Source organism: Aplidium turbinatum, chromosome 3, assembly GCF_918807975.1.
Source record: "Aplidium turbinatum chromosome 3, kaAplTurb1.1, whole genome shotgun sequence".
In the NCBI taxonomy this organism is placed as follows: Eukaryota; Metazoa; Chordata; class Ascidiacea; order Aplousobranchia; family Polyclinidae; genus Aplidium; species Aplidium turbinatum.
The window spans coordinates 4,640,985-4,713,073 of record NC_137474.1 but is presented as its reverse complement, the minus strand read 5'-3'; the positions used below and the strand labels follow the sequence as shown (position 1 = coordinate 4,713,073).

General features: G+C 37.9%; 3 protein-coding genes and 1 non-coding gene across 4 annotated transcripts in view; 2 read left to right on the top strand and 2 right to left on the bottom strand.

The window, feature by feature from the left end:
• Positions 1–1,455, top strand: part of LOC145766086 (uncharacterized) — a 5,133-nt gene extending 3,678 nt beyond the window's left edge. Inside the window, exon 2 of the mRNA XM_082577744.1 lies at positions 1,114–1,455. Within this exon, the coding sequence (XP_082433870.1) occupies positions 1,114–1,128 (15 nt within the window). The 3' untranslated portion in view covers positions 1,129–1,455. The remainder of the gene's footprint in view (positions 1–1,113) is intronic.
• An 8,443-nt stretch (positions 1,456–9,898) lies between these two features.
• Positions 9,899–29,352, bottom strand: LOC145766081 (vertebrate ancient opsin-like). The gene is made up of 9 exons (XM_082577740.1): positions 29,292–29,352; positions 26,049–26,311; positions 23,753–23,915; positions 23,020–23,124; positions 22,510–22,633; positions 22,036–22,135; positions 16,569–16,712; positions 10,587–10,676; positions 9,899–10,036 (listed from the first exon to the last, which is right to left on the bottom strand). Exons 1-9 carry the CDS (start codon positions 29,350–29,352, stop codon positions 9,899–9,901), a joined length of 1,188 nt encoding a protein of 395 aa, XP_082433866.1.
• A 13,031-nt stretch (positions 29,353–42,383) lies between these two features.
• Positions 42,384–42,456, top strand: Trnat-agu (transfer RNA threonine (anticodon AGU)). Its single transcript has one exon. It is a non-coding gene; the product is annotated as a tRNA-Thr (tRNA).
• Positions 42,457–54,872: 12,416 nt separating this feature from the next.
• LOC145766446 (uncharacterized) lies at positions 54,873–69,761 on the bottom strand. Its single transcript, XM_082578160.1, has 3 exons — positions 69,012–69,761; positions 61,976–62,157; positions 54,873–57,239 (listed from the first exon to the last, which is right to left on the bottom strand). Exons 1-3 carry the CDS (start codon positions 69,748–69,750, stop codon positions 56,550–56,552), a joined length of 1,611 nt encoding a protein of 536 aa, XP_082434286.1. The 5' UTR covers positions 69,751–69,761; the 3' UTR covers positions 54,873–56,549.
• Between the last annotated feature and the right edge of the window lie 2,328 nt (positions 69,762–72,089).

The window sequence follows — 72,089 nt, the reverse complement described above, 5'->3', positions numbered from 1 at the left end:
GAAGACATCGTCAATTCAAGACCACTCACCGATGTGAAGCTGGAAGTTGATGGCGACTTACCTCTTACACCTAACCACTTGTTGAAGTTGAATTCTTCAGCGAATTTACCGCCAATGTTAAGCTGCGACAGAGATGGCTACCGACCACGTGATCGATACCGCCATGTGCAGTTTCTGGCAGACACCTTTTGGAAGCAGTGGGTTAAGGAATACCCACGATCTGTGATGTCAAGAGCAAAATGGCTTCACAGAAAGGAGAATATCCGAAGAGGAGACATCGTCCTTTTGATTGATGACTCTGCTCCCAGACAACGATGGCCACTAGGCAGAGTAATTGAAACATTTCCTGATCGTCACGGCGTTGTTCGTTCCGTAGAAGTGAAGACTGCAACCGGATCTCTGAAGAGACCAATATCCAAGCTTTGTGTAATTGTCCAAAGGGAAGAAGATGATCCAGATGAAGATGAGACACCAATAGACACCGTTGAGATTTTGCTGGAAGATCAGAGCGATGAGGAAGAGACTAAAGACTGAACTGTTACATGACAATAGACTGTTGAAAAACTTTTATTCATGAAAAGAATGACCCAGTTTGGCCCGGGAGTGTTAGATTTTCAACAGGTCTTAGAAAAGCCTGCCTTTCGTTTTACTGCATTACTCCCGTTGATTTGTGTATTCGCCACCTAGCGTCGTTTCCCCTTCATTGTTATCGCGGATTTGCAAATGGCAACACTCACCACGAGATTGTCTATGGAACTTTCGAGACGTTTTCGTTTTTGCTGCTAGTTTGCCAGCTAGCCGAACTTGTTAGTTACTGTAGTTTGTGACTGAAAGTTGATTGATTGATGTTTATGCTTTGTTAGCTGCTTCTCTGTTATGTATTTCTACAGAACTTAAGTTTGATAACTGCTATGGTAATACTTATTTGCGTGTAGGCTGAATTCCATATTTGCAGCTTGCTATCTCTCAAAGTTCAACTTACTGGTGAGCGTACTTGTGATGTAATAATGTTTTGTATAACTGAATGTTGACTGTCTACCGTAAACAGTCGTAACGTATCTCTGATGTGCGTAAATTGTTGTTAGGCTAATACTTCAAACTTAAATATTGCAGAGTCAATCACTATAGAATCCTTCGCGTACAAGTGCATCATTTGGCATTACTGATCCGGTCATACTACCGGTATGTTTGTTATTCTGAATTGTATGATCAATTGATTTGTGTCGTGAATTGTGGATTCATGTTCACTACTGAATTATTGACCAATAATTTGTCAGCCTAATGGAAATTAATTCTCGTAAACCGATCTTAACTAGGCCAAGTGAATTGCCACGTTTCTTTGTTTTTTAATGATTATTGACCTAGCGTTATGGTTGTACGGTACGGTAGCCTACGTAATAATTGTGTAAGGTAACATCGCGAATTTATTTATTCAGTGCGTCATTGGCCAACCTGTGGAACTTGTGTACCGTACAGTGGATTGAGAACTGTTTGTCAACAAATTTGGTAGGCTACGTTTATCAGTTCGATTGTTGTGCTTGCTGAATTGTGACTAGTGTCTTATGTTGTGTTATTTCTTGACAGAAAAACCGTATAAACTTCATTGCTGCGAAGCAGTCATTGGAAACCGAGTGATTTCTTCAAGTTGGCGTGCTTTAACAGTTGCTCAGTCCTGCCGGGTGGATTAGGAAAATCGTGACGTCACCGGCGCAATTAACTACCGCACCTGTTGTGTTCGCGTCGCACACAACAAAGTGTTCGCGGGCCAACAGCCACAATAATTTTTCTGAAAACTGCAAGTTGAATTTATATGATTTTTTTTTGTGTCTGCAGGCCAAAAATAACACATTGTAGCCTACAACAACAGGCGCGGGCCATACAAAAACGTCTCGTGGGCCGGAGTTGGCTCGCGGGCCGGACTTTGGACATCCCTGATTTAATTCAACCCTTTCTGGACTTTTTGCAACGCAAAGTTACGGATCACAGCATCAAATGATAAAATTTTGCGACGTCTGAATTGATGCACAACATGTCTAGTTAGGCTTTTCAATCGGTTTTGAGTCATAGGCCTACTAGTCATAGGCCTACTGGAGCGCAAACATTTCTTTACAAATTTCAGTAATTGCTAAAACCACGTTCTCAAAGCACAACCGTTGGAGGTAGCTACCGGAACACAAAAAAAATCATAACAAAACTATTTGGAAAAACCTTTCAAAAGTTGCAATCAATGATTCCTTGTGTAGAGATTATGGGGTGGTTCGTTTTGGTTTGCAGCTGAAGTTTGCTGTGTGGCTTTCTGTCAAAAGTACCAACTCATCCAAAATGTCTTGAAAAATGTCATTGTTGTAGCCTACAAATGGTTTAAATTTGTCTCACATGCCCACAACTGCACAGTGCACAACAGACATATGATGAAATTTTCATGGAACTTCAAACTCATCGACGATATGTTTGAGTTTGTTGATACATTTGTCAATTCCAACAACTATCGAATCTTTTGCAATGTAGGGTAGAATACATTTCCTTCGAATGATTCAGCTAGTTAGGTGGAGTAATAAAAGCGTTCTGTCCTCAGGGAAAAAAAGTCATTTTCTTTTAAATTTATAATTGCCACTGCAACTTTAGCTTGCGAGTAGTAGCCTACTCTTCTCAGCTTTCTCTTACTTAGATTACATCTTCCTTTAATTTCATTAAATTCATCAGTGAATCTTGTTTAGGACCGTAATCCACATAATGCAAAGCAGTCACAAATTTAAAACTGCTAGTTGTAGGCTACTTTAGCATTGACTCAGCTTCCGATCAAGCTCTTGTTGGTTTTAACTTGATGCATTTAAGAAACGTCTTTAGAGCTCCAATTGCAAAAGGGTAATGTAAAGCATTGGGTTTGACTGCACCACGCCTTGATTACTTTCTCGAAGTCAATTTTCTTTGCGAGATGATAGGACAGCTTTCTTTAGATTTTTCAGAAATTTTCCTTTGACTGGGCTATAACTTTAAAGATGCCACAAGCTTACAGATAATCAATTACTCCAAAAAGGATAAGACATTTGAACAACGCTGTCTGTAGGCAACATTTTGAATTCCAACCAGATTTAAGCAACAACATCCATAAACAAAAAACTCAAATAAAGAAAAAACTCACTATACCTTCCAAATCACATCATGAGAAGCATGACTAACAAAGGCTACTTGACCACACGAAAACAAAAGATCTTTTATCTATGACAAAATTACATCCAGTTGCAGCAATAAGTTAATAAAATCAAAAGTTTTAAAACTGTTCGGCCACATTAAAAGATCACAATTCGGAATCAGCAAAGTTTGCACAGAAGGAAAAGTAGAAGGAAAAAGAAAACGCGGCAGACAACCAAAACGATGGCAAGACAACATCCAATCATGGACCGGACTCAACTTGAACTTGGCGACACTGGGCGAGCTGGCTCAAATCGCCACTCTTGGAAGCAAATAACTCATGTTGATGCGCAATCTGATGCATGAGGAGATAATGACTGATGATGATGATGATCCATAAACAAAAAATATACAGGATTTACTTTCTTTAATCGTGCTTGGACTGATACCTTTAACTTTCCCAGATAACTTATGTTGGATACAACATCCTATGCATGGCCAACGCAGATTTTGAAGTTATGGTTCAGTTGTCAAGCAAAATAGTTCCTGCTTAGCTAAAATAGCGCCACTTTTCAAATTGAAACTATCAATACAATCGAAACCGTTCAGTGATACAGAAATCATTTCAGCTTCAGATTTTACGTCTTGAAGCTGTTCAACATCGCCTACCTTAACACGAAAATGATTTGTTCTTGATGAGAAGCATCGAGAGTGACATTTACAATGATTGAGAAATACTTGGAACTACGCACTTCATTTAAGAATTTGTTGATTTTTTAGTTGGTACATTTTTACTTTAGTACTAAAAATGGGCCCCCCTCAAAAGTGCAAAAACAAAAAACTACTCGTTTTTCCTTTACAATGTTTTGCTAGGGGGGAAACTGGCCCGACTTCCCCCCCCTCTCGGCGCCACTGGGTGCAGGTGCCCCGGGCTCCCCGACTTTTGAAGGGCCCCCTACGTGGAAAAAAATGTGATTTTGCGCTATTTTTTTTTTTCTTTCAGCCTTCGAAATTACTGCAAAATGCTGTGCAGTGCTGGATTAATGCTACTGTAGACGTAGAGGTGGTTTTTCGCGGCGCAGACATGATGCTCACGCAGTAGCCTACTGCTTACAAGAAGCTTGGTGGTTGTGAAAATTAAAGATATTGACATTTGAACACGGTTTTATCGATGCATACCGTTTTCAAAACTTTGGTTTTGCCATCTTTTACTTTTGTTGGTGCCAAATTCGTGTGCATAATTTGTCGTTTTGCACATGTTCACGCCAATGAAATATTAATTTACTCTAAAATTAGAAAAAGAATCAACCGCAAACACAATTTGTTATTTCAAAACAAAACTTTGTTATAACACTTTTCATAAAATCTTATGATTTAACTGATTATCCTATAAAGGTGCGATAGTGTGATAAAATATTTAAAACAAAAGTAGATTATATCACACTAAGCCAGAAAAATCTGTTTTATTGATAAAGCTTTCGCCACACGTGCGGCTTCTTCAGTATATTCTTATTCAAATAGAATCAATAGAATAATTGTTATGCTAAATGTTTTATTTTTTTATTTTCACCAAGAAAGGTTCAAATGTGAATTGGCAACACTACTTCTGAAACGCCAAATTGATGTCTGTAACGTAAGTCAATCAAGACTGTCACTCTGTCAGTCACTCAGTCTGCATACCCTACTCAGTCTGCATACCCTACTCAAGTACTCAATTACATTCATTTGTGGTTTGTGATTAGGTCGGCCTACCATATTTTCATCGCCTAAAAAGAGGACATGTTTCGCCAGCAAGTAGAGTTTTACGCTTGAAAAATTGTTAACATCATTTTTATTTAGGCCTAGATCATTACAGTATAGGCCTACGCAGCAAAAGTTACCAAAAAAAGCAAGAAAACAGATTGACTGAACATTTAACTTATTTTTTCTCATTTTTAGTGCTTCTTTAAGACAACAAATGATTTTATATTGTTAAGAGTCAGTAAAAAGTGAAAAAATACCTAATTTTTGGAATAATTTTTGTGAAAGTGTGAGCATGGCCTTTAAAATGTCGTTTAATACGGTATCTTACAGTGAACCAGGCAATGAACGTTCAACAACAGTTCCATAAAAGGGGCCAATTTCTTGTAGAAGGTGTAAATCAGCATGTTACATTGGTAGCCTATGTAAAATGTTTAGAAAACTAATAGCCTACAAGCCGTCGCTGAAACGTCATCAAGCAATATACCGGTAATCCTGTTGAAAATATAAGCAAGAAAACCCAAACAGTCAAAAAAGAAGACATTTAAGCATTTTTTAGTGTGCTCGGAGGACAGTTCATTTTTCTTGAAAAAAGAGGACAAATCCTCTTAAAAGAGGACGTATGGTAGCCCTATGATTAGGATACCCTGAACTTTGTAAAGTAAAAAGCATAATTGATTCCAACTTTGGGAACTTTATAAACAAAGGAGTTAACTTGGACAATAAACTATGTATATATGCGAAAAAGTGTTCAGTTTTGTAAGAGTTTAGTTGTAGTAGTATATTTAGCCTAGCTGGTTATAATATTTTATGTAATCTTGTTTTTTATATTTATGTTAGCCAATAACGATTGAAGTTCTTTGAAGTAACAGTCGACATGGAAAGCCCTCCAAAACTGAAACGTGTGTTGCCAAACAACTGTACTTTAGCAGCCTTTAATCTTCCCCAGACAGATTCAAAAGATGCTTGCACAGAAGAAAATAATCGCCATATTTTACCAATGCCTTTCACTTCAATCTCGACTGATAACTTGCATACATTATCTCCGACGCCTAAAACTTTGGAATCTGATGAAAATAAAATGCCAAATTTGTGTGTATTTGTAAACGAGGTGGCAAACCAACAGCAAAAACAAGTCGATGAGCTTGACAGTCGCTCAAACTTACTAGAAAAGAAAAAACAACAATTTTATGCTCTCAAGGACAATTTTCACCAAATTCAAATGCAACAGAAGAGCATTAAGAGAAGGACATATCTTGCAATGGAAGGTGCTGCAAGTATGCGAACAAAGATATCTACAATCAGGGATGAAATTTTGACACTATTAGCAGAAGAGAGCAAACTAAAGCATGAGTTACAGTTGGTAAATGCTCACAATGTAGTTGATTGTGAGTCTTTGCGTCATAGGATGCAACAACATATAGAGAATGTTCGTTTATCTGAGCTGAACTTTGGTAAATCTAAAGAAATTATTCAAACTAAAAAGCGCATTGCAGATTATTATAATGAAACGGAGGAAATATTGTCATACTTAAAAGGTGATAATACTATTTTTTCAATGAAATTATGTGAAGATATTTGCAAGTTGGACAAGGAAAAGCAAAAATTGGTCAGTATATTGGACCGTAAAGCAGAATTGGTTAAGACAGAAAACCAAGCCTTAGAAAGTCTAAACTTATCCATAGACATGACAAAAAAGCGTTCAAATGCACAGAAGCTACGATTACGCAATCGAATCATTGAAAAAAGACGACTTTTGCAACAAATTGAGCAAGAAGCTGTTGTGCTTCAAATTGAAATTGATGATATAAAAACCAAAAAATGATTAAATCTAAGCTTACGTCATTTTGATTGAGCCAAGATTGTAGCCTACCAAAATTTTGTCGCGGTTCGTTTATAGAAACATTGTTTTTATTTTTCAAAGCATTTTCAAACCTAGTTAGATTTTCGATCTGTATTTCAAGTAAACACATCTGTCATGATTTTCATGATATTGTTTGCATGGCTGGCAGTTGTGTGCGCAACATAAACAGCATTGAGTGGCAATGTTGATTAGAAACTTGCTCAGAGTAAAATATATAAATAACTTAGTGTTTAATGTTAACTGACATAATTTCTTTACTATCGATTGATGTTAATGCAGACAAATTCTGAGCTAATAAGAATACAGTGGTAATTCAGAGATTGAAAGTATTTGCATTTTACCATATTGCTGTTTATTTGATTAGTTGTTTTAATTTTTCTCTTTAGTTGTGTTCTTGAAAAATGTATGGTCATTGATTACCTTAACATAAAACTATATACGTAACCTGAAACCTAAATATGCATGCTTAATTAAAAAAAAAACATTATCTCAATCAGTGTAGTTCTCTGCTTCAATTATATATATATATATAATTAAAGCAATGAAAACTATTAATACTACAAAAAGTGCTCAATGCCAAGCAAAAAGGCAAAGCAGAGCGAATTAAATCAAATATAGTTATTACTATCTGAAGCCTTTATATATATATATAGTAGACCAAAACATCCTTTGAAAGAACTTGTTAAGCGTGACCAATCTAATGGATCGTGAGGTGTGAAGACGAAGACTTTGCCCTCCACAGACAGAAAGGCTCTGAACATGAGGATTAATTCATATCTATATATATAATCAAAATCGGTTGATAATGATGATCTGTATTATGCACCAATTTACTTGTAAATTTGTATACAAGGATTTTCGGAGCTGGTATACAAGTCACCCCCCCCCCCCCCCTTGGCAACTCATGACAAAGAGGAATTGACCAAAACATGTGGATTGAAGTGTGTGAACAGTAAAGCAAAGGTAAAGTAGTTTCACTCTATATGTTTGGTTGAGTCCTGTTTTTGTCATGAGTTACCAAGGGGGGGAGGGACTTGTATAACAGCTTCGGATTTTCCTGTGCTTTTTTGTATACTGAAAACTGAACTTGTAAGGCATAATTTTGTCCAAATACAGTACTCTGAAACCGCTAACTCAATACTCAAACATAGATTTATGCAAGCCTGAGGCCTGTCTTCAAACCAGCAAAACGTAGCAACAAATTGTATCAGTTCTGGTTATTGACCTGAAACACAGACAATTTTTTATTACTTTTTAAAATCAATTGACATACAAAACGGTGTTCAATTTTCCATGTCACATTTATTTCAAATCATTTTGAACGTACAATAATGTGAACAATCAGCTGAACATTATTGTTGGAAAACAATAAAAACTACATCGGCCACAAGCAAATCTTTATTGAAACGCAAGTGCTGTATTACTATTAGTCCTGAAGAAAGATCGTTAAGTTTCTTTCTCTTTCAATAGGATACAAAAAGCATTTCTCGGTTTGTATAAAATTGTATATAATATAAATACTTGGTGGTAAACTGTTTAACACGATATTATACGAAGTAAAGCGGTAAGCAGTAGAATAAGCGACATAGAAAAGTGTTAAGTGGTTAAAATGTGTTGTTTTTCTTTGCTGTTGTTTAGCAGTTGAAAAAGTCCTGTAATGTCATAAAACTTTATGTGTTCACAGAGCTGATGTTGAATCTGAAGCTATTGCTGACATGTAGTGCTGTGTACTACTGTATTAACTCCTGTAATCAATTTCTGAATAGGCTAAATTAGGTTTTGCTATCCTTAAAGAAATTCAAGGTCAATGAGCTTTCATGGTGATAGAGTAAATCTATCTGTGATGAGACTATGCTGGGATTTGTCTTCCGGCTACTTTTACGTTGATGCTGTTTGTATATTAACCTAACTACTGTTTATCTTTTATATTTGTGTATTTTTTTGGCTCAAATATGTAGCCTACCAAAATATTCTTGTCTGATGAAAGTATGTAATACTGAATAGGCTACTGATTAAACTACCAGTAGGCTAGCCTACTCCAAAGTGGAACTGGGTAATGGGTATTTTGATATGAGCCAACTACAGTATCATTGGCTTGCAAACTTAAACTTACTTTTTAAAATAGCTCTGTCCGCACTCAAAACCTGACAATAAACTGTTGCAGAACATGGTGAAAAGAGACACACTTTAAGAAATATTACATTGCATCGCTTTTGTATCAAGCACAAACCAAAACAAAATTGTTTTGATTTCAAAATTAAACCAAGATGGAAGAGTTGATTATGCATGAAATAAAACAAAACTTTTTTTATTCATTAAAAAGTCTGAAATGCTAGTAGGCTCTACTGTATAATTGGTTAATAAAACTATTTAGGGATCAAACCTCATTGATCCCCTTAAGAGCTGTTTTGGTTGAAACTACATTTTGTTTCTTCCTTGCACCACTTTCTTACAGCACTATATTGCAATTTTAAGTACAAACAACGACAAGTAAAGTGTTGACAGTTGACATGCCAAGAATAAAATTGTGCTTCTTTTTTGTTGACAAAGAAGCTTGATATCAGTGTGCCCTTTGATGTGCTGACTTGTACTGTTTTCGTTGCGATGGTCAGAAATAAAAACAACTAAACTGTTTTCTTATTACAGACGATTTCTCGATTATTACCACATAAAATACTCTCTCTGTAATCTTTTTAGAGTAAAACAATGTAACTAAGCAACATTGACACAGCAAATGATAAAATATAGTATGCAAAAAAGTAATAATAACAAAAGTAAATGAAACGTTTATAGATTTCAAGCACTTTAAGCTTAAAGGGAAAGCAAAATTATCCCTCAATGATGCATTCGCCATTGATCATAAGGTTCTTTTGCTTTATAACTTCTTTGAACTTATCTTTTTTTAGCTCAAATTAGTGATGTATTGTTGCTCTGTTTGCTAAGTGTCAGTAACATGTTTGAATTTGAGCATAGTATTTCAATTTTTTTTCTTTTGTTAAATCCAGGACAATTTTATTCATACTGTATTTTCTGTTTGTAGATGGGATTATCCATAGCGTACTAAAAATACTGTACAGTGTACAACTGTACATGGTTTATCTGTTTCATTCAATTTCCATCTTTTATGAGAGTGTGTTGCTGTTCCATTGGATCCTTACAAGATTAAGCAGGGGCAACCTTATTTGTGCTCATGGTGGTCACTTGTGAGCTTACTTGAGAGCTCATCATTGAACTGGACGCAGCCTCTTCCACCCATGGGTTCTTTCCGCCGAAGAACATCCTAATAACGCTGTCACGAAACTAGAAGTAAGATATTATTAACTGTATGGTTTTAATCACTATAAATTCCAGCATCCAATGTAGTTATATATTATTTTTATATTATAGTTCAGAATACTAGTTTAACTTAAATTGTCGTCGTATGAGCTTCTGAGACCAAGGGTTTATCCTTTTACCACCCCAGGTTTACAATGTTCCCAGACTACACTTGAAGGCAACTAGAGAGCAGCCAATATTTGGTTTTATCATTTAAGACATGCAAACTTTCCACTCCGTTAGGTGGTTGAAATGGTCTGGCGATCTGTTTCTCAGCACCACATTCACTAACTTAATGAAATGTATTTATAAAACCTGTTTGGTATGGGCTGTTGAAAATCTAACTCAGGCAAAGTGTTTGGTAAAAGCTGATAGCTAGTTTATACCAAAAGTGCATTGCAAGTGAAATTAGTGTAGCAGTTTCAACTCTCAATTTTATTCATGAATGCATAGCCTATTGCACATGCAAGTGTATTGTTAATATGGATTTGATTCAATCAAAGAATCTGTTGCAAAACAATAATCTTTACATTACCTGGCGATTCAAACCAATGTAAATAAGTGGATTATACAGTGTAGCAGTTTTCGCGAAGAATGCTGGGAGAGCACCAAGGGCATAATCAATCTTAAAACAAAATTCACATTCGTCAAATACTGAAGCACCAAACGTGGAGTCAGTAATCTTATTTTTTAGTCTCTGTCCTACTGCTAGCCTTCTTGACTGAATCACTATGATCAGTATTTTTCAACCTTTGAAACAACGATTCACGCTTTTATATTTTGCAAAAATTTCATCCGCACAGGCCAATCGAAGTTAGTTTGCAGCTTTTTGTTTTGCCTATTTATGGAATAACAATGGAAGAGTTTAGTCAAAAAAATCGTGTAATTACGCCGAGCTTGAGGCAGTTGTTTGCAAATGCGCGTCTCGCATCGATTTCATGAAGAAACTAGACTGAGCTTAAAAATGTTGTGGATTTTTTTTAATGTTTTTTTTTTTAACTGACCTAACAGAAAAGATAACTGTTACGTTTAATAGCATTTGTTTCAAAAATTGCCTATTTAAATGCAGTCCTCGCATTGGTACCTGGTCATTTGGTCGACAGGACGTTAGGTCGACAGAACGATTCATTTTAGGGTTAGTTAACTAACCTTTACCCTAACCTAACCCTAAAATGAATCGTTCTGTCGACCTAACGTCCTGTCGACCAAATGTCTTGTCGACCAAACGTCCTGTCGACCAAATGTCTTTCGTCCAAACGACCGTATACCCTCGCATTGCCCACTTTTTCGTTATTATACCTCGCGACAAAAACGTTGGTAAAGTAGGCTACACGCACGGCGTTCGTTGTTACAAGTGTAATTTAGGTAGTTACATAGTTTTAAATACGTTTGGTGGCACATTTGTAGCTTGTATGATTTACTTGAGGTTAGCCTATAGCAGGGATGGCGAACCTTCTTTAGTGCATGGGTCACAAAAGAGAACTTAATCCTTGAAAAAGCAAAAGTGGGTCATACATTTAATTACATGTTAATGCGAAACTACATGTTAATGCGAAACTTGCTGCTGCATCTTCTCTGCAAGTCTCATTATCCTTGGTTGGTAATCCGTAGTTTTTAGCTTCACACATGCAACACTCATATCTGAGCTGAGACGATTCCGTGTGCTTGATTATATAAAATTCATGTGCAAAAATAAAGATTCGCACGAATATGAAGAACCAAACAACCTTAACAGAGCTACCGCAAATCTTTTCATAGTTTTAAACGAATTCGGCAGGGAGTTCCACTCTGTAAGAATTATATTTTCAGCAACAGCAGGAAAGTCACAACCATCTATATCCGTTTTAATTTCAATTTTTTGTAGGAGATGATTTAAGTCTACAAATTTTGTTTTCCAAACTGCACTTTCTTGAAAGTCTATCATTTCCATTTCCAAGTTGTAAAGACGAAGCCATTCGAAGTTTGATAATTCAAGATTTTCAAATTGAATTGCATGCGGGAAAAGAATGAATTGCAATGTAGTATCTAGCTTTCGGAACTGGGTAAACCTTTCTGACATTACATTTTTGGCCTCTTTCGTCAGTAAAACATACTTGTTGAGTGCAATTTGCTTTTGTTCATAAGTTAAATTGGTGCTGGTAAAGTGCTTCAACAACTGAGGAAAATATTTCAGCTGACCTTGTTCAAGGTCTACAGAAAAAATAGCGAGTTTCTTCTCAAATGCTTTAATGTGCCCAAACATGGATAATACAATATTTCCACAGCCTTGCAATTTAGTATTTAACTTATTGTAATGCGTTGTAAAATCAGCGAAAAAATGTAAATCATTCAACCACGTACTTTCGCTTAACTGGATATTTTTGATTTTTTTCAGCTAAAAAAAGTTGTAGGCTACTTCTTCCAACAATTCAACAAATCGCTGTAAAACATTACCACAACTTAACCACCTAGCTTACACTGTTGTACATTAGGGTGGAGTGAATTTCACGTAATGTTTTGGATTTTGATTTAAGGTGTTGTAATGTTGTCTTTGGGCCTAAAAAACAACCCCGAACATAATTTTGGTTCTCCTACCCCTAAATTGACCCTCCTACCTGAGGTCAAAGGTCAAAATTGCTCTATCTCCACTTCTACTGGTGCTAGAAATCTGTTTAATGGCTTAAAAGATTCAGAAGACCCATATTTCTATCTGTTCTAAGAGAACTTTTTCTTCTATTGCTAGTAGAATTTGACTAAACAGCAGAAATATAGTTTTTGTGGTATTTTTGCTTATACAACAGCCAAAATAGTAAATTTCAGCAATTGGTTGGATTGTTGTTTGAGAATCACAAAGCACAGGAAAATACCGACCTGCAGAACAATTTGTGAATTATAGACTCAGATGGAACCGCAATTATGACAGGTAAACACCATTGCAGCATTGCCACATTAGAAGAGTTGGTGCAAAGACCTTCGCAGTAGGTCATCTGTGTCCTGCATACCAACGAACTACCTCTCAGGCATGTCTTTAAGCACTAATTGGATGCAGAGTCTCTTTAAACTCTGACTCGTTTTCAGGCCCAATTGGCAAAGAGCTAAATGGTTTAATGTCTGATTGGCATGGGGTTAAGTTTAAGCCATTATCTTCTATTGAATTTCCTCAAACGCCAAAAGAAGTTATGGAAAGTTTGAAGTCCGATCAATTTTATGCATACCAAATTTGTTTGGCTGTCATATCTGGAAAACTTGAGAATGACTTAGCACAGTTTGAAGTAGGTGGCTTGTCACATGCAAGATGGTTGACACTTGCATGTCGTCTTTTGAGATACTACACTTCCCAAACAAAGCCGAGCCAAAATTTTAGAATTCTGGTAGAGTTTGTTTAAAGTCTACCTCCTAAGTTGGTTTGATGTCAATAGCTTAACTCTAAATAAATAAAGTAGTTGTCAACTATTTTCGCATGCTCAAACGAATCAACCAATTTCCCTGGAAACAAGCAAAAGACATTGCATCAAAAACTTTTATACGTAATGGCTTCTCAGCTCATCTCAAAAACATTCTTCTTTCGAAGATGGCTGACGCCTGACGATGATGATACAATTCGATCGCAAGCTGTCAATATTGTGCTATCGCTACGCAGAAGCAAAGATGTTGAAATGACCCCAGATGATGAAAGTGCAAAGGCAAATTCTTTTGCAGGGAGGACAGTAACTGTTTGAAAATTCATCATACCGGAGTTCAATATCAACGCCGAGTTCTACCACAACATGGTAAATTTTGATGAAATTCACAGAACCTACCGCAACCAAAGTCATGAATGATGATGCAATACAAAATTTCAAAACAAACAAGCTTGAACTTGATCACCCATGCCACAATCAAGTTGTAGAGCGTCATGTGAAGCTCGTAACAGAAGCCTTCATGCATGTGGCTAGGTTCGAAAGATGCCTGGGATGGTGTGATCCGCAAAAAGATTAAATCCTGGAAGTTGATGTCCTCTTTCAACACCAAAAAGCAATTTTACTGCTGAATACGATTGCATAATAACCACTTGTTTTTTCGTTATAGTTATCAGGGGCATAGCCGGAACCAAAATATGAGGGAGGTAAAATGTTTTGTGACATTTTTTGAGTGTTTAAAAGTGCAACTGGATTTTCATTTTCAAGCAATGGGATTTTCATTAAGTGCTGCTTGACTTGAAGACCTGTCGGTGGTCCCTTCGCAGCCTTCCCGTTGTTGCTGGTTAGTTCATGCTCAATTTAAATTTTGATTGTGTATAATAATAATTATTATTGTACGTAGTGTGACTTGACAAAAATGTATCTCTCTCTCAATAATTTTCATGCCTTTCAACCATTGAAATGTCATCTTAAATGCATCAAAACATTAGTTTCATACTTAGTTCAAACTTCAGTTCCTCATCAATGCTGCAGATAACAATATTTCGATGTTCAATACACTTATTCTCAAACAACAATCCAACCAATTGCTGAAATTTACTATTTTGGCTGTTGAAGTTCGTTAACTATAATGTTGTATAAGCAAAAATACCCCAAGACTATATTTTTGCTGTTTAGTCAAATTCTACTAGCAATAGAAGAAAAAGTTCTCTTAGAACAGATAGAAATATGGGTCTTCTGAATCTTTTAAGCCATTAAACAGATTTCTAGCACCAGTAGAAGTGGAGATAGAGCAATTTTGACCTTGCGTGACCTTCGACCTCAGGTAGGAGGGTCAATTTAGGGGTAGGAGAGCCAAAATTATGTTCGGGGTTGTTTTTTAGGCCCAAAGACAACATTACAACACCTTAAATCAAAATCCAAAACATTAAGTGAAATTCACTCCACCCTATTGTACATGAGTAAGCCATTAAATTTACTGTCACACGCGTTCAATAAATTTGCAAACGGGCGTTTAGAGCATGAGATGCAATATAGTTGACTATTTTTGTTAGAACACTTACAAGTTTTTGAAGAGATTTGATTGATTTGGCGCAAAGGGCTTCCTGCTGATGTATTATGCAGTGAAATTCAACAAAGCTAGATTAAAATAGGGTGGGGGCCTTATTACAAATATTTAGTGAAACATTTATTCTTTGCTGAAATATTTGTTTAAATTTCATTATTTAAAAAAAACAAGTGGGTCACTGAAAATCTGTGATGGGTCACTTCGTGACCCGCGGGTCAGTGGTTCGCCATCCCTGGCCTATAGTTTAATGGTTCTTAAACTTTTTGAGACACGCCTCCCTTTTACAATTCTAACAAAATTCGCGTCCCACCTTGTTTCAAAATCAAAAACATTAAGCAAAACAGCAATTCGTTTCCAGGTAAGTTGGATTAATGCGAAGGATGTAACTGTTTTTTGGATACTTTATGTTTAATTCGAGGATTAGTAGCGGAAAATGCATATCTCAGATCGGCTTCACAGCCAAGTTTGTGTCTAAATTTTGTCTTTATGTTCATGAGAGTAGAAAAAACATTTCCGCACAAGTAAGTGGATGAAAATGGAAGAAGTGTGCATACAGTCACAGCACCCACACTCCTGTAAATATCTGTACATGTTTTGCCCAGAACTCAGTAAGTGGCATTGCTTCAATGTCGTCCCTTTCAGTAGAATTTCATGTTAGCTTCAAGAATTCCTCTTGTAAATTGTCTGTGGGGTTTCTTCTCTCGAGCTAACATGTGAGCGATTCCGAAAGACGCTTCTACAACTTCCGCCAACGACGATTGGCGAAAGCATTCGCTACTTGCAATCTTTATTTTTTAAAAGAGTCTTTCTTGCATTGGAAAAAAGCTAAAGGTTTATTTTGATGGTCAAGGTGTTTTTTCAAGATGACGCTGCGAACGAGTTGGTCTCAAACCGTCGTTGATCAGATTTAAAAACCATATAACGCATGGCGGTACAACTTGGTCATTTACTATGACATCTATAAAGTCAAAATTCAGACAATCTTCGTCATAATTTCTGTTTTTACACTCATTTTATGTCAATAGAATTGATTAATTAAAAATAAACCTAATTAAATCAATTTTAAAAAAAGGTTTGCGCATGGTAACCTACTGTTGTAGAGTTCGGGATACTGCTGCACTTCTAGTCGCTGTCACTTGTCAGTCAGTCGTTGCCATTATTATTACAATTAGAGCTCGAGGCTGCTGTGTCAGAAAGCCGTTGTGTTTCGAGAGTTAAGGTGCCGTAGAAACATTTAGCAACGTCTAAAACATCACAAAGAATGCGAGATGTGACTAAAACACGCTCTACAAACACTGGTACTGTTGTAATAGTAACACAAAGTTTCATTTTCAACAATCCACTGTCCAGCGTAGTTGTGAAGACATGTTTAGTCATTATTCATGCAGTCCAGTATGCAGAGTTTTTTAATTTCTTGCGCCCCCCTTGTGAGACTCACACGCCCCCCAGTTTAAGAACCACTGCTATAGTTGGTAAGAAATTCGTATAATTTTTCTTCATTCTTCGCTGTAATTTTTATATTACGTTGGTTTATTTTCTAGCCATCAGATGTCTTCGTTATTTATCCCACCTGTGCCTCAGGATTAGCAACATTGTACATGGCAAACGATGCGTAAGGTAGCCAAGCTATCACGAATGCTGAAACCATGACGACAACCATTTTGGCAACTTCATTTTCTGCACTTCTTCCCCCTGCTTGATTATCTTTGGAAACCTATTATATTTAATGGTATCAAGCAAAAGAAGTTTCAAATGTTATTTCAAACAAAAGTATTCCAATGTTTGTTTAACTATCAGTTTAACTATCAAAGCTTAACTATCAGTTTAACTTTAGCAGTTTAACTATCAAAGTCATTTGTTTTGAAAACTATCTCAGCGCATCATTTTCCCGGTCATATGGCTTGCACAAGATGTCACTTCCAATTAGCCTACTTTCTTAATCTTTTCTATCCCGCTACCCCACTTGAATAATGGATATTCTGGGCATCAACACTTATGTCCCAGAACAATAGAGCAGCAATAGAATTTATTGAGTCACCAATAAACGAGCAGCAAGAATACGAACAGAGCAGCCACCAGAGAACGCAATGCCGTTTATGTCAAATCCAAAGAAAGCATGATTAATGAGAGACCTGAAACTGCTTCTCTGCCATCAAACGGTTGAACCACGGGACATAAGCAGTACGGTAGAACCTCAAGTCCTCGTCAATAACAAGCTTCTTTCGAGATTTGGTCTTTATGGTTAGCATGATAAAAAACCCTGCTTCACAGTAATAATAGGGTTGGGCACACATAGACTTTTTCTCTGTTGTCCCATTAAAAGGAGTGTTTTTTATGGCCATTTTTCACGCTGATTACGAATCCGTTGAAATTTTTGATCTATGATGATGTTTTAGGTTGGTAAAATGCAAAAATTTAAAATGGCCGCCAAATTTACACATTTTTTCAGCTAAAATTTGATAATTATGCCTTACTAAGTCATGTAATATGTCATTTCTTCTGTTGTTAGGGTCACTGATATCGATAATCATGTTTTTAAACTTGTACAGGTCAACTGGACCGCTGCAGATACATATTGCGATAAAATCTGCACTGAAATGTGAGCAGAACCATAATTTCAAAGGAAAAATTAAGATATACATTTCCATAAGCAACTTTAATTTTCACTTCAACATCTGCGTACCAGCATCTCAACAACTTTGTTTGTACAAGAGTCCTTTGAATTTCAAAGAACTTATTTCAGCAGCATATCGACAGCAACAGAAACATTGTCTTCTGGCTTGATAGCATTTCTGATGGATGTTTTCAGTTCGTCTATACTGAACTTCTCAAACGTGAATGTTTTTATACCGTCTGCACATTTAACTCTACGCTTTTGGCGTATATCGGGCGCCACTGTCGATCTAAGGTATATAACCAATTTCCTTGAGCAGTTGTGATTCATTAAGTCTATCAAGAGAGTCAAGTGTATTTGGAGTCGCCGGACCTCCATGCTTCTTACACTCCTCAAGTACCAGTAGCACTTTGGCTATTTTCTTCTTCTTCGCTTCTTGCTTCTTCAGAAGCGCAAGTTGTTGACTTGTTTTTAACTTAACAATAAAGTCTTGTTCAAGCTTTTTCGCCTGGGTAACTTCTTCTGAGCGCCTTGCCCATTTCCACTTCTTCCACTTCTCATCTTCATTGAGATCTGTAAACGACGAATCCATGAGAAATTTATCCGTTAAAACTACATTCTTCCTTGAATGAGTTCTTACTGTCGTCGATCCACCACTGAAAGTTATACGGTTATCAAGTTTGGCGAATTCGAATTCGCATCCTAAATTTGTCAATGGTGCATGTTTCAATTTGACGTCGTCACTACTTTGACCTGCAAAAAAGTTCATCTCGGACAACTGTCTGTCCATTGCATCTAGAACTTCATTCAGTACAGCACCATACAATCGGACTTGACCCCTCTCCGCGTTCATGCACTCCTCTTGCTTGGCTCTAATTTCTGGTATTTTCTTATCGAGAAACGACCTGACACCTTCCCAAGTTCTCTCACCACCCGTGTCATCTTCACGTTTATCAATATAAAGTGATATTGAATGTGCAGCGTGGCTAGGCGACAACAATTTGGCGATTGCTATCTGTGCCAAAGTATGGACGCTGGTGCTGGGAGATGTGAATACTTTCTCACCAACAGATACGTGTAGCAACTTTTGAACACCAATCTTTTGCTCTATATTACGAAAAACCTTATCGCAAGCATGGTCAATTCCCAAAATTACATGGGCACACCATTTTATCATCTTCTCCGCTTCAATTCCTAGATGTTGCAAGAGCGTGGTACAGTCACCTGCCCTGTCGGACATCCAAAAATCGATGGCACCCTTGATTTCATGAACGGTTAAATTTGACAATGCTGCCAAGCATTTAAGCTTGTACTCGTATGCTGCGGCGCCATCTGCTCCTGCGTGACTTAGATGCTCTGTGTAACCAGTAGTTTTTTAAAAAATGGTACTGAATCTAATTTCTGCTTGGCACTGAGTAATGGAGTGGATTCGGGTAATAATGTACTCAGTTGCGCCTCTATACGGCTGCATTGACACTGTCTGCTTTGTAAAGCGCTGAGGAGCAACGCATTCTGCGATGGATACAGCGCTATATAAAAAACTAACATTATTATTATTATTATTAGTCATGGTACGTCTGTCACCACTGGGTCCCGATATTGTAATGTGGTCGGCCTTTACATCATACAACCGATGGCCGGCCGCTTTAGTAGTGTCATCGAGGCCGACAGTTACAACACTGTCTTCTTTCTCTAGAAGTATATTAGCGACCATCTCCAAATTCATATGTGAGGCATCCTCCAAATACCTGTTGAGAGTTCTCCTACTTGGGAAAACGAAGGTCAAATCTTTGGTACATTTTCGTCGTTTTTGTGCAAGTGTCTCGGCTTCGGAGCTTCCGCTTGGAAGCGAAGAGATTAGTTCTTGGCTTTCAGAATCCGATTCATCATCATCTTCTTCATTTTCTTCAGTGCTCAAATCCCAGTTTTGATCAAATATCAAGTTAGCAGTTTGTACTATTATACCGGCTAAATCTGCAGCACTCACTTTATAATCCAAGAAACATTGCATTGTACATCGCACTATTTTTTCGTTGAGTTTATTGCGACTTTCTCTGACTTTGACTTTTGGGAAACGATCACTGTAGAAGTCTTTGACACTGTCCAGAGTATCAAGTAAACTGGACGATTTCTTACTACGGGTAGTGATGGAAGAAGATGAAGACGTACGAAAGTTCAGATTATCCATTGAAAATTCCACATCTTGTTTCTGCTTATCGCTGATCATGATTGATTGATTATCGCCATCAGCCAGAGACAATGATTCCTCATACTGCAACTTTCTACCCTCCATTTTTCGCATTGTAGAAGATTTCATTTCTCCTCTTTTCTTCTCAGCTGATAATTGGTGTGTATCTTGTCGGTGCTTTTGTTTTCTCCAGGAACTTGAAACAGTAGATAGACAAATAGCTTTATAACTTCCAAAGCAGTCATCACGGTAGAATTCTTCATCTTCTGGAGTCATTTTTACTCCAAACTGCTTCTCTAATTTCGCTTGATAATTGCTGTTTTTTGTTCGAACATCGTATGCATTTTTAGTCATTCGCTCATTAAAACTCATTACTTTACTAATCCACGCATCCGTTTTCTTGTACCTTCTATTGTTATCTTGTTTGCACAAATTTCTGAGAAGTTCATAATTATTTTTGATCTTTTTGGATACCACGCTTTCATGCTCTGGGTATACGTTCTTTTCCAGCCAATCTTTGCAAAGTTCAGTTGCAACTATTTTGCTGCTATCTACTAGTGTTAGTTGTTTTTGTCCTTTCTTTGTTTTGCATACATTTAACATGCGACCGAGGATGTATCTTCCATCGGGTAATTTACTCAACGTCTTTATTTCAGGTTCCTCATGGTAAACTATCCCATACAACGTTTTTTTCACAAAGTCACTTCGTGTATTAAGTATATAACTAGTTTCAGACATCACTGTTGATTATCTGTAATGACACGAAAAACGTACAACATCAAAAACAAAGGATATACTGTAGTTGATTAATCAACTCAAAAATGGTTCTGAAATTAAAAAGTAAGTATTTTTCAATAAAAAATACACAGTTTTAGCTATAACTGATATAAAGCTATTATGTATCACTGTTTTGACCTCATATTCGATATCAGTGACCCTAAAAACATAAAAAAATGACATATTACATGACCTAGTAAGACGTAATTATCAAATTTTATCTGAAAAATGCATGAATTTGGCGGCCATTTTGAATTTTTGCATTTTACCAACCTAAGACATCATCCTAAGTTAAAAATTTCAACGGATTCGTGATCAGCGTGAAAAATGGCCATAAAAAACACTCCTTGTAAAAAAAGTCATGTTGTTTGCCCAACCCTAGTAATAAGTTGATGCGGCTTGGACAAGAACGGCAAGGACTTCCTCCGCCAGCTAAGGGAAACCCTCTCTTTGGGTTGCTCAGAAGGAAACCACGCTTTCACCATCTTGAAAATCGGTCCTGAAACGGTTGTTCTCTCTCAGCCTCAGCAACTTCATCTAAACGAGGAATTGTGTTTTCGGCCGCGGTAAATGGTCGCATGATCCAGGCATCACTTTCTCATTTTGCCAGGCCTGGAAAATACTCTTCAATTGCTTGTATCACAGCGACAAGGTGTGCTGACATCTCCTCTCAAAAGGAACGCTGTGTGTCTGGAACAGCTTCCAATGACTCGGTCAACTTCAGAAAAACAGACGTATCGCCATCATTGATGCGCTTTGTGTAGTGTGTAAAACGTCCAGCGCTCTCTTGAATCTAGCATCGTCAGAAAAAAAGTCATGCAATAGGCAATCTTCGTTCAAAACACATGATCCTGCATCTTCTATTGGAGACATCTCTGCTTTCCAGTACGACCTCTTTCCAGAAAAAGAACGATCTTCACCCAAAGTTCCAGTACACGTGTCAAAAACAGCAGCATAAAATTAATTCCGTTTTTCTAATAGGTGTTTTGCAATTAATTAAATGAAATATCAAAACCAACAATCAATTAACTTTGTTTAAAAATTGGTAACAATCAATTTTTTCCCTGCCCTGTTCATTAGCCTACCCCCTGAAAACCCCCTTAATTTCACCACCTGAGGTAATTACCCACAGGTTAAGAACCGCTGGTCTAGCTGATCTTTCTGCACTTGCAAAGGCTTTCAGAGTGCGTCAGCTTACTTTTCAAACACTTTATGTTGGCTTAGCTTTCCCATATGGCAAATGTATTTTCTTGTGTCCAGATCGGTCGGAGATAGCGTCATCTATTGGACATAATTCCAGATTTTTTGTTCGGCCGATAGAAAGAAACGACTCTGGTCTGTAGTTTAGTAAGTTGCTTCACTTTGTTTTTAACATAAAAGATAAAATTTTAGCTATTTAGCATATCTGCTATATATCGCAAGTGTGCGGGAATGGTCTATGACGCTACATAAATTTACCTGGCGTAAGGTCAAAAGCAACTTTCCATAGCAAATTACGATGATCGCCAAAGGAAGGATAAACCCGAAGATGAAGTAATTCACCAAAAACATCCTTGGGCTGTGATATCAAAGCAGATTTTTACTTCTCAGAATTTTGAAAAGTTTTTACTTGACGAAACCTCGAAAATAAATTTTCTTATCATTTTTAATATCTCGTGATAGCCCGGTCTACAGTCACCGGAAGAGCGCAATTGTATAATTAAATGTAGCCTATAGTTAAATGCCTGGACAGTCTTATTCTGTATAAAGTTTTCCATGCTAGAAGAAAAATGGTTGGAACACCTAGTTATTTTAATCAAAGATTAAAGAGCCCAAAGTGTAAATTAAGTAGCCTACTTAACTCATGTTTAGCATTTTTTTCCCTTTTTTACAAACGGTAAATGTCAAGGTTTTTCACAATTGGTCCAACTGATATAGCTTATGAAAACTTACCCATATTCTTTTACAAACCAATTCGGTGCGCAGCTGGTACCCAATCCCTCTGGATCATATCCATCCCAAAATATTAGAGGAGGTGTGTTCCATATTGCTCCCCAAATCCAGGTCGTAGCAAGACCTAAAACAATTAAATGCCCTTATTTTGCTGCAATTCTAATCTTCATGTCCTTATATATTTGTGGTAGGCTTACTACAAAATAAACTACCGTTTGCAATGATTTTGTGCATGCCAAGCATTTAAAGAGGCTATGCAGTGGTTTTGTTGCAGACTTCTAGATTATTACCACTCATTACAAACTAGCCTTTAATAAATCAGCACCTACAAAAATGATTGCAACAGTGATAGCTATAGGCTGGTTGAAGTCAAAAGTGTCGGTTTGATTTTATGTCGACATTCCGTACTTTCGACCAAATGAAATCAGTTATTGTCACAGACCAATTATTCTCCACTAAAGTAGTTAGTTTTATTTAGGCAAATGCTTACAGTGGGCATCAGAAACATACCAATATTTGAAAGCGTATTCGTGAATCGAATTTGTCCAAAAGGCTTGCAAACGACAAAAAATCTCTCAAAGGCCATCACAGCTATTGAGTTCAGTCCAACACAGCCTAAATTATGCAAGGTAAGTTGTTATGTTGCTCTTTTTATATATTCAATTGTGAAATAAATTTTGCGGTCAAGGTACACGCATTTATAGCTAAAACAAGTAATATTTTGTATTACTTAAAAGAAAGGTCAAATTTGGAGACCTGACCTGCGTCAGCTCTTCAAAGCCCCTACATTTAAGTATGCCAAACTGTCAGTCTTTTTTCACTTCCAAGATACTTTGTCAAATAAAAGCTCTATACGAGGATATAAAAAGGTAACTTAGGTGAGTCCCATACTTGATCCAAGCATCCTGGGATGAGAAGATAAGGTTCTCATTATACTAAGCCTTCGGCACTAACGAGAGTAGGGTGGCCAGTTACTTTCTCTCGGCCGCCTTTCCTTCAGCAACTAAGCCCACCCATTTTATTACACCCTGGGAAGAGGTGAGCGGTGTTTTTCAACAACGATCTGAAGCCGGGAATCGAACCAGGATTGCATGATTGGACAGCGAGCGTCTTATCCGCTGCGCCATCCCACCGCTGGATATAGATACGAGGATGTAGATTTTCAAAATCACTCAGTCATAAACCACTAAATATCGACCAACGAGTTACTAAAATAGATGAGCTTTTTAGGCTATAATCTCACCAAAAACGGACACAGTGTAACCTTCAAATTGACACATAAATTTTCCCATAAAGAAGTATCCAGCTCCGTTTGCCATTATAGAAACCACACCGCCAACAAATCCAGCAAATATGTCAGCTACTGCCAAGTTGACAATGATATAATTCAATGGTGTTCTCAATGCCTGTTATTAAAAACACGTCAGCCAAAATGTTGAAAGGCTTGGTAGTTTGATTGTGCCATTGTTCAATGTTTTTTTTTAAACATAGGCTGCAACATGAATGTGGATTGCCAAGACAACAAAACTTCGTAACGACAGTTTTGCCAAAATGGTTTTCTTGGCTTGAAAAGAGACTCACTCGAATGTGATTGCTACCATCATTATTCTTGAACGGACGACTTTTGTAGAAATGACAATTCTCCCCCTATTTGTAATTACGCCAAATATCCCTGACAACAAAGTCCGTCATTTTTACATTGATTCAACGTCTGCACACGTAGACTGTATGTAAAAATGATTTTTTTTGTCCATGACAATTGTGACACACTCATCCAAACACGTTATGACTCATGAGATATTTGATTAGCCCTTTGTGCGATTTTGGAATAGTGAGGAGATACTTCAAAAAAAAAAGTATTTCTAAAATAAAAGTCTTCAAACTTGATTTTTATGGTTAGACGCTACGGAGATTTATCAATAACACTGGTCAACACAATTTTCTATGCCGGAAATGTTTATCAATTCTGGGCTTTGTCCGGGGCGCTGAATTTGAAAATGATGTTGTTTTTATCGAATTGACTTTAGTTTTGGAAATACTTTCAATTTTTAGGTTTAAAAATGATAAAAACTACTAGTTTGTATATACTGTATTTTTTTAACATGATGTGCAGGCTCAAAAAGCTGCCAACCTCCTCGTGAGTCCCGGTTATTCACGATTGTAAAGCGAATGGCAACAACCGGAGACCGCAACTCACAGGGCACCCGGGGTGCAAAAGGATAAACACTCGGTCACTGTGTCCAACGAAAAGAACTCATCCTCCTGATTCTAAGCAAGTGCATTTTTCAGTGCAGGCATCTCCAGTCTCCACCTGTCCTAAGGGTTGGAGAAACACTGTTGCAGTTGAACGTGAAAGGCCTTATCAAAGCCAAATGCAACATCTTGGAGCATCTAGCACAAGGGCATAGTGTAATCTCAAACGCAAGAAAAAGAACTCAAAATTTGCTAGCTACGATTTTGTTTTATTCCAGCACTATTAATCCCAACTCCCAAACCATGAAAAGTTGAAAACTTATGTTGAGATATCGTCACGTTTTCCAATTCACATCCAGCCTGGCAGAAATCGAGTGAGAAATGGTAATGATATTGATAAAATGCTTGTTGCTGCACTGACGCCTAGATGATTGATTGATTGAATCTTTATCCTCGGACTGGGAAAGCTTCTTGCAGAGCTTAATCCTGGCAGTTTCGCATACTTGTAGAGGCTTTGAACCACTGACGCAGGCCTGGTCACCGAGATTGACAGAGTGAAGCGTCCGATTGTTGAAGTGCTGTTGCCTGGGAATTATTCCATCCATTAGGTGTCGCTGAATAGAGAGCAGTCCTACGTGCGTTGCTCAAGCGCACACCCTAGAGTCGCAACGTTAATAGAAATCGAATAAAATATAAGCAGTATAAGTAGCTAGTCAAAACATGAAACTAACTCTGTTAAAAATATTATACTGTAATGAGTGTAATGTATTTATGTCCCTGTTAAAATGTTACACTATAACAGATGAAAGTTCGAAAACTGGCATGACTAAGCACAAGATACTGATTCTTCGTCAAGCATCTCACCTACAACAACACTTCCTCTGAGAACTGTAGGCTATGGTCTACTGTACAAAAAGATGGAATGAGGAGTTTATTAAGCTTTGTTTCGCTTATCATGGTGCTTTATGTATCAGTCAGAAAAGTGTTTGTTGTTGTTGTTATTATACCTCCTTTAGTCCCAACAACGCTTTGGCGGCTGATGAGTGAGGTGAATACAATTTTTTTAGATTTTTTTTTATCACAATCAGGTTTGTCCCCCTTCAGGAATAATTTGTACCCACTTTTTTCGTAATGTTATGAATTTACCATACTCTTTGAGACGCCTATGTGTATGCGGTTATCTGGTAATAGTAAAATTAAAACATGAATAGGCCTATTTTGAAAAGTAGAGCCAATTTGAAAAAAGTAATGCCATATTTGGATGCAGCGCCGTTGAAACATACCCGGCATCAGAATTTTTTTTTTGCTTTTTCGTTGGGTTGTGTAATAAACTTATACCACTTTACCTTCGTTTTCCAAGTAGCTAACACGACTATACCGTTTAAAACCAGAGCACCCGTTGTTAGAAACACCATGTACACGGTTAAGAACGTATATACAGCTCTGTCAGCCCGGATTATATGTTGTGGAATCCAGCCGTCGTTTTTAAGGATGTATGGGTTAATGTCTTTGCATTGAGGTACTTCCAAGTTCAATGGATTGTTAGTTGCAACTGTTTCAACAAATGCTGCCATGGACATAACTTCAAGCGAAGAATTTCTTATATCATCTGAAAAACAATAAAAAAGCTTGAATTAACAGTGCATAGGCTGGGAATTTAATAAAATAATTTCGATTTTGTGACCCTCTAATTTTGAAACAGCCGATGCCTAGATTTTATCAAATTGATTTCGATGGCTGAAATCAATCTTTTGTATCTTCTGTAAGAAAACCTTTACAGCACTGCTTAACTTGTTTGAGTAACTATGCCAATTAAACGCTGTGGGTATCCCCAAAGCCAAAATTGATTCAAAAGTGTAAGAGTTTGATCACGGTTTCACTTTTTTATTTAATTATTTCGCTTTCTATTGTGAGGTTGCATGTTGCTTTAAGTTTGATATGACCAAACATCATTGCCTCTATATTCAAAAAGCTGATAAAGAAAACTGTTGAATTTTTTAACGTCATTATGGAAGGTAGCCGTCTATTGACAAGTGAAAACAGTAAATGATCCTGGGCATGTAAGCTTTTGGAAAGGTGTTTCTTGGGCAAGCCTAACTCGTCATTTGTTGAAGTTGTCGCTCATTGTTTTTCAAAATACTGCTTTCACAACAGCTGGCGCAAGGCCTGTTCTGTCAACATTCGATAGCCTACTAATTTATCAATATGCACTGAAGAAATGCGCATAGAAATGGTCCACCTTTGCCAGGATAATGCACGCGCAACAAGGAGCGTTCAACTCGTCAGACATTAGCTAATCAGAGTTGGTGGTGTGATGCTGAACGTTCCATCTATAAACATGTGACTATAGCATCAGTTGGTTTGCTTGCCCACACGCTTGACATTTGCCACATTAAGAAGAGGAAAGCAGCTGACTCGATGACTGTTATAGTCTTTGCTACTTCCTGTCTGTTGTGGAATCTGGATTGTTATGATGCTATTTTTATTCGTATTGTGTATAATAGTACCGTTCGATACTCGCAGCCGACGAAATAAAAATTTTCTCACTCTCTCTACTCGGGACGGATAGGTCGTGTGGCGAGTACGTGTAAGACAACGCTCTAGCCTACTACTTGTCACAATCAATGTGCAAGGCCTCGCGATGGACTGCTTTGTGTCTTCAACGAGCGTGTTGTTTTGATTGTAAAATGCTGGTGCGATGTGTTATTATCGGTTATGACCTGAAGTAACCTTTGATTGCGAATCTTTGTTATGTAACGTAGTTCTGGACCATTCTATAAGATGCGAACATCGAACATTCTGTTGTTTTCTCAATCACCAAATATCGTTTGTCATGATGTCACAAGGATGTTTACCAATGGATCTCTGATTGCGAAATCGTTATTATGCAATGTATTTTCTAGAATCATTTTCCCTACGTGACAATCTAGAAACTTCGGCTTGTTGACGATTTAGTGCAACTTGACAGAACCATGAGTCCTATGATGTAACATTACGTAACCTTCTCGAAGTTACTATACCGAAAAACCTTCTATAAATAGTGGTGTAATTTGCGTAATGATTATTATGATGAGTTGGTGATGAGAGATCATTGTTGTAGTAGTAGCAGTTGTTAATAGACGCAAAGATTATTGTTGATCGAGAGTTGAAGTATTGAATACGAGTAAAGCAAAGTTGATGCTAATATAATTTCTGATTGAAATTAGAATGGTATGAGAAGCTGTGAGTGGATCACGTTAAACTCGATCAAAAGCCGCAAGCGTTGGAATCTATTGCTGTTTACTGTCACTTTGATTAATTGCTGGAAGTGGTGAACCATTCGTTGGAGTCCTTCAAGCGTTTTCATATATATCATTTCACTAGTAGAACTATTCGACATTTAATTGACTGCTTTTCGGTTATAACCCATTAAACTACGTCATTGAACCTTTCCAAGTCTTTTTTCTGGTAAGAGATAGAAAGAAAGCGTGACACTACTGTTGATATAAATACCTCTTTAATATGCACCCTGGCTACAAGTTGCAAACATAACGGTGCGACTTTGATTAGTCGGTACTATTTCGCAATTCTGCTTTGTCGCAAATGACCAGCTGGTATGGAAATTACCAAATTTTTCACATGCGTTAAGGTAGGCTATGTTTTATCGACTTTAAACCTAATCGGGGTTTTTGACGGAAATCTGTTGCTCTTCACTCAAGCTTACCACCCGCTTGAACATACGGTACATTTTTTTACTGATGTTTAGTGTGGTTTAGTGGTTATTATTTAACTTAACTAGAAGTGAACTCAGTCATGTACGGAAACTTAAATAATAATTTATTGATAAAGCTTTCGCCGACGCAAACCTGGACTAACAACAAATAAATGCCGGACACGTGCATTAACAAAACTGTATTTTTCTCTTCAATGTAACATTTTGTGTGAAAAGCATTGCCCTACATGCCAAGCTGATATAATCTGCAGTATTACCATGAAATAGAAATGGGAATAGCACCTAAATGACCGGGCGCCCCACCTAAATATCCTGACGCCACAGTGTGCGCACGTATCGACAGGCGCCTAGCTGTCTGCGCATAAAAGACGTGCTCCAATTTTTGTCGAATTGTTACTGTAACCTTATGCCGTTTTAATCGAAAAGAGTTACAGTTTATGTCATTTTAACCTCCAAACCTGTTACTACTCTCCTGCCGCAGTTATTGTCGTTCTGTTGTATCTACGATTTATTTTATTTGGGAATGTGCTGCAAACATAGGCTATTTCACGAATCTCTGCAACTTGGTTGGTATGCGGCATATAACTCCAAAAGTTATAAACAATTATGGAAACCAAATTTTAATTCAGCATAAATTTCCTTCACTTTTTTGTTTTGAATGTAGATGTGCCTTTCCCAAAAAAAAAGTTTTCATTTGACGCAAATTTTTTTTTTATCTTGGTTTCGTTTTGTTTTAAAAAATGATCTTCGTGGGAAACCGATGATGTACATTATATTTCTATCATATTTTGTAACCAAACATATTTCTAACCGACTTCAAAATGTATAATTTCTTTACGGCCAAACACTTCTTTTACAGAATACACCATGAACTTACTTGTACTGTCTGCTACGTTGATGTATTGTTCTTCCATTATATTTTGCAGGATGTTGTTCATTCTGGTCTATAGATACAGAGTATGATAAATCTCAGAAATGTTTTGACATGTAACGCACTTGCATCAAAAATTGACTCTACAGTCCTTTGAAAATACGAAATAAATTTTATAATTGAGAATAGCACAGTTTGTATTTCAGACTGCACTCATACTTATAATTTTATCTGGAATTGTCGTTCCAAAGCAGGTACCACCGCACTTTTTTTTAACTTAAGAGCTATTCCAATATTATATGACACCCTTGAGGGAGGGTTATGGTTGGAACTACACTGCTACCATTTGTTGGTGTGTTTGCGTCACAAAAATCTCAAAATACTTCAGAAATCTGATAGAAGTTTGGCGTTTTAACTACGGTAGCCTACACCATAAACAGTTACATCTTTTCGAAATACAACAATTATTTGTCAAAAAGTTTTAGCGTAAAAACGACAAATTAACCCATTAAAAGCCACCACAAGTTCCCGTTGCTCTTTTTAGTTGATATTTCAGCCACAAAGTTGTATTGTCATAACTTTTTAGGTATATTAAAAAAAATTGGTGATTTTTGCTTCTTTGATGCATTTTTTTGTTTGCCGTTTAAGAGGACCGGCCACATGGTCAAATATAAATCTCGTGATACCTTAACAGAAGCAGGTGTTTGTTTCGGTAGAAAGTTGTTAGATCTTTCTTGAAGGACTTTTTAAAACTATTGTATAAACATATCATATTCACGGTAACCATCGGCGTAGCTAGTGGGAGGGCGGTCCCCCCAGTAGGCAGCCCTCCTCCCCGGTCGGAAGCTTGTGGGTGGCAGAATTTTTGCATGTAAATGAAAAAGCATAGCAAAAATCTTTTTTGAAGCGGATTTTCCTCGAATTCTATTTGCTGGCTCCTACTTCACACGATCAGGGGTGGAAAAATCATGGTCTGCCCCAGGCGGCACACACCCTTGCTATACGCCACAGACAGTCGTCGGCTCCAGCTCGTGTCTGAGCATTGGTTTCGTCTTTAAATCGAATTTGGCTTTGGATGGTGATGTCGTATATGGGTTTGGAGGCCCAGTCTATGATGGAAAAGTCGTGGGCAAAAGTCATATTGTATGGAGGGGGGGGGGGACGTGGTAGTTTTAGCTTTTCTAGTGTTTCGTTTTTCTTGGGCTTTTTTATCCTTTTTTTTTTTTTTTTCTTCAAAAATGTCCGTGCCTTCCCTAGATCTTTTCTCCAGAGTGATCTGTCACTAGCAAGTTGTTCCCATGAATCCAGATCAATGTTTGCAAGGTTGAGAGAGACTTTCAGCTGATGTTTGTGTCTCATTTTTGGTCTTCCAGGGGTATTTTTCCTGTCTGTAGTTCACCATAAAGCATTATTTGTGGAAGCCTCGTTGGGTCCATTCGCATGAAATGTCCATCGAAGGCGGTGTTGCAATATGGTGGCTTCTAAACTGGGCAACCTAGCACGGTTGAGGATTGCATCGTTGATGAGACAATCTTCCCCAGTGCTTAGCATTTGCCTCCTGCCGGAAATTTTCACGACGTTTGATGTCACGGCGGTATAATGTCCAGGTTTCACAAGCATAGAGAAGGGTGGATAGAACGACTGCCCGGAGAAACATAAATTTTGTGCGGATAGATGTAGCATGTTTGTTGAAAACACGATGGTTAAGTCTTCCATAGGCACAATGTGCTGCTTTTATACGATGTTCAATATCCTTTGACAGTGTAACAAACAACCAAACAAATTTGGCCATGTGGCCGGTGTCCTTTTAAAAGGCAACAATTAATATAAAGCAAAATAAACAAACAAATGAAGCAAAACTTGACACTAATTAGAGTGTAGTAGGAAGCACAATATTATAGAGTGTCAAACTATGAAAAGACGTAATTCATATCTATTACTATTAGGCAATGAAACTTGCACGTTCCTCATCACTTCACCTCTTTCGGCTCTTCTCATTTTTCAACAATTTTCAAACTTTCACAAAATTCAGAAAAAGTACGCTCTCAAATATTTATCAGCACCTTCCAAAACAGACCCTAAACAACTACTAGCAAGTCCAAAACGATTCAAGAGGTTGAAAATAATAACCAGTTTTATTTTCGATGTTTCGTTACTCAGAACGACTGACTTTATCCAGGCGACTGAAATAGGTAAAAACACAATAGCGACAGTAGAACTCGGGCTTGGCCCGAACAGTAGAAGCTTTCATATTATAATCACATTTAACTCTAGCGGTCTAGCACATTAAAAAGAGCCTAGTTGTGATTTCTATTATTTTAAATATAAAGACCTTAATAGAGAATCCTCTTCGTTAGATTTCTAGCAATCGCACAACCGCCAACTTACGCATGATCTGTTCAACCATCAAGCCCTTTCTTTGTCACTTATCAGCCTCCTTGGGATTTCGAAAAGCAGTCTTAAACGCCTCACATTTCGCTCTAAACTTAAGCATGTTTTCAGCAATCACATATTTCACCATCCTAACACTATGCTATATGCACTGTCCTCATTATATAACCAGCCTACACACCACATTGGTAAGTAAATCATAATATAATGTTCTTCTCGTATTGATGAAGAAATCTCAGTCCTTATATTCACACGTGTTCAGAAATAATGCGCTGTTCGTAAGTGCCACATCTCCCTAACTTTAGAAAACCTAAAAGAATAACTAAGAGTGCTCAAGTTGCCATTATAGACCAGATATAAATGTAAACCTTACAATATGATAGAATTATACGAATCCAAGATAAAACTTTGTCACAGACTTTCCATGTAATGGCTTACTTAGAATCAATAAACGATGCTTGAATGAATGCACAGCCTGATTTAATAAAAGAAAGAATCACCCTAAATTAGTGAATTCAGCACGTCATCTTTTTCCATTAAAGTTGTGGGCTAATGTTAGCCTATAGTTAGTTCGACAGTATGTGAATAAAGAAGCGCTGTATGATGACTGCAATAAAATTCAAACCCAAATTTAATCGCGCAAATGCAAGTAGCAATCTATAGTTTTGGCTTAAATATAGCCTAAGTGCTGTGCAACCGAGAAAGAAAAAAAACCCGCTTAATTATTGTATTTTTGTCGTTCTTTTCTGGATTGGAGAATGATGTTTTGAAGGGTTTCTAATATGAAATTATTGATCGCAAGGTGGCTGAATGTCAAGTCGCTTGCTGAGTACCCTTATCGGTAGTCAAGGTCAGGACGTCACCTTGACCAAGCTGATGCTGCTGTGAGGTTATTTGTGAATGCGACTAGGATTTTTTTATTGTAATAGAAAATGTTGCAAATAAAATCTGTGAAAGGATTGGGTCTGTTACGATTCATTATATTGATTTTACTTTGGTACTGTATCAATGTAACCCATTGTTTCTTAACTTTTTTCCTCCTTGGCATCACTTTGAAAACGCTAACCAGTTCTCGCATACCCTCCTACAATGGCTGAAAAGTGATGGTCACTTGCAATTGAAAATTTTGGTTAAACAACTTGTAGCTCAGCTTCTATTTTATTACCACGTAATAATTCAGCATCCACGTTCCCACTGGGAATATGCCTTGCGCACATTAGTGGTGCGTGCACCCCTGATAGACCCATAAAAATAAAAACCTGTTTTTTCCTCAATAAAGCATCAAACGTTGTTATATTATTCATTACTTGATATTCACGAGCACTGACATAACGAGGCAAATTGCGCAATATTCTGAAAGAATGATTGTAAGCAACACGTAATCGTTTTATACTGGAAGAGCTAAACTTGTTCCACACTGGGATGCGTAAAACGACATACAATAAGAGTGAAATACAATGTTTTTTACTGCGGGTGAGCATTTAGCAAAATGAGATTTTGCATTATTCGCAGCGCAGTACTGAGAGCGTATACCTGCCTTGAAATACCATTTTCATCTGAGAGAGAACTTTCAATAAATACACCCAGGCAAACATAATATGATTTAATCAAGAGTTGCCGACATAGCAACCAACTTTTGTTTTATTGAGCTCATAAGAAAGCTGATCAATATATTTTATACGGCAAAAGAATAGAGGCTTAACACCCCACCTTGTCTGACTCCATTGGACACAGTAAATGATCGGGACAGTTGACCTCCCAACCTAGCTCACTTGCATGGTTTGTTTACTATACCAGTATTCCAATAAACGAACAAAATACATAGGCACGTTACGTGTGATAAGCGTTTTAAACAATAAATAATGATTGACTTTGTCGAAGGCTTTTGAAGCATCCAAAAATACAGAACATACAGGAGTGTCATGGCTGATATAAGAGGACACTGCTTGTTTTAATAAAAAAAACACTCATGTCAGTAGCCTACTATGACCAGATTTGAACCCAAATTGATTGTCACTGTAGATGATTCAAAATAAAACGTTCAAACAGTTTTGAGATTACTGTGGCTACAGCAATAGGTCTATAGTTATCTTGACTGTCGCCATTCAGGTGGCCATGCGCCATTCAAATTCTTTACAATTGGGACTAAGACAGTGTCCAAGCAAGAATTTGGTACAGTGCCATGACTAAAACACATTAAAAAGTACACTAATATAAAAACGAATAGAATAATCAGCATAAATAAGATGTTCAGCTAAATTTTATCAGCACCTGCAGCGTGATTTAATGGCAGTTTGACAAGCAAGTGACCAATTGTGCCCATGTTGCAACGAAATATTGAAAAATTATAATATTTATCTCAGATAACATTCACTTTATCAATATTTATCTCTAGATGAAATATACGAGTTAACAAATTCTTTTTCAGTGTTGGTTTTGCTGAAATTTAGCAAAGAGCTGTAATGATGCTTCCACATCTCAGCAATTGCTTCAGGACTTTTTGCTCCGCCAACATTTACAGGAAGAGAACTATTTTTACAAGTAAGTCTAGAATTTTTTTACTTTCTGCCAAAATGACTTTTGTGAACTGTCTAAGTTGAGTGCTGAGGCAAGTGCATTATCTCTATGTTGTTCAATAAATGACCTTTAGTTCATACAACCTTCAATGACCCTGCGTAAGAAAAAGATGCGCTGTAATCTTCTTAGCTGGAGAAAATGAATAAGAAACATAAATTGAAATCTTTTAGTGCTGATGCGCTTCGTCCTTGAAATGATATTGCCTTTGTCGCAATATAATTTTCAACCAGCCGCAGCCAATTCTTAAAATCTCTGTAATCTAATGTCATATTTGAATTGAAAGTAAGCTATTCTTTTTAGATTGATGCCTATTTTGTTTGTGAAGCAAGACGTGAGTTGGGCTATCTGTTTTTTGCTGTGAAATTTTATTGATCATTTACAACACAACGCGACATGTTAATTATATGTGAGCTCAACTTTAATTGAAATTACCGCGGAAAGGTAACATGTTAAGCTTAGCCTATAATCTTCTAATATGAGATAACCCTTCTTTTTGCGTTTTTTTTTTAACAAGTAGCCTAAACGTTTTATAATAACAAAAGTAGGCTACATTAGAGAAAATTCTACGCAGCCTCCGAGGCTCCGCCAGAGATGTATCTGCGGAGTCATGTTTTCTGGACTCCTTTTCGACTCCGAATTCAATCCTGCTCCAAATATTTTGGGAATATTGACTCCAATCTGATTGATTGAATGATTGAATCTTTATCCTCGGACTGGGAAAGCTTCTTGCAGAACTTAATCCTGGTAGTTTCGCATACTTGTAGAGCAGGGGTTCCCAACCTTTTTACGATCTCGTACCACTTGGACGCTCTGTACTGCCAAGCGTAGGCCTACCATTTGTTGCAGAACAACTAATTTGATCGAATCATATTTTATTCTGAAGTATAATATCGGCCTACTAAAATAACACCAAAGCATCACAACTAAATCTAATGAGATTTTTGTTTACTGTCCAGTGTCCACCAATTGGTCGATGCGCGGTGTAACGGTGTAAATTTGCTAATAGCGCATCGAAAGTCATTTCCTGGCGCACTTAGTCGGTTTCGATTTTTTGACTTGATGTTTATTATGAGTTTCATGACTGAAAATCCTTTGCTCACTTTCCCACGTGGAAGAGAAATCAGTAGCTGTGGAATAGCATAGGAAGCTTGCGTTAAATATGAAGAGGCCATACTGAGCCAAAAGTTTATTGGTTAACATTTGTTGTAACTGTTATTGAACATTTTATTCCGATCTATTTTTAGCTTATAACTTGCATTATTCAACGCTATTTGTAGCTTAAGCGATAAAACAGTAGATGATATCCAGTGATGGGCATTATCGGCGATAATTTATCGGCGATAATTATCGGCGATAAATTTTTATCGTTTATCGTTATCGCTTAATTATTTTTTCAGTTATCGTTTATCGTTATCGCCAAAGGCAATATTTGATTATCGCCGATAATTAATCGCCGATAAATTTTATTTCCGATCAATACACAAGTGGAAAGACCATGAAAAGTAATATTTTTACTAGCCACCCAGTTAATGAAACTAAAATTGAAACTAGTTGTTCTTCAGTGCCTGAAGTGTGTGTGCACAGGTCGTTGTCAGGGGAGGGGGCACGCCCCCCTGCAGCGACGGCCCTGACAACACAATAATTTTTAGAGTTGCAAATTGCAATGCAATGAAATGCATGCAACAAGTCTCTTGTTGTTTTGCTGCAATCGCGAGTGAATTTTACAATTAAAATGTCAGCGCACGGGCGGTACAGATTCCTTTGAAGCGAAGCGAAAGAAATTGGCAAGTGGTATGTGAAAGTGTCGCAATACGAGTTTACATCGGAAACATGGTCTTTCGCGCCACCTCACGCCACAAACTCAGTTTAAAAGACAAAATTCATACACACAACACAAGATCGGTTATAGACTGTAAGATCGATTTTTTTCTAGCTTGGCGATATAACTTTAATCCAAAAATAATAACCAAATGCGTAAGTGCCATTTAACTTAAAAAGTTAACCCATTTGTGCCGAAAGTGAAAGTAGGCCTACTTAAAAAAAATTTCGGAAAATTTAAATATTGCATAATTATGACCTAAAAAACATATCACAATTATTTTTTTCCTAATTGTGTTTGTACTTTTTGAGAAAAAAGCCGTCCTATTTATAAGACGCTAGGCAAATCCGTTATCAAATTTCACAAGTTTCTTGTGCGTAATGCTTAATGCGCGTAATGCTTAAGCGTTATTATATTTTATTTATCGCTCAAAGTGATAAATGGGAAATGTCTTGTTCATGTTTTGTCATGTCATTATTGTCATCGAGCATTTATTGAAATGAAAGTTCAAAAAATATGAAGATGAAAATTAGCAAAGTAACACAATATCACTGAAACAATTCATTGCAGAATATGATATTGCTTGAAGCATTTGACATGCAGACCGACATCATATTTTTTGCATCTTGTAGTAGTTTTTGCATGACAATAGGCGCATCGAGTTGCGTGGTAAAATTATGCTAAATACAGTATTACCTTTCTCATTTACCTATGCGACATAGCCTACCTCAATCAAATATTTTTATTCCCACTAATACAGTGCCTATATTGTAATTCTTATCTCAACAACTCTGCGTTCTGCCATTGCTTTAATGATGGTGTTCACAAAGTAAACAAAAAAAATTATCTGAAATTATCAGTAAATTACGATAATTATGTTATTGTTCTAAAACAAACACCACTAATTTGACAAGCGTGATGGATTTCACAGTATGCACATTTTTACTACCAATAACGCTTAAGATTACTGATAAATTTTCAAGCATTTTGCGTTTTTTGGAATCTTTTCAATTATTGCTGACTTTGCTGTAAACAGCCCTTTAAGCAGAAAGCAAAATACAAAGTTTGAAATTTTTTATGGTATTTTCATTTGATTCAATTATTTTGCCTACTGCATGTAGCGGCAGTGTAGCTCAATTGATAAAAGCATCCAACTGGTATCTGAAGGTATAATTATGAGTACGGCAGTTACCTCAGTGGTTTGATTCTGGATCAAGATGTTGAAGATTCAATACCTACTGCCGCTGTTGCGATTCTATTTATGCATAACTTACAAAAAGTTTTGTCCCTTTACACTACAGTATATTATGTTCGATTTTTCGTCATGTTGATGAAAACAGTTCGTGCTGCATGGGATGGGGCAGCGCTAATCAAGAAAAAAAATTATCGTTATCGGACATTATCGGCGATAATTTATCGTTTATCGTTATCGCTTAACTTTTTTTTGATTTATCGTTTATCGTTATCGCTTTAGGTATTTTTCGTTTATCGATTATCGTTATCGCTTAACTGAAAAATGAGTTATCGCGCCCAACACTGATGATATCTATCAAGAGCTATCATTTGAGATAATTAACGCCCACTGTCCCACAGCGTTCTACGGCTTTTCAAAACAACTGCTGTGTTCCTTTTGACAAATGACATGACCAGTAGCGTAGCCAGGAATTTTGAAAGGGGGGGGGGGGGTTCGCCTAAGACGACAGCCAACGGCGGGGGGTCTGGGGGGCCTCCCGCAGAAAATTTTGAAAACTTACATTGAATTTGGTGCACTCTGTGAGCATTTTCAACAAAAATGTGGGTATGAATATTCCTGAAAAATGGTACTGTCCGGTGGCATAGCAAAAGGATAAAATCATGTTTTCTTCGGCATTTTTCGGAAATAAAGCTAAGTCTTTATGTTTTCTTGTTTCTAATTCCTGGCTGAGATGTTTGGTATTGGAAAAACTCGCTCTTTTAATGCAGATTTGTTTAAAATTAGGCAAATTTTTTGTAGACTGAAAGCATCATTCTCAATATCGTGACGTCACACACGTGCCAAAGGGGGGTTGTAACCTCCAAAACCCCCCCTTGGCTACGCCACTGGACGTGACCTGTATTCTGAAGATCGTAATGATACGAAACAACACGAAATAGTTACGCAACAATAAGAATGATTTTTTTTTGTAAACAAAACCAGATAAACAAAATATAAAGGTGTGAATCCAGGTTTTTGTGAAAAAAAAAGGAAACTACCCGCGTACCACCTGAAAAACCTGCGCGTACCACAGGTTGGGAACCCCTGTTGTAGACAGTAGAGGCTTTGAATCACTGACGCAAGCCCGGTCACCGAGATTGACAGAGTGAGGTTGCCGATTGTTGAAGTGTTGTTACCGGGGAATTATTCCATTCACTAGGTGCCGCTGAATGGAGAGCAGTTCTTAACGTGCGTTGCTCAAGCGCACACCCTGAAAGTCGAACCAGCACCACTTGATATTGAAGCTTCTTTGTTCCAGAAGTCACGCGCTAACCAACTGAGCAATCGGGGCGGACTAATCCGACTCCAAACGCAAAACATAGGCTAAACCACAATCCAGGTTTTTTGTAGATTTTCATTTCTAACGGCTTTTTTATTCTGTGTCAAGAAAAGCATAGCCTATTTGTACTGTGAATGAAGCAATTACGGCTTAGAAAATAAAACCATAGAACTTAGAAGTAGCCTAGTCTACACAAAAATAACAACTGTGCAAAGTAGAACAGCGTAAATATTTGCTCGTTAAAAGTAGGCTATCAGCAACATATACATGCTACATGTAATATTGGAAACGTGCTTTAAACTTTTAATTTATTTGAGAACTTGCCTTTTAAGTTTGTACCTTGTGTTTCGCATTTTGCCTTACGCGTTTTTCATGACCTCTTGATTGGCCGCTGTTAAATACGCTTTCCTGACAGCGATGCGGCATTCTCCAACTCGACCACCAGCTCAGTGGCCGAGTGGTTTCGCCTTCGGCTCTGGTGCTGGTAGATCTGAGATCGATTCCAGGTCGGGTCAAACCGAAGACTTATAAAACGGTACCGATTGTGTTCTATCCTGCATAGCGCAGTGAGAATGAGTCGGGTAATAATGTGATAACATCGTAAACCTGATATAAATTAAAAATGAGCCCTGTCGCTAAAAGACCTTAGCTGTTGTAGAGCGACAATAAATAAAACCATAACATTATTATTATTATTCTCCAACTGGAGTTTAAATAGCAAGTCAATCGTTTTTTAGTGCCGCAGCTATGTGGGCGTTTACGTTGCCAGTTTATGTTGTCTGAGTACATGTTTGAGATTGAATAAATTTATCTGCTTGTCTATGAGAGTTCGTCCGAAAAAGTGAGACGCCAAGGATTGCGCGAAACATTACATGGTGTCAGAAGTGAAACATTACATGTTGTCAGAAGTGAAACATTACATGGTGTCAGATGGATTCGACGCAAGCAACAAAGACAGAAATGTACTTCCAACAAGGAAATGTTGCAGAAAATTTTAAAAAGTGGAGGAGGATGGTCGAGTTAACGTTCGAATTTGCGAATTTTTGTGATAGTTGGAATTGGAAAACTAATCACCGAACGTCTAGCTCTAGCCCATTACACCCGCAGTCAAATGTAGAGAAATGCAGCAACTTGCAGCTGATGAAAATGCTGCCGCTGATGAAAAAGTTGCTGCTGATGAAAACGTTGTTGCTGATGGAAGAAGTTAATGTTGCTGCAAATGAAAAGTTAAATGAAAGTTGATTTGCTTTTGTGTTGTTTGTTTTGAAAGCTTTTAACTTGCTATTTTTGTTTTGTTTGTTTGTTTGTTTATCTTTATCCTGCATTGCGGGAAAGCGGACTTGAGCGCTATGCATCGGTGTACGCCTTCCGACATACACCTGACCCACGCTGCAGCCGACGACAATGTCTGTTTCCGGTTGTCTACTCTACTTATGACTTAAATTTGGTACTACCCATTACTCGAAATCGATCACTGGGTAGAGGCAATTATCGTAAAGTTTCTTGCCCAGAGAAACAACAGCAAGTGCGGGTGGCTGGAGTCGAACATGCAGGCTCTCGACTACGAGCCCAACGCGCTAACCGGCGTAGGCCTATAGTATAATGTATTGTTTTGATTGCAGAAAAACAATGTAATCCCCTTATCTTGGTGAAATCATCGCTTCAAAGACAAATTCATTTTTAGTTAAATTCCACTGTAAAAGCAGAATCAACTGCAGAAGTGCTTTGTCTAAATTAAATGAAATGCTAACAACGAGAGTACACGTGCTCAGTGGCGTAACAACGCAATACGCCGCCCTTAGATTTTTGCACGGATCGCCGCCCCTACCCCCCTTTGACACCGTCGTAAAAGCTGATTAAAATTCCACACAACAGAAGAATTAAAGCAGTTTTGTTTAATTTTATTGAAAGTTCAAAATACAACCACTTCTTACTCAGACAATTGAAGGATTCTTTGTCTTTTCTAATTACTGGAATCGCTGGCTGGAATGGCCCTTCTTTATTTTGAAACCTTTCGGGCCCTAATTTGATCATCTCAACTCTCATGTTATGAGTTGATGTTTCTGGCCAAGTAGCGACATCGTTATGAGAATAATAGGCTAGATAGCATCTGTTTTATCTTTATCTGACGGTGTTTCATTCACAGGCTGACTTCTTTCAATGATCAGTTTGTTATTGTTTTGCTCGAGGTAGCCTAGGCCTACACTTCTTCTTCAGTCTCAACTTGAGGTAGAGATTTAATGTGCTAATCTCTTCTGTTTTTTTAGCAGAGGCAATTTTTACGAACTTCAAAATGGCTCCTTCATTCTTTTTAGTTCCTCTTCTCTAACTTTCTTTTTCTTTCTAAACAAATTTTCACTTTCTTTTAGTCTCTTCATAGGCAAAAATTAATATAAAAAAATTGCAGCTTAGCTTAAATCTTGTTCTGGAATCTGCAGCACATTAGTTAAAAACAATAACCATAATTGCAAATTTGCTGAGTTAAGCTAAGTGATCTATTTCAGACCTGAAAGTTTAAACCTTTCACAAACCTAGCCGATCTTCACACATGAAGATGGAGGAATCCCGTCTATCCACCACAGACAGATGGTAAAGGTGGCCGTTGACTCGATGAACTCACGGTCCATTCCTGTCTCCTCCCAAAAGTGAAATAAACTTAAAACTAATCTGAACTTAACTACCAAAGCTAAATTGACTGAACAATGCTATGGCTTACAATTTACAACCGACATTCTATCATTAGGCCTACTTCAACAGCATGAGTAGCCTATCATTAAACCGTAGCAAATACCACATGGTGAGGCACAACCAAAAAAAGTTGCAAATTAGTTTATAGGCATAACTTGTTTAATTTTTTGGCTTCACTTAGACCAGTGTTAACTTAGGTCGTTTAAGTCTCTCTGAGAATAAATTAATGCGACTGTCTTTGTTCGTTGAAACTTTAAAACGTTATCATATTTTGCCGCCCTCTAGCAACGTGCCGCCCCTAGATTTATCCACAAGATCCAATGGGTAGTTACGCCACTGCACGTGCTATAAGTTAACACTTGCTGTTCACCTAAGCTTTTGGAAAGTAAATTGTGTAGTAGCCTAGATGAAATACCGTTATTTCATGTGTATTTGGCAGTGTAGCCTACCACTCTTCATAAGTTTAATCTGTTTGTGTATCGTTAAGTAGTTTTCTTTTCTTCAGACAAAGGGAGATGTAATATTGGAAACGTGCTTTAAACTTTTAATTTATTTGAGAACTTGCCTTTTAAGTTTGTACCTTGTGTTTCGCATTTTGCCTTACGCGTTTTTCATGACCTCTTGGTTGGCCGCTGTTAAATCAACGTAAACGCCCACATGGCTGCGGCACTAAAAAACGATTGACTTGCTATTTAAACTCGAGTTGGAGAATGCCGCATCGCTGTCAGGAAAGCGTATTTAACGTTTAAATAGCAAGTCAATCGTTTTTTAGTGCCGCAGCCATGTGGGCGTTTACGTTGCCAGTTTATGTTGTCTGAGTACATGTTTGAGATTGAATAAATTCATCTGCTTGTCTATGAGAGTTCGTCCGAAAAAGTGAGACGCCAAGGATTGCGCGAAACATTACATGACTAACACAAAATCAGACTCCTGCTCCTGTTATTGCCAAGAATTTCAGACTCCGACTCTTACCGAAAACCGGGATTAGGGCTCCTTTTCACCAGTCCTCTTGTCTCCGCCAATTAGGCCTACCTAACACGTATTGTCCTCATACCTTGTTTAAGAAGAAGGAAGCTTTAAGTATTGATTATTCTTCAGCGCGCACAGCATGGCGCCATGGCTAAGCGGTTACAGCGCCTGTCTAGTAAACAGGAGATCCTGGGTTCGAATCCCAGTGGTGCCTTCTTTTTTTTTTCTTTTTAAAATGCAAAAAACATTTCAGAATATTTTCTTTCTAACAATCACAAAAAACAACACATGCCAAACATAGTAGAGGTCTAAAAAAAGGTAGAAGCGACAAGATGCGGACCTTAGTTATAACGTGCATGGCAGTAGGCAGTAGCGCACCCAGAAAAAAAGTTAGGGGGGGGGGCTAATTCAGAAATGTCAGCCGAGTGATTTGCGACAATAGTGACAGTGACAATAGACCAATGCCCATCCCTTTGATTAATATTTAAAGGCACAACCCACCGGTTGCCGATACATCAGGATTCGTTCTCTCAATCAGATTAGATGTTGGCCTAGGGAACCCCATGCATCCTCATCCCTACGTCCACTCTTGCAATCTTCTATAAATTTCGACTTTTTCGTCATGTATGACAAAATAGAATTAGCTTTCCGTTTGCCAACACAAATAAGTGCGAAAACAACAACTAGCACGAAAACAGTTTGAAACAAAACACTAATTTCGTAAACAATGAATTTGATGTGGACGTTTTTCCTACTTACAAAACATTCAAATTTAGTTTTTTTTCAACTAAAGTCCCAGACGTCTTCGTCTCTCTGCTCAAATGTTGTATAGCCTACAGTTTTACATGTCCTTGTGATTCGGCATTGACATACGGAACATCGGTATGTCCACCAGACATTTGACCACGAGAGTACGGGAGCATCTGAACTTTATGGAGTTAAAGAAAAGTGCCTTCAAAGACCATATCATGGAGTGTTCTTTTTGCTCTGATCGAAAATTCTCTGCCGACTCATTTAAAATTTTACGCAAAGGCAAATCCCTATTTGACACCAAAATTCAGGAAGCGCTGTTAATGAAACGCTATAACTCAAATTTAAACAAACAATTATTTGCTGGAGGCGCGTCCATTCTCTTCAACATTTACTTGATGTATCACGTTCCCTGTGGTGCAAATTTTTTTGTAGTTATTTCCGTAGTTGCCTTTTCCTAATGTAATTTTACCTTCAAGAAGTTGAAATTCATTGCATTTTTATAAGCATTTTCAGATTCCTGATGAGGACTTAAGTTAAACCGAAAACGTTCGACTGTTAAGTTAAAACTATTTGTAAATATGTAAAATATATTGTTATAATGCTCAGCCCTGTTGTGTCTTATTTATAATACCTAACCTGTAAGCAAAATGTATAAATGAGGAACATACAAAAACTTCATTTTTAGTGGCGGGTTTGGGGGGGTGGGGGGCTTGAGCCCCCTTAGCCCCATGCTGGGTGCGCTACAGGTGCATGATAGCCTACGTGGCCCGCACATTCTTCATCAAGCAGGGGAGACCGGGGATAGTTCGGACGCGGGGATACCTCGGATAAGGCATTTGACGTCACAGTAGAGTATTGTTAAATCACGTTTACCAAAGCTTTGTGGCTCCATTACAAATCAGGATAAAGTTTGCAAATATGTCTGGTTTTCTTAGAAAGTTGAGGCCGAAAAAGTTACTTTATCAGTGATATCGAGATTTTAAAATTGTACGTGTAAGGTCATAATTCCGTTGCAGTTAACCAAAACAAACCTTTTATTGATTGAGGTTGTAGATAGAAAGCAATACTCAGATAAGCAAGTGATGATTTTGACCAGCAGTTAATCAGGTAGCCATATTTTCTTCATTTACCTGTAGTCACGTGGTCGGGGATACTTCGGACACAATGGCCGAAGTATCCCCGTGGAAAAAAATCAAACTTAAACAAAATCTTATTTTTAGATTTTTTGAATAATTTATTGGATTTTAAAGACATAATGGTTCGGACATAGGCCTATAAAAGAAAAACAGATGTTCTGTATTAACTGTCAAATCAACTCAAAACGTCTGCATAAAATTGCTGTCCGAGATGACCCCAGGCATATCCGAAATTACCCCGGTACCGGGGTGACTTCGGACATTTGAGGACCGTAGAAATTATGCCATTTATAAGCATTTCCGGTTTTCTGAAACAAACCTAACCTTTTTTGGCAAAGCTTTAAGGTTTACAACAAAATAACATTTACGAACTTGCTGTGTACTTTAAAAAAATATGGGCTGTTTTCAAAAAAATCGTCCGAGCAATCCCCGGTCTCCCCTAACCCATTATTTTTAAATACTTTTCACTGTTAGATCGGAGGATGTTGTTATTTGTAACGTCATCATTAGCATTATTGACTTTTACCATTATTACATCATTACCGGTAGCATTATTGTTAAATCGCCTTGTTCTTCTGGCAATGATTCAGTAACATAAATCTTACTTGTGAAGAAAGGGGTGTTCTTCCCGGCTATCAGCACAAGGCTGAGCACTCACTAGTATAGCGAGCAGTTGGCAGTTGGGCGAAACACGTGTCTATCGCTGTCAATTCTTGCTACAAATCGAATTTGTCAAAACACTATAGCACTAATGAAAGAGTACAATATCAAGCGACACTACTGTGCAATCACTTTGCTAATTATGATAGCATTGTGGCCTTGTGGGTCAATTACGGGTTGACAAAATGCAGCAGTTGAAAAAGTCTTTGAGCAAACAGCAAGAGGTATTTCACTGTTAGCCTACAAGAAAGACATTGAGCATGGACTTCTAAATAGTAGCATCTGGACTGGAAACTCAGTGGGCAACATGAGGCCAAACAGTTGGTACAACAGTTAGCCAACAGTGGGCCAACAGGGTTAGGTTACTTGGCTGTTGGTCCACTGTTGGCCAACTGTTGTACCAACTGTTTGGCCTCATGTTGCCCACTGAGTTTCCAGTCCAGATGCTACTATTTAGAAGTCCATGCATTGAGCTTGTTACAAAACTGAGCTTCAAGATATCTGAAGCAATTGCCGAAAAAGGAAAGCCGTGGTACAGTAATGGTGAATTTATTAAAAATTGTTTGGAGATATTTATCGAAAATGTGTCTCCGGAGAAGAAATAGTTGGTAGAGCAAACAAGTCTGTCTCGTTTTACAGTGGCTTGCCGAATAGATGATCTTTCGGAAAATATTGAAGTACGGTATCTCTAAAGCAGAGGATAAGCAAATGCTCTGCTTTTAGTATCGCTTTAGACGAGAGTACAGACTTGAGCGATAGGCTACTGCTCAGCTAGTTGTTTTCATACGAGGAGTGACAGATGATTTTGAGATAATTGAAGAATTTTGGATATGGCAAGTGTGAAATCAACAACAACTGGTCAAGATATTTGCGAGGATGTAATAAAATTGATGAAAAAATTTGAAATAGATTTTTCTAAGTTGGTTGGTATCACCACAGATGGAGCGCCATCAATGGTGGGAAAATACAATGGATTTGTCAAAAGATTTTTGGATGCTATTCAAACTGAAGATGTTTTGGTGAGCCATTGTATCATCCATCAGGAAAACTTGTGCTCGAAAGTATTGGATTTTGGTGAAGTCATGAAAAATGTTGTTTCGTGTGTTAATTACATTCGAGCGCGGGGATTAAATCATTGGCAGTTTAAGTCGTTTCTGCAAGCGCTTAACTCTGATTAGGCCAGATGTAAATTATTTTTGTGCAGTAAGATGGCTAAGCAGAGCTGCCACTTTAAAGAGATTTTGGAATCTCAAGGAGAACATTCAAACTTTTATAGAAAGTAAAAATCAAGATGCTTCCTTTCTCAAAGATGATACATGGCTGAACGATTTTGCTTTCTTAACTGACATCACCCATCACCTTTCGGAACTGAATGTGAAGCTGCAAGGAAAACATCAGTTAACGAGCAAGATGGTTGAACATATTTCCTCATTTCAAACAAAACTACAACTCTTTCGATCTCAGTTGAGCAAAAGCATCCCTGACTCCCTTTCCTTGTCTGAAAGTAGAAGCGTTCAAATTCAAAACTGTGAAAAATATGTTCTATAGGTTGAAAAGTTAAGTTCGGCATTTGAAACTCGCTTTGAAGATTTTCGAATTTGAATTCTTTGAAGTTGCACTATCCCTAAAAAAAATCAGTTGTACAAAATAGCCTATTACCAAATTTGGATGAACTCTGCCGGGTCCTCATCGAGCTTGAATAAACAACGAAAAATAGGGTCATTCCACATGAAAACAGCCAATATGAAGATAGGTGTTCCCGACAATTTTGTTTACCAAATCAAACGTCATATAAAAACCGTTATGGTCTACTTAACCTAGCTGGCATCTTACGTCATGGAAATTGCTAGAAAATGTCCAAATATTGCACCATCGGTCGTAAGACCTGATGAAATATTGCATCACTACCTTTGAACAACGGTTTGAATTGCGTGACCAATGTCTTTCGTTATTGCGTCACAGTTACTGTCTACGTGCATTTGAGATATCGCAAATTATTCTAGTCATTCGTAAAATTGTTTGTTGGAAGTCAGTCGCAAGTTTAACTGTTTGCTTGGTGCTTGCTAGCTGGACAAATTTTCCGTCTTTTATCTAATTAGTTTGTATTGTAGTGACAGTTTTTAGAGGCGTACGGCGTTGCGTCCCATTTTCAATAGCCGCGGGCTAATTTTACAGAAATACACTTTTTGAATAGAAGTTTCAGAAGAGTGTTTCTCTTTCGGTCATTACATACAGACGAACGGATCCGGGAACTTTATGTTACAATTTTCCCACGAAGAGATTATGGTTTACCGCTGTGACCAATAGGCTACCAACAAACTTTACCTGCTTGCTGGTATTGCACCACCATAAATTAGAAGAGGTTAATAACAGTGAAACTGAAAGGCTAAAGCAAACATGTGATGAAGGACACCCTCTCTATGGATTAACTGCTGCACAGACACGGTTGAAATTAAGAAAAAGCTTTCTAACACACGTTCAGCAACAAAAAAGAAACAAGGCTTAACAATGGAAACAACAATTCGAAAATGACTCTACACTCGGAAATGAAGGTTCCATCGTCAGAGTCCCTTCTCCCACCAGCAAACGCTCCTGGAGAAAACCTTGAATCGACTCCGCACCGGTGTTGGCCCTGTAGTAAGTGTGTTGTGAATCTGCAATGGTAAAGTGGGGCTACAACACGGTGTTCCCGACAATTTTCACCAAATCAAACGTCATATAAAAACCGTTCAAGTCTACTGAATATTACGTCATGGAAATTCCTAAAGCATGTGCCAAAATTGCACCATCGTTCATAAGACCTGTTTGGACCTGTTTGGGCCTGTTTAAACAGGAAATATTACATCAGCTTAAACACTTGTTGGAATGACTTCATAATTGTCTTTCATTTATTGCGTCACAGTTACTTTCTACGTGAATTTGAGATATTGATATCTATTCTGGTCATTCGTAAAATGATTGTTTGAAAGTTGGCCGCACATTTAACTGTTGGCTTAGTGCTTGCTAGCTGGACAAAAGTTCCGTCTTTTATCCAAGTAATCTGTTGTGTAGTGACAGTTTAAGTGGTGTACGCGTTGCACCCCCTCGTTTTCGATAGCCACGGGCTAATTTTACTGGAATACACTTTGAATAGACGTTTCGAAGGTGTGTTTATTTTTCGGTCATTACGTACAGACAAACGGATTCGGGAACTTTATGTTACAATTTTCCCACGAAGAATTATGGTTTACCGCTGTGACCATAAAAAATAAAAGACGGAGTTGTTGGTTGGTAGGCTACAAAAGCAAAGAAATAATAAAAGAAGATCTTGTTGGTTGGTAGTCTAAAGAAGCAAAGAAAATTAAAGACATTTCTTCTCGGTAGGCAACTGAAGAACTTTAAGCTAAAAAGTAAAGACATTTCTTCTCAGTTTGGTACAGAAGAAAAAATAACTTTGACATTCATTGGCAAGAAAGAAGATTAAAGGCAATCCATCTGTGCTTGAAGATTCAAGTGGAAGAATCCAAGCAAGTTTTGTGGACGTTTGGACTTCACATACTCGTACAGCTACGGTATCGTGCATTTAAATTCTTTTTTGTATTTTTTTTACGGTCTTTGCAGTTAAGTTTTTTATAACTACTGTAATTTGTGTGTTTGTGTAACTTAATTTTTTAATTGTTAAATTTAGCCCTAACATTTAATATGTCTACACTCGGTGGCGACAGGGACTCGACCGCCGTCGACTCGACTGAGTTTAAGCCTGATGATGTTCTTTGCGGTCGGGCAGGCCATTCTGGGGAGGGACCCATTAACGATGAGGCTAAGTCAGTTCGAGAGGCCCGGCATCTTAGACGGGATATTTTGACTCAAATTGGGAAACTTTCTGTAGCCCTAGGTTCTTTGAGTGATAAGCAGGAACTGTTAATTTTTAGATCTAACTTATCTACTTTAGAAGAGGAATTAAGGCATTTCCATGCTCTTTTGAGTAAAATTGTTAACTCTGCAATCTTGGCAGAACTTCGTGATAGGGTAGATCCCGAATTTAACTCGTTAAAAAATAACTTCGAACAAAAAGAAAGTGAGTTGTCAGATAGGTTGGATGCTGACATACATCCTGAGGATAGCGCCTCAAATGTAAGCACTAGGATGTCTGAGAGCTCGTCACGGATAGTTGCACAAATTAACCTACAGTTAAGACGAGAGGAGCTCCAGATCCAAGCTGAGGCCGAAGCAAGAGCTGCTGAGGCCATCGCAAGAGCTGAAGCCATACGAGCTGAGGCTGCCGCACGAGCAGAGGCTGCCGCAAGAGCTGAGGCCATACGAGCTGAGGCCATACGAGCTGAGGCTGCCGCGAGAGCTGAGACCGACGCGAGAGCTGCTGAGGCCGAAGCGAGAGCTGCTGAGGCCGCCACGAGAGCCGAAGCTAGAGCTGCTGAGTTCGCACTCAAAGACGCTCAGTTGAGGGCCGAACAACGTAAAGAGGTAGTTTTAGCTGAATATCGTTCTGAGTTGGGCTCCCGGCGTAGCTCTAGGAAGGGCTCTTCTAGGCATTCCAGAAGTGAACATCAATCACAGTTTAATTTACCTAACCTTTTCCACACGCCTGTTCAATCCGTAAGTGGACCTGTACAATCCACATGTTTTCCAGCTGTTTCAGGAGGTCTCGGGGCCGCGGCTAAGGATCTTCCGAAGGCTGTAGAGCCAAGGTCTGCAAATTACAACCGAACTCCTCCCCCAGAGCGTACAGGTCACGGGGCCGCCATTAGCAGTAATGCTTTGCCCCCTTCACAGTTTTCAGCGCCGCTAGTTTTTGATCGCCCAGCTACACGTAATTTGGGTGGTTGTGAGAGGCGTATCGTGTCTCCTGATTTTAACGTATGTGAGGATCGTGATCGGGCTGTGCATGTGACTGAGCCCACTCAGCCCATTAAGGGATATAGCTTGTCTTCTCCCGCTAAATCGAGTTCTCAACAGCAGGATTGCTTTTTTGAATACCAAAATAGTAGGACGTTCTTCGATAAGGCGGCCTTGATTGGTTACGATGGTAATAATATGCCATTTGTCTTCTTTAAAAATCGTGTTATGGCCTTGATGGCAGCTTCGCCCTTTAAGGAAACTCGTTTGACTTTGTTGCAAGCAGCTTGTGTTAGAACAGCTGCACAAACGATTGCTAATTTGGTTTCTGACACTCCTGGCTTGTCAGAGGAAGACAGGATAGAAATGTCGTTAGCTCGCTTGTCCCAACGTTTTGGGGTTCGTGGAGGTCTTTTCGCAGAACCAGAAATTAGAAAGTATCGCTATGGTAGCAAATTGACTTCTATCTCTTCCAGTGATTTGAAAGAGTTTAAAGATGAATTGTCGCAGTGTTTGCTTTACGCGAAAGCTTATGGTCAGCGTGATAAATTAGAAGGACGTTTTGTTTTGGATTTGGCTAAGCGACTCCCGTTTGACGCTAAGCAGCGTTATCTTGACTTTTTAGGTGATCAGTATGGTAGCACTGAGGAACCTACCTTTCAGAGTTTGTTTGATTTTGTAGTACGGGAGGAAACGCGCAAGTCGACTGATTTTAGCATTATGCTAATGGGCGATTCTGGTGAGTCGCAGCATTTTAAAAAGTTTGGCAAAGGAAAATTGCCTTCATGTCCGGTTAGGCAGACGTCGGTAAAACCCCATGATAATGTGATTTCAGGGAGTTCGCAGTACTCGACTGCTGTTGGCGCACCGCGCGGCGGTGTGGCCAGACGTAGTGACATACCGGCATGTTTTTGTTGTTCGTCACGTGGTCAAGTTGAATATCATTTTTTGTCTAATTGTAAAGAATTTTTGCGCTTGACACCTAAAGATCGGAGAGATGTCATTGTGAAAGCTGGCAAATGCTTGAATTGTTTGCGCCAGCATATGGTTAGAGACTGTAATCATGCAAATAACTGTCGTAAGTGTGGACCTACCAACGATAGGAAACACTATTTTCTTCTGCATGATTTTTATGTGACGTCACGTGATTCTCTGGATTTGGTCGGTAAAGATGAGGCTGGTGCCAGAGTTCCTGTGCGTAATGTTAAGATTGGAAATGTTAAAGCAGCCTTTAACCGCGTTACTGCTGCTCGTGTTTTGAATCCAATGACTGGCAAATCGAAGTTGGTGTATTGTCAGCATGATCCTGGTTCGCAGTTGACCTTTGTTTCGAGTGACTTGGTGTGCGAACTTGGTCTTAAACCGTATGATAAAGCGTCGTTTAAAATAGATACTCTGGCTGGTCAGAAACCTACTTGTGCTGACCTTGTTAAACTCAACATCCAGTCGTTAGAGACTGATGAACTGTTTTGTGATATAACCTCGGTGGTTAACCCAGCTTGGGCTGACGATGTTAAAACTTTACCTCATAAACAAGATTTAAGTGGTTTCCGTCATTTTCATGACGTGAATATGTTTCATTTGAATGATTGTAGTACTGTAGATGTACTGATTGGCAATGACAACGCTTATTTGATGTGGGCAAAAGAAGAACGTGTTGGTGAAAATCGCAGTGAACCGCATGCTTTACTCACTCCTCTCGGTTGGTTGGCTTGTGGTGGTAAGTCACCCTTAGTTGAAAGCGTTGCTAAAGTGTGCAGAGTGCAGACGTCTTCAGAGTCGGATGTCATCTCTGGCTTTCAGCGTAAAATTGAGTCTCGTGATATGGAAATAGCAGACCTGAATAAAGTCATTCAGGATTTGACTTTGCAAAATGAAACCTGTGAATTGTCTCGCAATGACATTTTGGCTAGAGAACTTGTCGAACCGAATATTGAGTTGAAAGATGGTCGATTTGAGATACCTGTACCGTTGAAGGAAGATATTGATTTACCTAAAAATTTTGTGTTGCGTCAGATAGAGCTGCTGATTTAAAGAAGAAGGCTTTAAAACAATCTGAATTCCGAGGAACTTGTGTAAATGATGTAATGTCTTCTTGTCCTGACTTGTCTGCCTTGTTAAACCCTCTGGCAGATGTCTTGGCTAGATTTCGGCTTGAAAGATTTGGTTTCATGGCTGATGTGACCAAATACTTTTTTCACATTTTGGACTCTTCAATACGTAAGCCCAGTTTTATTGAACTGCTTACGTACACCAGTAGTGCCGTTCGGATCGTGAACGAACGCCCTTTGGTTCCTTTGAGTGACGACCCTAGGGATTTTACTGTCATCACCCCTGCCTCACTTTTGACCCCATACTTAGACCCATACTGTGCTGTTGGGCAACCACATGATCGTGACCAATTAAGAAGGGATTATCGGTTCAATTTGTCACTTTCTCAGCAGTTTTGGAATAAATGGATCGATTTTTACTTGCCAGGTCTTCAGGGCCGGAAAAAATGGCTAAAAATGGCCGAGAATTTGGAGCCTGGTCAACTTGTAGTGGTAGGTTCTCTCCAAGACATTGGTAAACGTGGGAAGTATCAACTTGGGAGGGTGCATGAGGTAGTTCCACAAATTAGGAAAGGGAAGCCTGTGGTTCGTAGAGCCAAAGTTGCCGTCTGCAACTATGATGAGAGTACGGGGAAAGTGAAAGTAGACTACGTGTTGAGGGATATTTCGTGCCTCGCCCCCGTAAAGAACACCTAAGTGTTAGGGTTTGAGCCTGGTTTTGTCTGCGGTGGCCGACCCTTGTCTGAGCCCGGAACAGTCGGTTATTAGCGCAACCATTGTATATAGCGTCATTTAGCGTGTACTTATGGTACCAATTTCATGTATCGTCGTGTTTATTCTTATTGCTGTTCATTCTTTGCATGCCCTTTGTATTTGCGTATTAACTTAAACGTGAGTGATTCAAACAATTTGTGTATCATGTGTTTTTATTCATTGGCTCACAATTGTCGTCATTTCTTTTTAGTTATGCCATGTCAGACTGTCATAACTAGGGGCCGCTATGTTCCCGACAATTTTCACCAAATCAAACGTCATATAAAAACCGTTCAAGTCTACTGAATATTACGTCATGGAAATTCCTAAAGCATGTGCCAAAATTGCACCATCGTTCATAAGACCTGTTTGGACCTGTTTGGGCTTGTTTAAACAGGAAATATTACATCAGCTTAAACACCTGTTGGAATGACTTCATAATTGTCTTTCATTTATTGCGTCACAGTTACTTTCTACGTGAATTTGAGATATTGATATCTATTCTGGTCATTCGTAAAATGATTGTTTGAAAGTTGGCCGCACATTTAACTGTTGGCTTAGTGCTTGCTAGCTGGACAAAAGTTCCGTCTTTTATCCAAGTAATCTGTTGTGTAGTGACAGTTTAAGTGGTGTACGCGTTGCACCCCCTCGTTTTCGATAGCCACGGGCTAATTTTACTGGAATACACTTTGAATAGACGTTTCGAAGGTGTGTTTATTTTTCGGTCATTACGTACAGACAAACGGATTCGGGAACTTTATGTTACAATTTTCCCACGAAGAATTATGGTTTACCGCTGTGACCACACGGGCCCAGTTACATGTATCCGTCGTATGACCAAGCCTCAAACAGCGGACCGTTTACTTGTGTGCCCCCAGCTTACCACCCTATGTAGCAAGTGGAACCTTTTCCAGAGGTGGGCAGTAGCGCGCTACTTTTTGTAGCGCCGTTACTTTTTTTGGTAAAAGCGGAGCGGTTAGCGCCGCTACATTTTTTTTCAGTAGCGAAAGGTGCCACATTTCTTTCAGTCGCACTCCCGCTACTTGCCAATTTAAAGTGAAAAAATGGCTCTGTTTTGGAGATTTTTCTTGAAATCAGTGCGTGAAAAAATTAAAACAGAATCCATTCGACTATTGCGGGAAACATCAAACCACACTGGTAGGACCAACAAAAGTGACACCAACCCTTTAGAAAGAATATTTTTGACTAGTTGTGGATACGAATGTATTCTGCAATAGTTTTGTCAGGGAAAACGATTGTACTCGAAGGCCAGCCGCTCGACAATCACTAGACCGGTTGCTCCACAATCCTTGCTGGAGCACAACACCAGTGCCTCATCCTGGATCACCAATACCTGGCAAGAAAAGTGGACACACAACACCTCCAGACTCAACACCGTTGTCCCCTACGTTGGACCCACCAATCCACCATGCTACCTGGAAAGGAGCTCAGCCGACCTGCCTGGGTACGACTGAACCGCGTCCGCACGGGTGTTGGGCGTTTCGCATCCTTGATGCACAAATGGGGCGTAACAACATCTGCGCATGTCTCTGTGGTGCAGAGTAATAGACAGCAGACCACTTCCCGACGTTTACTCCTCCAAGGGCAGTTGGTCTGCCTACACTAGGGGACTCTACTGTACAATTAAGTGGCTGCTCGAAGAATGCCGGGACATTTGACCCCAATGAAACGTAGTCCAAAAACCAACCTCTCATACGAACGAAGAAGAAAAATGATTTAAACGCGAAATAGTCAAAGTATTGTTTGGAGCGCGAATTATGTTTATTAAACCGTGAAATAAATGCTGTGCTGTGTTTATAGCTTTCCGAACTTTTTCTTATTAAACAATATCTCAATTTGATGATGGTAGACTCTGCAATGAAAATTAACTATGTGGAGACTCACGCAATGCAGTCGCTATTCCAATACCCCGGCGACTAACAGCGTGAGATCCACTGACAAGATTTTATGTTGCTCACATTGATATACCGGTAATAGGCTACAGTTATTCAAACGAAGTGAAACCAACCAACAGACAATGGTTTTCGTATGGGTTTACCGTCTGCAAACGTGGAAACAATATAAAAAAGATGAATTTTGCTATCTAGATTCTAGAGTGTCGCGCAAGAAAAATAAAGATTCATTTTGGTGTTAAAGAGCATCTCCCTTTCCGCGCTCTGTCTGAAGGCGCTTTTAGGCTGGCTAGACGTAAGGTAGCTGCGTGGTCATTTGTTACGTGCACAATAGATATTTTCAGTTGTGGCCCGCCGACCAAACTGGTTGCGTGTATTTGGCCCAGTAATGCTGCAAGTTTGCACAGTAATGCTGCAAGTTTGCACACCCCTGCCTCCCTGTAATCCAATTTTTTTTTCAATTCAGCTTGCCTGGAGTAACAGTTCGCTCACCTAACCACACCTTGTTCGATGCACCGTTGTAAAATTTACAATACAATTATTTTAGAACTTTGCGCTTCTCATTGTTGAAAGGGTCACTCGACATAATAAAATTCAACGCACAAAGAGTCACAACAAATAGAATGTGGTGAATGGAACGTTCGAAATGGCCGCTGATAATCACAGAGTGGAATGCAGATTTTTAAAAAATATCGGAAATTCCATAAACTGTGATAAAAATACATTAATATCAAAACGAAGTAGTTATCCACTTAAGAATTTTTTAGTTTGTTGCCATTGATAATTACGATTGGTTGAGTAAGTTATCTCTTAAAAAAAATTAGTTTACAATCAGCGCATAGACTTACTGTAGTTTAACGAATGGACAGTTGAAGACATCTACATATTGCAAGCAAAATCGAACTGTTGGGCAAATAGATCATCTGTGAATTTGTTGATGCATTTCACTAAACGCAATTTTTCATTTAATTATTGCTTTAAATTGGAATTCACATTTTTTGCATGGCTACGCGTTTTGATGAAGCGTATACCTACTGCCAGTCACTCCGTCTCTTACTTATACAACGTTGCCAAATGCAGTAGCATTGATAGGGGAGATTCAAGTGGTACTTTTGGGCCCGGTATGATTTTAAGGACCCGTAATCTTTTCAAGGAACCCAAGAGTTTTTGAAGGAACCACCGCGTATTCCTTGGATATAGTGAGATTTTATTAAAGGTGTCTTGATTTGGGGCTCGAGGTTCTTATTGGTACTGGGCCCAAATTATCCTCAAAACGGCCCTGGCCACATATCGTCGCATGTCCATCATTGCCCACGCAGTATGAATGATAATGATGATAAATAGCACGCGTCAACAAACACACATCTGCAATGAACATAAAGAGAAAACTTCATGGTACAAACTTTCACTGGAATTTGCTGTAAACCTTTCATAAGTTAACAGCTCATTCGCTTACCGTCAGAAACAAATGGGCGAAAATACCAACCTACATACAAATACACTACAAACTTGGTGGTATTATGGTCAAAAATAAGCTAACGTTTAGTGAAAAATGGTTGAAATGCTTTGTCAACCTGAAGAAGAAGAGCCTTAAGGCAGGGACGTAGCTACATGTGGGCTTTAGGGAGCAAAAGCCTTCCCAAAATTATATCTAGCCCGTCAAAAATGGGTTGTTAATATTATTACAACGTTTTAATAACATTGTAATACATGTTGAATGACGTTTTATAAATGTTTGGCGGCATTCAGAAGCTATATTTTTAAACAAACTCTTTATTTTAAATTTTAAATATTTTCCCTTCAACAGTTGGTTTTGCACCCCTAACATTTTTTTTCTGGCTACGTCACTGCCTTAAAAACAGGTTGCTGAACTATACGTATGTCGTATGGTTACTGCATATTTGGCTCATTTTCACTCGAAAGCACAAGGTAAAAAGCTCGCCTTGTAAAACATTCAGTAGGCTACATCAGCTATTTTCACATCGTTTTATTCTACTCCCGGCTGTGATGTCGTAGCCAACGTCTGAAAGATGTAGATAAAGGTATGAGAAAATTTAAATAATGTATGCAATAAATCGTAACAGCACCAGATGATTTGGTAAACCATTAAAAATGTTTTTATCAAAAACAGCGCCTTCACACACACGAAAAATGTCGTTTGCAGTGGCTCTATGCTAATAAAAATAAACGATATAAATGTCAGGTCATCTACTGTGTCGCTGAATCGATGGCCAATATGTTTGGAACTGAAAGAGGGCCGTTGCTTGCCATTTGGGGCGTTGTACTTGATGCTGCAAAGGGTTCGTATTGTGATTGAGAATTAATTGCTGATGAAAAATGTTGTGGAATGTGCGGAGAGATAATTGGTGGCTGATAGTCATGGTTAGGGTGGTATGGGCTGGGGTGGTAAGGTTGTGGGTGTTGGGAAATTTGACCAGGATAATAAGGTTGTCCAATGGGGTTAAGAGCTGATGCTCTATGGTACGGGGAGCTTATGTTTGCACCTGTGTAGGGCTGTACTTGTACATGAGATGTTAAATACGTATTATCAACTTCTTTTGGGGAAGAAGCGGTTGCTGAAAGTTGGCTACTGTTGCTTTGGTTTGGAGAATATGTATCACTGGCTTCTGCAGGCTTGATAGAAAAATTACTCAGCTCATTCGTACATTCCAGTGTGCTGGTATTTTCTTTTTGCTCAATATCTTTGTTCTCGTCTGAAGATTTCTTTTCTTCGAAGCTAGGTGAACTTTCGTCATCTGCTGATATATTTTCCTCCGCTGAGCTTCCTTTGCTTTTGTCTTCATCTTTCTGCGAGCCTTGGTTTTCCTTCTCCCCATCTTGTCCATCTTGCTTCAAGCGCCTCCATTTTGCTCTTCTGTTTTGAAACCAGGTTTTGACCTAAAAATATATACACTGACGTTTAAAATACCGCACGTAAAAACATTTGCATATTTTTAATGTTTTATTTGTGAAGAAGATTTTACAGTTTACGTCGCAAGATACTGATGAGAAAGTCTTGAGAATAATGTTATTTTTATTATTTTGTTTGTTTTATTTGTTTTTTAGAAACATTATATATTGCATAGGTTAAGTACACCTTTATTATTTTCTATTATATCTACTATATTTTAAGGTAGATGTACAGTACGCCTACTGCTCGTGCTAAATAGCCCCCCAAGAAACTACAGCAATAGATGAGTCTTAAAAATGTTAGAAAACTATACTAAAATAATGATTGAAATGAAATATCTCTGGTAGGCTAAGCTTTGCAACGTGTAAAATTTAGCACAGACGGTAGCCAGCTTTTTTTGAATCTGTGAAATCAACACCTTTCGAATTCTTGATGCTTGCCTGCAGTAGCGAATTATTTTTGTGTTCTCAAATTTGCATCTGAAAATTTCCATTGTCTTTTGACAGTGTTTGTGTGCGCAATGCTTAGGTAAGGTTTAGCCAAGAGTGTGGCAAGTGATTCTCTTTGGTTGCAATATGTTTGCAGGTAACTTTTGCGTCAAAAATACAGCATCACATTACAAGCGTAGGCCTAGACAGATTGTGCCCCCAAACGGACTTTTGCTGCTCCTGTTAATCAGATTGAAATGTTCAACACTAACCTAACTGAAGCGTTTCTTTATGTTTGCCAATTGCATGTTATTGTGATGTAAGCTGATTGTATTGATTGGCAAATCAAGTTATTTCTCTCTCTCTTACTCCATGCTATAAATCTTCAGTTGCACCACCTGTTTGATGTCAGGCCTCACGCAATGGTTATTTGTTGCAATATGACTTTTGTCGGCTTTTCACGTGTTTTGAAAGACGACACTGCGTCAAACCACACTGCCCCGGAACCCATAGCGTGCCAGACCGAGATTCTTTTGCTTTTTGTGGCATTTGTTACTTCCTGTTTGTGAAAGCTTGGATTTGTTCTTTGTGTTGCATTCCATCGCGACCTAATCGCGTACCAGGCTCTGTTCCTTTCTAAGACCGGATACGTAATTTCCTTTCGCAACCTGATTTTAGCATTTGTTTGAATCTGAGACGTGGGCACCTTTTGGCTACCTACTCGCACTATAAACCTGCATTGCAGAGTGTGGGCAAGCCAGTTCAATCGTGCGAAAGGAAAATTTAGAAACTCTTTTTTCGACTAGTCACAAAGTGGAGCCAAACAATGACGTCTTTCCCAATGTTTGTTTCCGGTGTTTTCGAGATTTTTGCGAACTTTTTCCTTTTGTGCTTGCCACTCAAAATTCAACTTGTTTACGAAATTTTGCTTTTTGAACAAAGAATCCAAGAAAAAAATGTTGCATTGCTTTGCAGCAACAGGAAATTCATTCTGGAGGATAAGTGCAAAACATTTTTTTATTGTTGTGTGTTGTAAGGGAAACGTAATTTGCGGATATCAACCATTCTTTCAACTGAAGGTCGCATGCAGAAAGTGCTTTTAATGCAACACAGTTCAAGTACGATTGTTTTGTCAAGCTGTGTAGCAAAGAGGCATATATTTATATGCTGCATGGTAAAAACTCATATGAAACCTTGTTCAATAGCTTGGCGTAAAATATTCCTCACTTAGCCTACTGAGTTCAATTTAAAGGAGATTTAACCTAGCCAACTCTTCGCGTGCGAGGATGCGACTCCGGTATTTGTTTCATCACATTTAACTCCATTACAAAAACACTTTATTTCAGATTGCATCTGTATCCTTTCTACATGCCCCAATAGTGCATATGTTACATAGGCTACCAACTTGATGCCCCAGTCTCTATTGAATGCGTTAAATAGAGGAGACGCTAATAAAAATAACAAATTGTAACATGATTTTGGCATGACAAATATTAAGGATAATTTTGCTCAAATTGTCTGTATTTTACTTTTTAATGATTCCTGTTTAGTAATTTTTACTACAGCCATGAAATCTATAGACTTGTGTAGGGTTACCGCTCCAAACAAGCCAACAAGATCAATCTCCACAGAAACGGGTTTTAGTGTAGCTTTTTATTTCAATGTTGTTTTTAATATCTCGCATCATGATGTGGAATTAATCGTTTGTTTGCGCATGTATTTATTTTGTAAAATGTGCAATTCGGTGCTTTCAATTGATGTGCTGCGAGTATAGCAACTCCCACTAGAGAATATTTTTATAGCCAGTAAAAGCGGCATATACCGCTAATATATAGCTCATATATAGGCTATAGATATCAATTTATTGCTCTCAATCATATCCGTATTAAGCTAAGAGCATTCTTTCAACAGCGTTGTTGTGTGAGACTATGTACCTGCGTTGGCTAAAATCTAGTCATTTCCGCTGCATCTACAGAGGATTGTTATACAAGGCACTATATTAGAACATATAATAAGATCTATTGGCTGTTTTTACTTCATTGTTTGCGTTTAATTGCTGCATTATGCCAGTCAATGCAAAGATGACCGAAAATTAATCAGAAAACGAGTAGTGCGAATAACTCATCTTAATAAGCTGATTAAGAATTATGAATCAGAAATAGGTATTTGGATAATGTTTGAATGTGTGAAATTATACTGCTAACTTTTCCTTTCACTTTAGAGTTTAGACCAGTGGTTCCCAACCTTTTTAGGCTTACGGCACCCTTCAAAAGATAAAAATATTTTCTGGCACCCCATGGTGGCAGACAAACGATCTTTCATCTCGAATGCAGCAGGTTGTTGGCTTAAACCTGAACGGTTTCACACGTAGCACTTTAAAAATGGTATCTGTGTAGCTTCTCTACTTGATTTTCTGTTTTAATGCAGTGTGAAGAAAAATAGGCAAGTTTACTTGTTGTGCTCTTGGTAAAGTCAATCAATAATAACACTTTCAGACATCAATGCAATAATAGTAACACTTCTGTACTTAACTTGAATACCACTTTGAAACAACATAAAATAAGGTTTTCATTTCAAAGTCAATGTGAAACTATATTGCTCCTCTCATAGCAGACAAAATGGGCAAAAACCTTTTTATGCAGAGCATTCACCTACCGAAGTACAGTCGACAATCAGCACAACTTGTACAGACATTGATATCACAAGACAAAACAATATAACTTTACAAGGGTGCCACACTAAAAATTTGTGACCATGAAACTTCGTATAGCTACGTATATGGCATGACAAAAAATTACTCCTAATGATGTAACAAAAACAATCGTGTATGAAAATTGTCATCAGCAACAATGATCCTAGCTAACCATTTGAAGACAGATAAGAAGGATACAACTTGAGTGGAGAGGTAACTTCTTTAAACCATAAACAGACATAACTCAGCAACAACACTACATTTAACATTATAACAACAATAAGCTAACCTTTTCGGCTACCATACAGCCCTTTTCAAGCCTATAAGAGAAATATTATAAAAGAAATACTAAAAAATCAAGAATAAAAGTGAATATGAGTAATAGTTTGCGGCACCCCAGAGTATTGTAAATGGCACCCCGGTTGGGAACCACTGGTTTAGACCTTCGGAAATATTTCAACCACTTGAATTTATTAATTTAGATTTCCAATCAACTTTAGTTATGCAACGGTTTCAAGTTAGTTTTTTTTAGAACATTTTTAACTCTCTAAACAAGTTACCTAAATGAATAAATATCACTGCACATCATCGGTATAACTTGAAAAAACAACTTTCCGGATTGAATGCTTATGCTTTATTTCGATTTTTTTTTTTTTTTTTTTTTTTTTGTCAAGTGCAAGTGTAGTTTTCACTGATTTATTTCCTAACATGGCTTGCCGTAGCGACTTCATGCAACTAAGTATAGATTCAAAATGAAAACGATCAGTCGATTTCACGTGAAAGGTACCCGTGAAGCCACGGAACACGCGTGATTATATACCGCCGTTAATAAAATGTGATTGAGCAAGCAAAGTCAACGAGAAAATGCTTTTTTGTTAAAAAAAACATGTATAAACGATGTTTTTTTCATTATTACAAAATGCTGGTAACATCAATAGCTGTTTTTATGTATGAATTGCATTTTATTCGACAAAGATCAAAATGAATGACACACTATTTTATCTCCACAGCATCGTAACTTTAGATAAGGGCTGAAAGTATAATTGTTGACACCTTTTTTAAGGCCATATGGTTTCAAACAATTAAAGGCAAGCGTATATAGAGAAGCAATATGGGTTGTTAAACGCGTATGGTCCTTCTATAAGCCAATAGACGTCCTCATTTTGCTGAATCTTTGCAAAGCTAGTTGCCTCCATTGAGGCTGTGGCTGAAACCTCAGCGTCTTGTCATTTTTGCCATTGAAAGGGAAGCTTATGTGTCACGTGACTTCCTGTTCCTATGGAAACGCTGCTGGTGGGAACATGCCGCTTGGGTTGTTAATACGTGTAAAAGCTGATGCAACATCAGAAGATTTCACGTAAACTCGACGTTTCATTATGTTAGTTTAGCATACCGCGATTGCATTAAACAACTTGGCATGATGGCTGTTGGAAATAATTCTTTTCCCGTTTCTGAGTATTGCAGCCACACATGTAACGTGTATCTGTTCAATTCATGCATGGCGAATTTTGTAGCAAAAAAATCTTGCTCCTCTTAAGATACGGTGTTAGTCATCGGAAAAACACTTATAACTTTATTGGGCAAAAAATAATAAAATTCCTACCTGCCGTTCCGAAAGCTGTAAGCTCTTGGCCAACTTCTTGCGCTCTGGCGGTGAAAGATACTTTTGATTGTCAAACTTTTTCTCTAACTCTGCTGTCTGATCGTTAGAGAATCGAACCTGCCCCCCTTTGCGTCTGTGCATGCTGCGATGAACAAATGGGGATCCCCATAGAACCGGACGGCCTGAAATTATCAAAATTACATTGGTCAGTTTTCAAAGCTTGAACACTAAGATTTCAGTGCTAAAAAAATGAGAGCAAACTTGCTAGCAGTGCTGTGGAGTCCAACCACCGATGCACTCCTCTGAGTTTTTTAAGGGCAGATTCTTGATATGTCAGTAGCCTACTTTCGTAACTTCACGTTTTTTAAATAATCCAAGCCACTTACGTGGAGCAGAGGAATTGCAAAAAACGTAATTGTGTGCCACGTCACTTCTTACTTGTTCAGAGAAAATTAATTTGTTAGATAGGAAAAACTAGATACGGTAAGCTTTAACTAGGTGCTTGTTTGTAAATATTTAGTTTATAACTACCGACGTTTTGTAACAATTTTCATTGTCAGCTATCTGGTAAAGTTGTGAAAGCGCCTAAACTTAATCAGAAATGTGTGTGTTTTTTATATAGCGCTGTATCCATTGCAGATACGCGTTGCTCCTCAGCGCTTGACAAAGCAGACAGTGTCAGTGCAGCCGTATATAGGCGTCCAAAGACGTTTGTTCAAAACTCAATGAAAGCACCGGGGCTGTGTTTTGGCAAGCACTGAGTGACATGTTTGAATGTTGACACAATAATCGATTTATTGCTTTTCGTTGACTTATTTAAATCTGCTCCTACCGCCATAAACCTGGATACTTGGGTAGAATAAAAAGCACATCTTCTAAATCTTTGAAATGAGACCGTATCTGCGATCTTTTAATACTTGTTGAAACAAACCCCTCTTTTAGCACAATGAAAGATGATAAACATGATAATAACGAACATGATAACTATCACACGATGATGACTGCCGTAGTTGGACGTAAAAAAAGAATTGAATATTTGGTGATTATGCTGTGGAAAGATTAAAAGTTATATGTCCAATATGATAAGAAAGTGGATGTCTGCCGACCCCACAGTTGACATAAGCCTACTGCTGGGCGCCATGACTTGTTTGCTTCGTCTAGGACACAGCTACCTACTCTCAATCGTACATCGCAAAAAGTTATGTGGTTCAACTTACAAACTTTCTGTAGCTATCAAAATAGGAACATGATAAAAAAATTTGATTTGGTCAGTTACGTTTTATGAGTACAAAGTGCACACAACCTCTTGTAATAAATTGTGAACACTGATTTATTGGAGACCAATAAATAATAAAGTCAGTAAAGGTCATGCATCATTAAAAAAATTTTAACTAAAAGTTACTTTATAAATTTATAGTAATTTGGTTAAGAGAGAAATCCTGAGATGAATGCGGAACTAAGAATGGATTTCATTTCAAAAAACAACTTTAGAAGTTTGAGAAAAATGAGTGTAGGTTAGGGGATTTGAGGCAAATGTATAAGGGTAATTAAACGCTTATAACTGTGTTTGTAATTGCTTATTGAGGACCAATATATTGTGTTAATAGGAGAAGACTGAATTGATAACAGGGCGCCTAATATGTTTGGATTAAAGAGTACAAATATACGATAACGACCCGCAAACATTATCCGGACTTGTCGTCTTTGCATGTCACTACTATAGGCGCTATAATTGTCTGTTATGACTTCAATATTCATAATCTTTTGTAATTAAAAAAGATTGTTGTCTAAGCAACACGTTTTTGCGCTGTTGAAACATCAGCGAAGTCAGACGTTTGCTAGCAAGAAAGTTTGCTGACGCTGACGACAAAGTATCGTGACATCTTTGGCGTCAGAAAAAGGTGTATTTAAGACAAAAATTATTAATTGTCTATTTATTGATGTGGGTAATTTTTGATTTAACGTAAAAGTTGTCTTATGCTTCTTTGGTAAACAGACCATTTGGAAATGCAAATTCAACTTCCTTCGAGAAAGTTTCAATATGTTTAATCCCTCTACAACTACATTGAGAATATCCAACCAAACTATTGCAAATGTGGGGAGTCTTTTACCACCAGCTTGGATTCACTTGTGAGCAGACGCTAAAAATGCATGGCTATTCACAAATGGCACGAACGAACATGTTCCGGAAAAGATCCATACTAACAAAATAGTACCACAGACACACAAAACTTAATCACATCAATGGTTTTAACAAAATTTATTCACGAGAAAAAAAAATTCTAACTACTGTAGTGACGCTACTTAGTTTCATAAGTCTGTGGTTCAGAAAGTAAACTCTCTACCAACCTTCTCGTCAAGAAAGTGCAAACAAGACTTAAAATAGTTACTTTTTTTTAAATAGAAATAGCTTTTGTAAAATATTTTATTACACTGTGTTTCCTAAACGGTTTCTCAATTATTGTACAACTTCCATATATTTGCTTGGAATGCTCGTGGTCTACAGCAAGAACTATTGATCCAGACCAGAAATAGCAATTTAATATTTTATAAGCATATACATTAATTGTAGCCTACTGGTTTTAGGCAACTGGTTTTAGGCATTCACTGCCTTCAGTTTAACCTCTAGGTATCTTGTTGCGTGTTTTAACTCTGATTCTTGCTGCTTTACTTTATTTATTTTATCAGTATGTTTTTGTGTTGTGCCATCGTTGCTGAACAGGTTGTGTTAACCTGTTTTAGCCACCTTGATAAAGTCAGTCGTGCTGACTGACGAAACGTCGGAAATACATAAAGCTAGTTATCATCTTTAACATCAGGAGGTAACCTAGTAAATAGTCACCAGAAGAACGCAAAGTGCTTTAATTATCATATACATTATTTTGAACATAAAATTGCTCATTTACTTTACAAACGTTTAAGTGCAGAATGGAAACGCTTATGTTTCATACCACTACTTCTTTGCTCATAGATATGTTTGCGAACACATGACGAATTGCCCTCTGGAGCCGCCAACAAAATTGACAATTGTGTCCCATATTGGGTTTTAGTTGTCGATTGAGTGTTATACAAATATTTGAATTTTTTTATGGAACGCATCATTCGATAAATAACATGGTATTAAACAACGTCATTTAGAGTTTCTGTAACGTTTATTTAACGTGAAAAAATTTAATTTGTTTGCAAAACTAACTCAACGATTATGCAAACACTATTACACTACTTCAAGATAAAACATTTCCAGTTTAATTGCCCGATGACATATAATACAAGTTTATTGGCAATCGCCACATTCACATCGCAGTAGTTGAACCTTTCAAACCTGCAGTAGATTTCCAAGCTGAAACCTATCAAGCAGTAGAAGTAGCAAAATGGAAGAATATTTCTATACAAACCTATAACCTACTGCAAAACGTTTCTGGTTGGAGAATATAACCAACATGGGCCTGATGTCCACATTTCTTATACAAATATGTTTTGATACAAAATGTGCTTTAGTATTTCGGAAAATCATCGTTAAGCTGATAAAAAGATATATCAGTAGCGTTTATAGAGGGTTCCAGGGGGTACTTTTGGACCCGGGCCCGAGACGATTTAGGGGCCCGGGAGCTTGAAGAAACCACAGCATATGCTTTGGATATAATGCATTTCTTAGGGATGTCTTGATTTGGGCCCGAGAATCTCATTGGTACGGGGGCCAAATTATTTTCTCAACGGCCCTGCCCTCTATCCCAAAAACACAACCGACGATCCAACAATGTACAGTAGGCTACATACCGAACAAAAGTTTGTCGTCTACGAAGTTCGCAAGTTTTTGCAAGCTAGGTGCTTGTGAGATTTGAGGTCGGCCTAATCCTTATAATTGCCATGTATAGACAAAATGTTGCGGACTTTTAACGTAAAAACAAAAAATAACGGTTTTGCTAGTCGCAAAAGTATTTTGGACTGTGCTTGTACCAACACGTAGTAAAATATTAGTAGCCTACACATGTAATTTCTTAACCATTTATGTGTGAATAAAATTAATGTGTATAACGATTTCAAATGTCAAAAAATATTGAAAATCTGAATATTTTGTAATTTTAGGTATTAACATCTTTTTTTTCAAGATGATACAAATGTTGTTTTACGCGTCTATTTAGCCCAACAAAGCGTGGATGTAACTTAAATTCTATTGTATTAACGACTGGAATGCAATGTTCGAAAGATGCTGATCAGTAGGAACAACGTGCGGTGCCATTCTGGCGGCTAATTGTTTGCAAACGCAACAATCAAAGACAAATACCAGCCACTGAAATGCGAAGTTTTAGTCCATACCAAGATGGCGACAGTGGTTCCTTTTCTGTTGCTGAAATCGATTTTAAGTAGAATGGTTGTGATGTTCTGGTGAAGTGGCTACCTCGCTTGCCTTTGATGCTAGAAACCTGAGTCTGATTTTCGCGCTCAACCACCGCCACTCTGTTTGCCGAGAGCAGAAGAATGAGTTGCTATTTTCTAGTGATAGTGGAAAACCATGCATCGAATCTGGTACTATCACAAATGTTGGAGCAAGCAGAGTAATTGCTTGAATTCTGAATTAGAGGCTGGGACATTTGCCTGGTTAAGCACAATAAGAATTTCCAACGGATTGCATAAAGATAGTTGGCTTCTCTTTTAATACTCTTTTTATGCTGAACATTAACGATTGAGTCGGTTATTCATGCAAGAGTGAAAATGCGCAAGTTAAATTTGCAATGGCTCCGGAAAGAATTCAAGGGTTTTACCAGTTGCAGTTAATTATAGCTTGCAAAAGTATTTTTAAACTATTTGTCCAAACATTTGTGCTTTTCACCAAGGCACAGCAGTTGTGTTTCGGTTCGTGTCACGCTGTGTGAATGGGGGATACATTCCCAAGTTAGCCTGTAGTAAGGTACGGTAAAAATTACGCCCACGTCAGACTTATTTGAAACTTTATATTGATTCAACGTAACTTTCAAGCAAGTTTGCAACTGTTTTCCCTCGGACTATAAGCGACCAGGCCCGAAAAACATATCCTGTAATTTAATCCAGCAATTTCCACTTTTGGAAATTGTAGCTCACATGGATGCTTTAAACAGGCAGCAGGCCTGTACATTCAAACAGTAGTTGTTGTAACACATGGTTCGAGATTTTGTTTGAGCTAAATGATGAAAAAAGCCTCACAAACTTCATTATTAGGTTAAATTATTAGCTGATTTGAGATAAAAACATCGTTTTGAATGATACTTCATGTACCTTTTGTGTACACCAGGCATTTTTTTTTTTTAATGAATTAAGCATCAATTTTAACTTAATTTCAACCTACCAAGAGCAGTTTGAAATAAAATAACCTTTATTTTAAAAAAGTTCTTGTAAATGTTTTTCGTTTCAAACAGGAATAAGACTGAATTTGGTGTTAGCCTTTATGCCGGGATCAAGCCATCGGACTTGAAGAAGGCTAGATAGTTGGATGATGATCCTAAATGCAAGGCCGCGCACTCGCGCAGCTTCAATTTTATCGCGCTTTGTAACTTTGCTTTGTTTCGTTTTTTATTTCGAACACGAACTGAAACAAAACGATATAGTTTAAAAATTTGACTTCAAATAAAAATATTTGTTTGAAACAGCCCAAAAAAATATACATTCAAACACGAAATCCACAATTAAATCGTCGTCGTCGTGTGAGCGTCTGGAGCCGAGGGTCTATCCTTTTACCACCCCAGATTCACGATGTTCCCGGCTATAATGGAAGGCTACTAGAGAGCAGCCAGTCGTTGTAGATTAAATTGACAATTAAATAACAATCTGTTAACTTCTTCTTCAACAGATTAATCATATTTGATCAGCTGTGGCCTCCCATATGAACTCTCTCCATTTTGCTCTGCTTTTGTTTTTGCTAGGACTTCTAGCGTATTTTTTATTCTGGTAATTTGCTTCATATTGTCAAAATATTTCATTTTTTGTTGTCCCTTTGTTCGTTTGTTAACTAAGTCACCTCAAAATGTTCTTTGGTCTACTGCTATCACAAAAAGCGTTACTGAGTTTTATAAGGCATCATATGGTTCACAAAGGGGTTTGTTGAGCACTCAATTTTTTTTCTTAAAATAAGCAAAGGTGTGACAGATAAAAATTAATAGGAAAAAAAAAAAAATTAATAGATTGATGATATGGTTATCTTTCCATGCTTTTGTGACTACGGCTTGCTTCTATAAATGAGTTACTTGATTCAATTATTTCGCTACTGCGTTTTGCACCGCATTGCAAGATCAGGTTGTGGCCAGTGTATCTTTAAATGTTAGCAGGTAACATAAGGGTATCGTTAAATGTTTTGGTCAACAATAACTTAAAAAAAAATCAATTTATAATTTATTGGTTAATTGGGCTATTTATGTGTTTGAAATAAATTGCTCATTGAAATGATTATATGAGAGTTGCATGTTGGTTATATGTTGATTGATCTATTGAGTAATATATTGGTTGTATATTGGAGTATGATATCACTTATTTTGAGTTGTTTTAATCAACAGTCGTTGTAGCTTAAAGTGTAGATATAAAAGCTTCAAATATTAAATCAAACAAATAGTCTCAAAAACTCTTGCAATTGAGCACCGCCTAAAAAGAACATACAAGCTTATTTAAAAATAAAATAAAAATTTTAAATAAAAAGTAAAAAATGTTTTAGTTCCTTCATTGAATTTTGTCCTCTCCAAAGTAACTACTTTAATTAGAAAATTGACATTGTTTGCCAATAAAGCGTTAAAAGGAGTTAATGCAAAATCTTTAAAACTTTTACTGTTGTTAAAGCAACGAAAGTAACTTTGAATAAATTAAAGTAGTAATTGCATTTACTTTGAGATTTTTAAACGAAATTGTTATGAGATACGTTAGTTGCTCACAGAGGCATTATGTGTTCAAAGAAAAAAGTGTGCATGTGGTCAGTAAATATTCATGCGGATCGCCATTTTGTAAAAAGCTTCGAGTCCTCTCCATAGTTATAAATTAGCGTACAGGTTTACCAAAAAAAAATCAATGAAGTTACCTTTTGAGTATCCAGCCTGGCGGTCGAGGAACCAGTTGTAGTCGTGTCGTTGGTAAGGATACGCATCTATTCTCGGGCCAGGAGGGGCCGGTGGACCGAGGTAATGGGCCGGGTTGTATGGAAGAGCTGGCGGGTTATACGGACTTTGGACTCCGCTAGCGGCGTCGTAAATTCCCGATGGTCTGGAATACCCTGCAGTGGCTGGGTAACTGAGCATTCCCGCGTGATGCGAAGGTACTGCTTGGATAGGAGTGGGAACAATGGGTCTTGTTATGTGATTGTGACGGGTTGGTGACACTCCTAACTGCAGCGAGATGTTCGGCGATCTTGGCGCCATGTAAGAATTCACACATTGATTGTCTGTTGATGATTGGCTGACCATATATGGAGATGTAACCGGTTGCAAGCCATGCAAGTGTCCAATGGGAGAGCCTTGATTTTGCAAGCAGTTTCCAGGTGATACCAAGAGATCAGGTTGATGAGAGATCATCCCACTAAGAGGAGCGTTGGGAGACACAGAAGGGAGTCCAATCATTCCATTTTGATCAGGATCTGTACTCACGCCATTTGCAACTGGAGTAGAGGAGCTCTCAGTTTCATCGCTAGCTGTTGATGTTGGAGCAAGGATGTTGTCGATGTAGAACGGAGTAGGCTGGTGGTTGACGAAAGATGATGTTGATGTCATCACACTTCCAGATCCAGAGTAAGGAGGATGAACAGGATTCTCAAATTGCATCATATTAACTTCAATACGTTTGAATATAATCTGCTCAAAAAATAATAACCATTAAATATTTTTTTACCTTTAACTTAAACACACACGCCTTAAAATGAACAATAACTTATTGGGCAATCAACTGATCAAAATGCCGTCTATGTTTACTCCCTATTTAGTTAATAAAAGTACATTATCTTGATGTCATGCATAGTTGTAAGTTTTTTGTCATAAGAAAGGAGCTGTCTATTAAAGCTTTATCACAAAACTGAACTAGTTCAAAAGATCCTTCAAGTTTGACATTTTTTAGATTCTGACTGCTAACTTATGATGCATAAGTTACGATAACCGTCTTCTAACTCTATTACGAATCTGTAGAAATGATCATTTGGAATCCTAATGTCAAAACTATATCCTCCAAATTGAATCATACGCCCTGCGATTTATTAAAAACGTCGAAATTCACATAGGATTTTTCAACATCAAGTACAATATGTTACACAATATTTATAACATCTGCTGAAATAATTTTGATTCCACTTATTAAAAAAGCAACATATTTGCTAATAAATTGTTTTGCTTTGCACATGTTTCATTCTTACAGCAAAATCACGGGATTACTAACGAAAAGTAAACACTATATCAAGCTGATACCTCATAGGACTATATAGCCTATTGTATATCACTTAGCCTAATTGTATTCAATTATACAAAGCTTATTTCCGCTTCCTAATACTGTGTCTACTATTAAAGCTTCAATACCTACAAGTGAAAACCTAAAAGGCAAACAGCAATTTCTATCAAACGCTGCAATGTACGCTTGATTGATATCTGCTTGGAGCGGCCTGCGTTCTGCCTGGCGAAAAGCTTACTGCCCGCACTGCCACCATGGCTGTAGCAGTTATAAATCGCTCTCGACTGGGTTCAGGAAATGGTCTCAAGCAAAAGCTGACAGCGCGTCGACTTCACAAGAAGGATCTCTTGGCGCTTTGGCATAGTAATAATTATCGAAGTGGGGGCCTCAACAGGATTTTTGCTTTTTAAAATATTCGATTTTATTTACTTTTATCGGAATGCAAAAGCAATAGCTTAGGAAAAAATAAAATACAGAAACAAAACCAACAAAAGGAAAAAATGTGGCAAAACCGTAATGGAGTAAGATGTGCATGCAAAGAAGATCTAAGATATATTTATCGATAAATATAATTAGCCACGGCCTAACAAGCTAGTTCAAACAAGTAGGTGATTTAGTTGAAAGAATCAGCCGTATACTCATTTTTAAAACAAGGGAAAAGTATTCTACGGTTTATGTTTCAAAGTAATTTAAATGTCAGTTACAAAGAGAATCTCACTGAGACGTTGACCTAAAATTATTTTAGATTCTCATTTTTTCATTGCCAGCTATCGTAGTTTTGGTGATGATACTATTGTCTTATTTCCTATACGCCACCAATCCATCGTGGCGAGCTAAATGTCCGTAGAATGTTTGGTCCTTTATTTTTCTTATAATAACGTGCGTTACAAATAAAATATTGCCATTAAAATAATAATATGATTTATATAGTGCTGTATCCATCGCAGATATGCGTTGGTCTCAGCGCTTTACGAAGCAGATAATGTTGGCTCAGCCACATAGAGGCGCAACCGAGTAGGCCTAGGCTACATTATTATTTATTTGCATCTGACAAAGCTGTTCATATCCAAAACAACGAATTAATACACAAACTGTAAATGCACAAAGATTACAAATGGGCGTTGGAAGAATTGAAAGTATTCAGAACGATAAAAACAATCGGATGACATCAGGTCTCGATTGGGGTTCTTCAACTTGACCCGCCTCTTCAACACAATTAACTATCCAGTCACACAACTGGCAATAGACATAATTACATCACAAAGCTTACAGTTCCAACAAACTTTTAACTGGTTCTACAAAAACATCTGTTGTTATCAAAATTTTATCGTCTTGCTTTTAGGAAGTATGGAAAACGAGGCTGTAAACTACACTTAGAATATTTTTCGCTAATAATCCGGCGCAGCTTTTCGTATGGGGTCTTAATTAGCCTTTTTGCAGCGTATGTTTTTTTATTTTTCCGACATACCTACATTATAAAGAGGCTCATGAAAACGTATGCGATGCCTTAATTTTTTTTTAATAATAAAATTGTCACTAAGAAAAAGTAATTACATGAGAAAATATGACACAAAAATAATGCAGATTTTTTCACAAATTAGGCTACCCACAGATTGCCTTTAAACTAGATATACAAAGCACAGTCGGAATGAAACGATATATTCTGTATCAATGAACATTGGTTTATTTATTAAGATAAATTACATAAGATCACTTTTTTGTAGGAAGG

Excerpts from the sequence above, each read along its gene's own strand:
- LOC145766081 (XM_082577740.1), bottom strand. The coding sequence starts at position 29,352 with ATGAACAACATCCTGCAAAATATAATGGAAGAACAATACATCAACGTA. Across the intron at positions 26,312-29,291 it reads CAACGTAGCAGACAGTACAA|ATGATATAAGAAATTCTTCG; the intron begins GTAAGTTCATGG and ends ATTGTTTTTCAG. Across the intron at positions 22,136-22,509 it reads TGGTTTGTAAAAGAATATGG|CCCAAGGATGTTTTTGGTGA; the intron begins GTAAGTTTTCAT and ends TTGATATCACAG.
- LOC145766446 (XM_082578160.1), bottom strand. The coding sequence starts at position 69,750 with ATGATGCAATTTGAGAATCCTGTTCATCCTCCTTACTCTGGATCTGGA. Across the intron at positions 62,158-69,011 it reads CCAGGCTGGATACTCAAAAG|GCCGTCCGGTTCTATGGGGA; the intron begins GTAACTTCATTG and ends TGATAATTTCAG. Across the intron at positions 57,240-61,975 it reads TACAGCTTTCGGAACGGCAG|GTCAAAACCTGGTTTCAAAA; the intron begins GTAGGAATTTTA and ends ATATATTTTTAG.